General features: G+C 41.1%; 4 protein-coding genes across 7 annotated transcripts in view; 3 read left to right on the plus strand and 1 right to left on the minus strand.

The window, feature by feature from the left end:
* Window positions 1–19,770, plus strand: part of pi4kaa (phosphatidylinositol 4-kinase, catalytic, alpha a) — a 52,908-nt gene extending 33,138 nt beyond the window's left edge. The window contains 24 exon segments of the mRNA XM_039779843.1: window positions 1,733–1,860; window positions 1,961–2,119; window positions 2,816–2,967; window positions 3,199–3,306; window positions 3,834–3,961; window positions 4,893–5,048; window positions 6,263–6,342; window positions 6,445–6,644; window positions 7,343–7,430; window positions 8,960–9,127; window positions 9,544–9,597; window positions 9,721–9,841; window positions 11,114–11,243; window positions 11,336–11,352; window positions 11,355–11,405; window positions 12,107–12,179; window positions 14,187–14,367; window positions 14,456–14,560; window positions 15,479–15,604; window positions 17,104–17,224; window positions 17,398–17,557; window positions 17,736–17,825; window positions 18,154–18,237; window positions 19,420–19,770. Coding sequence (XP_039635777.1) covers window positions 1,733–1,860; window positions 1,961–2,119; window positions 2,816–2,967; window positions 3,199–3,306; window positions 3,834–3,961; window positions 4,893–5,048; window positions 6,263–6,342; window positions 6,445–6,644; window positions 7,343–7,430; window positions 8,960–9,127; window positions 9,544–9,597; window positions 9,721–9,841; window positions 11,114–11,243; window positions 11,336–11,352; window positions 11,355–11,405; window positions 12,107–12,179; window positions 14,187–14,367; window positions 14,456–14,560; window positions 15,479–15,604; window positions 17,104–17,224; window positions 17,398–17,557; window positions 17,736–17,825; window positions 18,154–18,237; window positions 19,420–19,471 — 2,732 coding nt within the window. The 3' untranslated portion in view covers window positions 19,472–19,770.
* An 8,322-nt stretch (window positions 19,771–28,092) lies between these two features.
* marveld2a (MARVEL domain containing 2a) lies at window positions 28,093–40,320 on the plus strand. Of its 4 annotated transcripts, none has more exons than XM_039780214.1 (9): window positions 28,093–28,196; window positions 30,737–30,828; window positions 31,856–32,839; window positions 33,689–33,909; window positions 35,280–35,315; window positions 35,786–35,946; window positions 37,358–37,529; window positions 39,140–39,190; window positions 40,072–40,191. In XM_039780214.1, the coding sequence occupies exons 3-9, from the start codon at window positions 31,873–31,875 to the stop codon at window positions 40,189–40,191; spliced, it is 1,728 nt and encodes a 575-aa protein (XP_039636148.1). In that variant the 5' UTR covers window positions 28,093–28,196; window positions 30,737–30,828; window positions 31,856–31,872. The 4 variants fall into 4 exon arrangements, with proteins under 4 accessions (XP_039636148.1, XP_039636149.1, XP_039636151.1 ...); XM_039780215.1 differs by having other exon boundaries at window positions 30,737–30,795; XM_039780217.1 differs by having other exon boundaries at window positions 28,094–28,196; window positions 30,737–31,121; window positions 40,072–40,320.
* Window positions 40,321–45,655: 5,335 nt separating this feature from the next.
* oclna (occludin a) lies at window positions 45,656–60,547 on the plus strand. The gene is made up of 9 exons (XM_039780776.1): window positions 45,656–45,776; window positions 46,385–46,475; window positions 47,983–48,631; window positions 49,982–50,149; window positions 54,620–54,747; window positions 56,080–56,253; window positions 58,259–58,430; window positions 59,588–59,629; window positions 59,783–60,547. The coding sequence occupies exons 2-9, from the start codon at window positions 46,423–46,425 to the stop codon at window positions 59,879–59,881; spliced, it is 1,485 nt and encodes a 494-aa protein (XP_039636710.1). The 5' UTR covers window positions 45,656–45,776; window positions 46,385–46,422; the 3' UTR covers window positions 59,882–60,547.
* A 3,083-nt stretch (window positions 60,548–63,630) lies between these two features.
* ankrd34ba (ankyrin repeat domain 34Ba) lies at window positions 63,631–71,477 on the minus strand. The gene is made up of 2 exons (XM_039780362.1): window positions 71,431–71,477; window positions 63,631–65,381 (listed from the first exon to the last, which is right to left on the minus strand). Exon 2 carries the CDS (start codon window positions 65,328–65,330, stop codon window positions 63,705–63,707), a length of 1,626 nt encoding a protein of 541 aa, XP_039636296.1. The 5' UTR covers window positions 65,331–65,381; window positions 71,431–71,477; the 3' UTR covers window positions 63,631–63,704.
* Between the last annotated feature and the right edge of the window lie 25 nt (window positions 71,478–71,502).

Consider the following 71,502-nt stretch of genomic DNA (forward strand, 5'->3'; position numbering starts at 1 on the left):
ACTGGTGACTATGATACGGCTGAGTGCAGACGGCGATATTCTCACTGCTGATGCTATGACTGTTTGAAATGACCCCGATGCCAATATTTGTAACGTAGAGAGGAGTTTAACCACTGCTGGAATGGAATGTGAACGCTGAGTCGGAGATTCAACGTCATCTTTGATTTCTTCCGGTACTGTAATATTGCGTGGCTGCTTAATCTGTAACGCTAAATGATTTAATGTTCACTCAACTGAAAAAGTATGATCCTGGTGGCAAAAATCTTTTCAGCTCGTCTCCTTGGCCTATGTCTTCGTCTTGCTCTGATTACTGCTGCCATTTCACCAGGAGGCATGTGCGAGGAAACCCGGTACATACCGCGGAATACATAATTAGGCGCACTTTAGGCTTCTCCTCCCATCTCTTGGGAAACTCCCACTTTCCCCTTCCCATGAATGCATATACATGACATGGAAAAGCGCAATTTGCCATTTTCAGACACACAGTCTGCTCTTTTACCTCAGTGCGGCCTGTTTGTACATACCAAGCCACGCTTTTACGCGCACGTTGCGAAACAAATACACCTGAAGTGGGTGCAAAAGCGTTAGTACATCTGGCCCTGTGTCTGTTTTGAATCGGCAGGCTGTAGAAACGATGCAACAAGTCAGTGTTGCCAGATTAGTCGGCTTTCCGTCAAGAAATTTGGGCGGTTTTGTGTGCGTTTGGCTTGGAAACGTAATCTTTATCTGGCAACACTGCTTGTAGTACTAATCCTACATTCCCCATGAACACTTATGTCGTGACGTGTCATACAACCAATGGCTGACGCGTGTGGTATTGATTATGAGCTACGCTGAAACAGAAAAAAATAGGGATAGACCGATTTTCGGCTCTGGCAGGTTATCGGGCCGTTTTTTTGGCAGTTTGCAGATAATCTGTATCAACGTTTTATTTGCCTGATAACCGATAAAGTTAATGAATTAAGAAGTGCTCTACTTTAGCTCGGCTACAGCTCTGTGTCTGACCCTCTGCTGCCGTTTCACTCACCACGGAGTCGGTCTTAAAAAAAAAACTGTATCGGTTGAGCCCTAGAAAAAACACGAACAGAACGGCCCGAAACAAACCAGAGGAGCTGAAATTAAGTAGTAAAGTTAGTTAACTAACCAGAAGGCAAGGCAAGGCAGCTTTATTTATATAGCACATTTCAGCAACAGGGCAATTCAAAGTGCTTTACATAAAACATGAAAGAGCATTCAGAAAACAATGAAACAATTTAAAAACATTCAAAGTCAAGAATAAAATTTACAGTGCAGTAGAAGAGCAAAAGGGGAAGGCTGCAGACACAGTGGACAATGAAGATGAAAAAGTAAAGGGAAAACAAGGAAAAGATTATTTAAGAGTATTTTTTTTTTTTTTAAGGTTTTTTGGGGCTTTCCCCTTTATTGTTGACAGTAGATAGACAGGAAAGGTGGGAGAGAGATGGGGGATGACACGCAGCAAAGGGCCACAGGTCGGACTCGAACCTGGGCCGCTTTAGAGGACTCAGCCTACATGGGGCGCACGCTCTACTGGGTGAGCTAGAAGTCGCCCCAAACAAGGAAAATTTGATTGATCTGATTGGCCGGTAACTTTTAAAATCTACTAGCCATATTGGATGGTGATCAAAAAAGTTAATTTAAAGCCCTGGCTACCAAATGCAGTGCTCTTGATTTGTTGTTTGATTACCCCTATGTGTTTTTTCCTGTTTTTCAGACTGCGACCCTCAGCTCCTGCACCACCTCTGCTGGTCTCCTCTCAAGATGTTTACAGCACACGGCATGGAAACGGCTATCGCTTGCTGGGAGTGGCTGCTGGCAGCTCGCGTTGGAGTGGAAGTACCGGTAACACAGACGGGTTTATCATTTTTAGTTTGGGATTCCTTGTATTGTCAGTGCATTTGTATTGTATCTATACAATGAATCTCCTCTCTTGGCTGCCTAGTTTATGCGAGAGATGGCGGGGGCGTGGCAGATGACCGTGGAGCTTAAGATGGGCTTGTTCTCAGACGCTCAGGTGGAGGCCGATCCTCTGGCCGCATCCGAGGAAAGTCAGCCTGTCCCCTGCCCTCCAGATGTTATCCCTCACCAAATATGGATCGAGGTCAGAGGAAACTACTTGCTCTTATGAATGACTACGTTTACATGCACATAATGTTCCAGTTTTTGCCCTTATTCCGAAAAAGACAATATTCCGACTTAGCTGTTTACATGGCTAATGAAAGAGAATGTTCCGCTAATATTCCCGTTTAAATGCAGCTGTGCAAAACATTTTTTAAAGATCTCTACCGCTGGTGGACTTGTTGGACTCTGCGAACGCACCTCCCTCTTTCATTCCTTCAACCGCCTTCTTGAAAAGGTCGCCGTTCCAAAATCCAGTTGATATCCAAGTCTTTGGTTATGATAAAAAGTAGCTGTGTTTCTCCTTACGACCATTTTAAGCATGCATCCTTACCGCAGCCCTGCAAACTTTGTCGGCTGGCTGGTTTGTGTCCAACAACCATAGCAACGCACAGAGCCGACCGTAAACTGTCACAAACTGCAGTAAAAACCCCGATTGAGACACATTCCGAATGCGCTGTGTGCGAATAATGCTTCTAAAACCAGAATAATACCGGAATGTTTTAAATTCGAATTCGGATTAAGGCCTTATTCCATATCCAAACGGAATATGCTGTTTACATGACCTGCATCAAATTCAGAATATTGTCATATTCTGAATATTAGTGTGCATGTAAACGTACTCAATCTTCTCCATTTCCATTATCGCCTCTCGTGTCTGCCTTTTGCCCCCCTCCAGTTTCTAGTCCAGAGGTTTGAGATAGCGAAGTATTCCAGCGCAGATCAAGTGGAGATCTTCGGCAGTTTGCTTCAACGCTCGATGTCTCTCAACGTCGGGGGGGCTAAGAGTAGCCTCAACCGACACGTCGCTGCCATTGGACCTCGTTTCAGGTGCATAAACACACACACACACACACACACACACACACACACACACACACACACACACACACACACACGGCTTAAAGATAATGTATGGTATGTTTTATGATCCCTATCTGTCATTTAATGTCTGTTTACCCTTTTAGGGGTCTTCACAGTCAGCTTGGTTTTTAAGGATATGAAAAAGAAGTGTAGAATTTTGCGATGCAGATGTGTTTTATGTATTTCTCTGTGCTTCAGGCTGCTGACTCTGGGTCTGGCTCTGCTCCACTCTGACGTCCTCACAAATTCAACTGTTAGAAATGTGCTCAGAGAGAAAATCTACTCTACAGCCTTTGATTACTTCAGGTAACACACACACACACACACACACACACACACACACACACACACACACACAAATCTAAGGGTGCAACAAACATTTCCATGCAGGGTTAGAATTAGGGTTGGGTTAGGGTTAGCAATCAATTAATTTGTGTAATGTTTTTTCGATTACAATAATTCAGTCTATATAATATCAGAAAAAAGTGGAAAAAATATATCCAAGGGCCTATTGCTGTTTTTTTTTCTCCAAAGAAACCAAAGGAACAAACGATAGAAAGTAATATTAGTGCTGACGAACAAATATTAGCACGCTACCACGCTAAACTAAGATTGTGAACGAGGTAAACATTGCACCTGCTTAACATCCACACGTAAGCATGGTCATTGGGAGCATGTTAGCATGCCGACATTAGCATTTAACTCAAAGCACCTCTGTGCCTAAATGCAACCTCAAAGAGAATTAGATTGCACAAAGGTTTAGTAAAAACATCATAAACACATAATAAAACCCAACTATTGACGCTCTAACTCTTTACTGTCCATCTCTCCAGCATCGCTCCAAAGTTCCCCACCCAAGGTGACAAGCAACTCCGCGAGGACATCAGCATCGTAATCCGTTTCTACGCCAGCATCCTGTCCGACAAGAAATACTTGGCAGCGTGCCACTTGGTCCCACCTGGTGAGCTTGGTACTATCCCAGCCCCGAGCACGCTCTCTGCCGGGATATTTGGATCGCTTATCGTGTCCAGCACTTCTCCTCTTTCTATCTTAAGTAAGCCTAAAGCGGTGGAGCTCGGACTGCACTGCAGCAGGGGCATGCTATTACGCGTGTCAAATTTGACGCTGTTTGTCCTCACGTTGCTGCAGATAGATCCTGGTATCTATCTATGTCACAAACCCAGCCTTTTAATTGCTTTTTTTTTATCCTCCTTTATTTGATCACTCTTGCTCCCACTTTTATCTTACTCCTTATACTTTTGCAATCAGTCTGTTTTGCTCTATCCTTTAATGTTAAGCAGCTGTGATGGAAAAGCGCAAATTTGTCCGCTGCGTTAAGATGCATGATTATTCATCATGTCAGCCCCACCCGTCTGCCTCTCTCCTCGATTGGTCAACGTGGTATCGGAAGAAGAAACTACAAGTTTTTCTTCCAACCCAGAAAATCTTCTCCTCTTCATTCTCGACGCCCCCGAGAAAAGGCACGGTCTCATTCTCATCCACATCGAAGCGCTTCAGGTAGACGAGTCCTGTAACCTCTGATCCTGGATCAGATTAATCTACCTTCAGCTTCAGCCCCGCTGTGCATTAGACACAAATAATACCTGACCCAGTATCAGTGGTTCAAGTGCAACCTCTACCTCCATGTAAATGCCACTGGTTTTTCCTGCTTTCAAAATGCATGACCATCACACCAAGCAGAGGACTGACTCATGCAGCTCATTCAGCTCTTCAAAACCTCCCTCACCATCGATCATACTGTGGATGTTTTTTGCTGTTTATACATCATAACAAGAAACTTCAACCTGTGCTTTCTCTCGTTCAGGATTTACTATTTTAGTTTGTTTGTGCTCGTGTCTTGGCCATGCTAAATTCTTTTGTTATGTGAGCAGATAATCAGGACCCGTCCCTGAACAGCCTGTCGGTGATGAACGCCGCCGACCTCAGGAGCAACATGGACTCCAGCGCTCGCTCCCAGCAGAGCAGCCAGGGGTGGATCAACACCTACCCGCTGTCTAGTGGCATGTCCACCACATCCAAGAAATCAGGTACTGCTTACAGTCAGCAGGTCACAGTGGAAGGAATCAGTGTGTGGAACAATGTTAAAAGCAGGGTTCATACGTTTTGAAAAAAACTGGAAAAGTAATGGAATATGAAAAATGCAAATTCCAGGCCTGGAAAGGTTTTGGAAACTTAAAAAGACCCGGAAAGTTTTGGAAAAGTCATGGAATTTTTTTTTAACACACAGCATAATAATATGTCATTAATAAATGTATTTTCACGTCGTCTTAACCTCAACATTTTATTCGGGGAGCGATATTATGAATCCCACTATGAACCACATAAATCATTAATTTTATAGTTAAACCTCTGAGGGTAAACTTTAACACAGATTTGTATTCTTATTGTATAATGTCGACTGACATTTTCAGGAAACACATAGTCATGGAAATTAAAATGCGTATGAACCCTGTAAAAGGGATACCAAAGAATCTCAAACAAACATTATTTAAAAAAAACTATTAAAGCAAATAGGTTGAGTACATACAGTAAAATGTGTTAATTCTGTTTTTGTTCTGTTCTTTTGTGACTGGTAAGGGGTTGAGGCGGGGGGGAAGAGTTTTTTTTTTTTTTTTATTAAATATTTGTTTTGTTAGGGGGCCAAATTATATAAGATGAATCTTCTTTCTGCTCCTTTTCATTCAGGAAAAGGAGCAGAAACACATACACACACACACACACACACACACACACACACACACACACACATATATATATATATATATATACTGCACATTAAAATGTAACTGTCATTCTTTTTTTAGTATTGCATTTTATATTCAGTTCAATGTTTAATTTATTCAATAAAAGAACATTGAAAATTATTTGTTTTGAAATAAACAAGCAAATTGTTGCATTTTAGCAGAATAATGAAAGCAGCAGAACTGAGTGTCTATATATATATATATATATATATATATATATAGACACACACACACACACACACACACACACACACAAATGCATACTGGGGCACTTTTCTACCCCAAGGTGACACAAGTCAGCTCCCAAAATATCTTTGATAAAACGTGCAGAGTAGGAACACTCCCGCTCGGCCAGATTCAGACACTTCCTGGGCTGTAACCAATGATATTTCCCAGTTTCATTGAGAACACAAATGCACACAAGAACACAGATGGAGAAACGCTTAAAAGCCTAAAAGGACACATGGTTTGACTGTCTCTTCTTCTTTACGTCCTAGGATTGTCCAAGAAGAGCAACAGAGGGACGCAGCTCCACAAATACTACATGAAACGCAGGACTCTGCTGCTGGCTTTACTGGTGAGGGCTGAGATAAGGAATTGTGATTTTCTGGTTTTAAACCTACGGCTCTTTATCTTCACGCTCTTCTCTTTCCCTCCGTGTCCTCTCTCGTCTCTCCAGGCCAGCGAGATCGAGCGCTTGACGACGTGGTACAACCCCCTCTCCACTCAGGAACTGGCCATCGCCACGGAGCAGTCGGTGGAGACCAGCATCGCCAACTGGAGGTCCAAATACATCAGTCTGACGGAGAAACAGTGGAAGGACAACGTCAACCTGGCCTGGGGTATCGCACCCTACCTGGCTATGCAGTTACCAACCAGGTTATCTCTCTCTCTCTCTCTCTCTCTCTCTCTGTGTTTGTGTAATACATTTCCCAAATACTTCTTAAAGGTGCAGTAAGCGATGCTGCGCAAAGATTGCTGATATTTGAACTCAACTGCCAAACAAAAGAAAAATGTCCCTGAAAATTTCGGGGAAGATTTCAGGGAAATGGTAAGCAAGGAGTCCCCACAAATACTAGGGTATAAGGTCCCTAAAAGTCTTTTGGTGCTTTATCTATGTAGGTTTTCTGAGGTAAATATTATTGCTAGCGATAGAGATTTGATCAAAATACTGCTTGTAGCTAGCAAGAAAGCTATCACTAGGAATGTGGGTTTGGAAACACCAACAACGAAGAATTGATGGCTAACAATTGGGAAAGAAATCTTTTTAATGGAAAGACTGACACACAAACTGAGATGACAAGAAACCCAACTGGAAAGGGGGGAAAATGGACCCTTTACCAGACTCCAAATGACTAAAATAATAGTAAACAGAAACATTATTCTCCCAAGGTTGTAAAATGTGAAGGCAATCCCAAAGCTGTTTTCCCTTTTTGTTTTGTTTGCTGGTGTTTGTGACTTTGTTCTTTCATTTATTTATGTCAATAAAGATTTAAGTGGGGAGAAATACAGTTTTTTACAGAGAAAATAACCGCCAGACTGTAGATTATTTGTTTATTTCTCACTTTGGTTTCCAGATTTAAGAATGACGCCATTGTTGCTGAAGTGACCAGGTTGGTGCGACTGGACCCCGGAGCTGTCAGCGATGTTCCTGAGGCCGTCAAGGTAAGATCACTGAGTCTAATGAGCTTTGGACTTTATTTTTTTGTTTTTTTTGTTGAAACTTTCTTTATTGACTTTTTAAACGAATACTGGCACATAATACAGTGCCAACAGCCAAACACGCACACTCACACGAACATACATAAACATGAAGAAATAATTGCTTTGCACATTCACATCGCAAATCCAGCAGTGTTATCCCCGCCGACCCCCCCCCCTGAAAGAATGACAAAATGACATAATTATGCTATATATTGCACACACAAAATTCCCTTCTTGTTCCTCGCCTTAAAAGTTCAATTCATTTTAACTTAACGGGCCGGCTACATTGCAGCGTAACTTATGCATAGCGAAGTTCCAACACTACGATTTCACTATAGTCAATGAAAGTGGCGACACCGGGCACGAGAGCAGCGCGTAGTGGTGCGTAGGCTCCGCAGAGATCCGCTCTACAAGCGTGAAAATAGGACAGTCTTCTATTTCTATTTTTTACTTGAGCTGTGTGCTGCCCTTTTTTACAGAAATGGATCATAAAGTGTCATTATTTCTTTGAAATTAAACTACCGATATACAGGAAACTACTTAATGACCGCCAGTGAGCGTATTGGCAGTTTCCTTTAAAGAGTTACTGCTTTTTATTTCTTGTTTCCCTCACCTGCGCCCTCTGATAACAGCGGACAGTAAATTGACGTTTTCACAGCGCTGTGCCGTCTCCAAAAAACTGAAGAAACAACACAAATCCCAAAAGCTAAAGCTCTCCGTCTCGCCTGTGACTCACACAATCCTACGCCACGTGTGCACAGCAGGTGTAGCCAGTTAAAGGATACAATCCACGGCACGTACGCTCCGCTAACGGTCCGCATACATTACACATGTAATATAGCCAAAGTCGCGCAACCGTACCGTCCCAACCCCCACCTGGAAAAAATCCTTGGGGAAACACTGTCCAGTAGACACAAAGTATATGTTGCGGCTGTAAGCAGTCCAACAAAGTGCTGCCGCGAGGAGATACTTCAACACGCTGTGATGCCCTCGAGATTGTATGGCAAGGATTTATTCCTCCACGTGTAAAATACAACTAGCACTGCAGTTACCAAATGTAAAGTTACCTTGTGAGTCAAAATAAGTGCGTTAGTGCGGCGGTCAACAGAAAGTGTGTCGCTCCCGGGCTCACCCCCTCTCTGTCGAAAGCCCAAAAACCCAGGTGAACAAATATGTCATCACTTCTGCTCAAACCGCGATGAAAACGCCCACCACCTACAATATTAGTGCACAATATAATAATCAATAAATAATATAAATGAGACCGTAAACAACATACAATATGTGGCTCTTACAGTATACATTACCAGTGACCTTCTTTCATCAATGTCCATAGTTTGCTCAGAGTGGTGTCAATAATGGATGTTAAATATTGAAAACGTAGTAATGCATTATGCATTGCAATATACAGGATCAGATCTTTGGACATTTTGACTATCGTTCCTAATGCATTTTTTTAATATTTTCTTTCCCTATTTTGTACCCCCTAGTTCCTGGTGACGTGGCACACTATTGACGCCGACTCTCCTGAGCTGAGCCACATCCTGTGCTGGGCTCCAGCAGACCCGCCCACTGGTCTGTCCTACTTCAGCAGCATGTACCCTCCTCATCCTCTCACCGCTCAGTACGGGGTTAAAGTGCTGCGCTCCTTTCCTCCAGTAAGTCTCGTGGGATTTTTGCAGTAAAGAAAATACAACTTTGGGAAAAATCACAGCTCTCCTCTTTTGTAATTCAAGTTTGTTTTTTATTATTTTTCAACATGGTACAGAAACCGCTTAGGTGGTACAAAAATGTGGAAAATACAGGTTGGATAGAGGGATGGCATATTAATAAAGGCAAAGTCAAAAGGGTTCTTGTTTAAAAGAAAATTAAAAGAAAATTGTACATACTAAACATGCATACTGTTACCTGACACATGAGGAGAGAAGGAAAATAAATAAAAATAATAATAATATATATATATCCACGGAATAATATATATATATATATCCATAGATTCAAACATACTGTAGTTGTACACTTATACACATTGATAATAGTGCACTAGGTAATCACAGCTCCCTTCTCTTCTCAGGATGCCATCTTGTTCTACATTCCTCAGATTGTTCAGGCTCTCCGTTATGACAAGGTAAACACGAACGACAAGAGCTTTAACGCTCAGTTAACGGAATTGAATCAGCAACTTTTGATAATGGTTTAATCGTCATTTATGAAGCGGTAGTGATAAACGCCGCCACTCTGTCCTGCTCAGATGGGTTATGTGAGAGAGTATATCCTGTGGGCGGCCCAGAAGTCTCAGCTTCTCGCCCACCAGTTCATCTGGAACATGAAGACCAACATCTTCATGGACGAGGAGGGACACCAGAAAGACCGTGAGTAGAGACTCCCTAAATCACAGTCAACTCCAATGCCTCCACTGTGAGCGAGAGCAGCAGTGGTATTAAAGTGCTCATATTATGCTTTTTGGATTTGTCCCTTTCCTTTATTGTGTTATATTTCTTTTTGTGCACCTTCATAGGTTTACAAAGTGAAAAAGCCCAAAGTATATAAATAATATATATAAATAAAAAGCCAAAAAGCGTAATATGAGCACTTTAAATCATCTGAAACCTCCTTCAGTAGCACTCAGGTTAATGCAGCTGATGTGTGGTACGTTACAAACTCTGTCCTCATTTGACTCATTTGAAAATTGAGTCATTTGACTCATTTGAAAATTACATTTTCACGAGTCAACTATTTATCCAGTCATTCCATTTCTTCATTAATACACACATGAGATGTACTCATATTTTTTTCGTCTGTACTCATATTTTTTTGTCTGTACTCAAATTTTTTCTGGCTCCTGTAAAATGATGTAGTCTATATCAACGATGTTTAATTTGTGGGATTGTTCACGTTTCGCCGGATGTGCATCCCCTTCCTCGTCCTTTGTGTTGGCGTTCTAACCTCCGGCTAATTTGTGAGGACTATGGTTAACTGCTCCTCAGCTGTCTGCAGGGTAAATCCAGACAGCTAGCTAGACTATCTGTCCAATCTGAGGTTTCTGTTGCACGACTAAAACAATTTTTGAACGTACACACGTTCTACCCAAACAAGTTCCTTCTTGAGACTATTTTGCAGAGGCACCATTGCTCCGTGCAGAGCTTAGCCCCGCCCAAGACGATTGTGATTGGTTTAAAGAAATGCCAATAAACCAGAGCACGTTTTTCTCCCATCTTGGTATGCTATGTGGACTGGCCAGACCATCCTCCGCAGCGCTGTGGAGGAAGGTCTGGCAATGCGAGACTAAAAAATGATGTAATATATTTTCCTTTTTATATTGTCTGCCTCGTGGGAAAACCCTCATCAGGCCTAATTCAATCAAATGAAGTTGATGTGATCACATTTCTTCCTGCCTCATTAGTTCAGTTCAGTTCAAGTTTATTGTCATATGCATATTAGTACAAAGTACCACAGCAATGAAATACAATGTGCCTTAGCACTCTCTCAGCACCAGTCAATAATAACAATTTTAAAAACATAATAGCATTAAAAACAATATAGAATATCCAACACAATATACATAAATGACTAAGTTCAGACCACAGCCCTCCTTCCTGTTATGCTATCGTTCAATAACCTTATTACCGGTCTAATCTGTGTAGCCGACATCGGGGAGCTGTTGGAGCAGATGGTGGAGGAGATCACCGGTTCTCTGTTGGGTCCGGCCAAAGACTTCTACCAGAGAGAGTTTGACTTCTTCAACAAGATCACCAACGTCTCCGCCATTCTTAAGTAAATCCATCACCATTACTTTACAGAATCATTCGCGAACAAGTGAATGTTTTGGAGTAATTTTTAAAGTCAGATTTTTCTTTATTTTCCAGGCCGGTTCCAAAGGGAGAGGAAGAAAAAGAGCCTGTCTCAAAGCTCTGTCGGATATCAAAGTCCAGTCAGGTAACGCACTCTTCCCTGTAGGCTTAATACTGGACCAATGTCAAAGATTGTTGTTCCCATCCCCCGTCACTTAGACACAAAAACATAGGGACATAGGGTCCAGGTTGAACAAATATGGTAGATACTCTTTAACTAATATCCCAAATTTGACTTGTTTTCCTTTTACGTAAAAATGAGCCTGTATATCTTCAAAAGAAGCTCTTCCAATTACGTAAAAATGAGCCTGGACGCTACAATAAAACCTGTTTCTGACCGACCAAAGTCTGCTTTAGTAAACCTCTGTGGCATAAGACATTTGTCCCCTAACGGAGACATTCGTGGGAATTCGGATGGAGACACCACACTGCTCTTTTAGCTATAAATATTTCCAGATACCCCCGTTGTCAGTTAGATAAAACTTCTCTTTCAGTTGCTTAAAATTGTCTCTCTAGAGATCACAGATATGTTATACATATTCCTGTTTCCATCCACTTTTTTTGGTAGATATTTTCCCTGTGCAGATTAAAAGGTTATTCCATGTGGAAGAATGTCTCTGTTTGTATTTTGATATTCCCAACATTTCGTGGGCCCTTGCCCATCGTGTAATTGAAGTAATTTAAGTATGAATAATGTCAGTATTTGTCACTATAAAACAGAAAGTGCAACGTCAATGTGAGTCTCTGAACACAGCCTTCTGTTTTCTCTTTCTTGGTGTTTTCTAGGCTGTTACCTACCAAGTAACCCTGAAGCCATAGTGCTGGACATCGACTACAAGTCTGGAACACCCATGCAGAGGTAAAGGAGGCGGTTTCACTTCTGAAACATCAGAGATCTATGCATCTTTTCAGGGTTTCCGCGGGGTCTTCGAAAGTCTTAAAAAGCCCCAAATGTTAGGCTGAAATATTGTGTTCTAGGTCTTAGATCATTTCAAACAATAATTTTCCTACGTCCATGCAACGTGACCTCTAATGCTCAGTTTTTCTTTTTTTATTCCGCGGTGTTGTAGTTCTTTCTTCCGTTAGTTCAAATATAATATCGCTTTATTACGACTACAAATGAGACCAACATGCAACATATATTGCAGCCAATCAGCTTTCGTGTTATTGGCGCGAGTCTCTTTCGGATTGTACCGCCGACATTAAACGGATTTTATTCTCAGCTTTGGGGAAGTGCAGGTTTAGCGATACTGAAACAATTGCATTAAGGGCCTCAGTTACTTTACTTTAGTGGTCCCCTAATACTGTATCTGAAGTCTCTTTTATATAGACCTTAGTGGTCCCCTAATACTGTATCTGAAGTCTCTTTTATATAGACCTTAGTGGTCCCCTAATACTGTATCTGAAGTCTCTTTTATATAGACCTTAGTGGTCCCCTAATACTGTATCTGAAGTCTCTTTTATATAGACCTTAGTGGTCCCCTAATACTGTATCTGAAGTCTCTTTTATATAGACCTTAGTGGTCCCCTAATACTGTATCTGAAGTCTCTTTTATATAGACCTTAGTGGTCCCCTAATACTGTATCTGAAGTCTCTTTTATATAGGCCTTAGTGGTCCCCTAATACTGTATCTGAAGTCTCTTTTATATAGACCTTAGTGGTCCCCTAATACTGTATCTGAAGTCTCTTTTATAGGCCTTAGTGGTCCTCTAATACTGTATCTGAAGTCTCTTTTATATAGGCCTTAGTGTCCCCAATACTGTATCTGAAGTCTCTTTTATATGGCCTTAGTGGTCCCCTAATACTGTATAGAAGTCTTTTTTATAGAGCTTAGTGGTCCCCTAATACTGTATCTGAAGTCTCTTTTATATAGACCTTAGTGGTCCCCTAATACTGTATCTGAAGTCTCTTTTATATAGGCCTTAGTGGTCCCCTAATACTGTATCTGAAGTCTCTTTTATATAGGCCTTAGTGGTCCCCTAATACTGTATCTGAAGTCTCTTTTATATAGGCCTTAGTGGTCCCCTAATACTGTATCTGAAGTCTCTTTTATATAGACCTTAGTGGTCCCCTAATACTGTATCTGAAGTCTCTTTTATATAGACCTTAGTGGTCCCCTAATACTGTATCTGAAGTCTCTTTATATAGACTTAGTGGTCCCCTAATACTGTATCTGAAGTCTCTTATATTAGATCTTAGTGGTCCCCTAATACTGTATCTGAAGTCTCTTTTATATATGGACCTTAGTGGTCCCCTAATACTGTATCTGAAGTCTCTTTTATATAGCCTTAGTGGTCCCCTAATACTGTATCTGAAGTCTCTTTTATATAGACCTTAGTGGTCCCCTAATACTGTATCTGAAGTCTCTTTTATATAGACCTTAGTGGTCCCCTAATACTGTATCTGAAGTCTCTTTTATATAGACCTTAGTGGTCCCCTAATACTGTACTTTATTAATACTGTATCTGAAGTCTCTTTTATATAGACCTTAGTGGTCCTCTAATACTGTATCTGAAGTCTCTTTTATATAGACCTTAGTGGTCCCCTAATACTGTATCTGAAGTCTCTTTCCCGAAATTCAGCCTTGGTGCAGAATTACAGCCACTAGAACCAGTCCCACAATGAGCTTTCCTTAGGATGTGCCATTTCTGTGTCTGTAGTTATTGAGGAGGAGAGGGGGGGGGGGGGCAAGGTGGAGGGTGGGGGTGTGGTCTTGACCAACTGCCACTTTGCTCGTTTGAAAGCCATGATGTCTCTCTCTCTCTCATGGGTGGGCCAAATTCTCTGGGCGGGCAAAGCAGAGAAATGGGAGGTAACCCTGTGTATTGTGTTTATCTCATGGGAGTGCGTTCTCTGTCGTCCCAGTGCTGCGAAGGCGCCCTACCTGGCCAAGTTTAAGGTGAAGCGCTGCGGGGTGAGTGAGCTGGAGAGGGAGGGGCTCCGCTCCACCACGGACTGTCTGGAGGACGGAGAGGAGAACCCTGACGGATCGCGCAGGATTTGCTGGCAGGCTGCCATCTTTAAAGTGGGAGACGACTGCAGACAGGTACCCCTCTGAACTCATTCTCAGGGATATTTCAGAGAAAGGAGACTTTGGCTTCTCTTGTGATCCTTCTGCGTTTCTCTGTCTCCAGGACATGCTCGCTCTGCAGATCATTGGACTCTTTAAGAACATTTTCCAGCTGGTAGGCCTGGATCTGTTTGTCTTCCCCTACAGAGTGGTGGCCACTGCACCGGGGGTAAGACTAGTTTGGGCCATCATTTCCTTAATGAATGAATGAATAATTTTTTTTTTATCTGTAGAACTTGTATTCTTTTCTTTCCTTTTAAATATTGTAAAAATAGTTATGTTAATTTGTAAATTGGTGGCAAGCATGAACAGCTGTCTTTCATTTCAATGTTAGGTGGGTTCCTTTTCCAGGCCTTAGGTTTTTTTTTAATGCATTTTCTTATGTTTTTGTACATTACTTATATTTTTAAGTTTTATTTTATATGCACAAATAAAGACATACAAAAAATATATATACATACATGTATATATGTATAGAACAAGTGTTAGGACAAGTATGGCTTTTTTTTTTTTTTTGCAGGTGAAAACAAATGTGAAAATACGCTAAATGTCCGTCACAATCATTCTTTGCTCGGTAAAGATTGACCCAAAGATAATCTCTATAATACAGTAAATGCCGGCAATGAAAAGTATCTGTAATAATGTCAATAATTGTGGCCGGGTTGGCTCAGTGGGTAGAGCAGGCGCACATATACTTCGAGGTTTATGCCTCGACGCAGAGGTACATGGTTAGACTCCGACCTGTGACGATTTCCTGCATGTCTTCCCCCCCCTCTCTCTCCCCTTTCTCACCTGTCCTGTCCATTAAAGGCGGAAAAGCCCCAAAAAATAATCAAAAAAATAATTCACATTGTTTTTTATTTCCCAAAAAGTAGTTTAGATACCTAAATTGCTCAACTAGAGACAAGTTGAACACCTCTTATCACTTGTGTGTTATGACTATTTACTCCGTGTCGTTACATCCTGTTATCTCAACAATGTCACGGGTTAACAAATCATAATCGATAGCATCGATGGCCAAAACTTTGCAAATGTAGAACTTTATTTTCATATGTAGGTATTTATTAAGCGATCCTGTTGTCCTCAGTGTGGCGTGATCGAGTGCATCCCAGACTGCAAGTCCAGAGACCAACTCGGCAGACAGACGGACTTCGGGATGTACGATTACTTCCGCAACCAGTACGGCGACGAATCCACCCTGGCCTTCCAGAAGGTACGGAGACTTTAACCTTTGGCCGTCCCCCTTTTATTCAGCGTAATGAATGAGTGGGGGGCTCCACTGTCAACCCTGTCTCATGTAGTCCTCAGATAATGTCCGGGATTACTGTCAGTGAGCCAGAATGAGCTGGCTATAAACGTGTGTGATCATGTTTGTATAGATATGTCGATGTCTAGATGAATATAAATTAGTGATAGATCCAGAGTACACAAATTAAAACAATTTTAAAGATAAGTTATTATTATATATCATTAAATAGTTGGAATATACCCCCAGGATGGTTGTATATTTCTCACAGAATTTAGTTTAGAGTTGGTAGAGGGAGGAATGAGTTTTTTATATCTGGCTAGTTTACATTAATGGGAGTTTAAAAAGGGAACCAGAAGACTTGCGTATCAGTGATTATGCTGCAGATATTTACCACTCTGTTTAAGTGTTATCTGTTAAAAAAAAAAAGAGACAAGCATACCACCAGAACTGACTCAATAAAACACATGATGACTTAAAACTTAGTCAGCTTCCTCAAACAAAAAAGACACATCTGTGTTTCCTGACATGTTGATATAATAAGTTTATTTAAAGCTTTAGTGCGTAACGTTTTGATATTAATGAACGTCCGTTACATTCAAGCCGTTGTCAAATGAGCTGCTACAAAGCTAATTAAGACTATCAGCTCCACACAGCTCTCTCTGGATCTCTCAGTACGGCTATGTTCAGAAGATTGTGGCGTCCGGTGACTTTCCTGCGCAGAAACTCGAGTGAAAAGTCAATCATGTTTTTTGAATCCTCCGTGTCCTCCTTGGCTACTATCAACTGCGCGTTCACGGAAGGCTTGCGTCATGTGGACGCGCCCTCAGATTTGTTGTCATTACTTAAATTTCCTCATGGGGGCAACAGAAACATTTTATTTTTTTTTCTTTCTTCTTGTTTTCCCAGCTGGTCTGGAAGCGAAATTACGAATCCTACTATGGCCACACCAAGATCCACCCTTCAATAGCAGCTTGATTGGTTGGGGTTAGGCTTTTATGTCATCGAGACACTTAAGTAGCAATCTGACAGAGTATGCATCTTTCTTTTTAAGAGGCACATAAATCTGACTGTCATCTGCATAACAATGGAATGAAATGCCATGCTTCCTAAGTATGGAACCAAGTGGGAGTAAATAGAGAGAGAAAAGGAGAGGGCCAAGAACTGAGCCCTGTGGTACCCACATGAGAGAGGAGCAGTGGAGGATACACAGTCACCAGGTTAGGATAGATTGGTCAGGGGATAGGACCTGTACAAATCGGGTTACGTTACCTTGCGTAAGCATGGACGCTTTGCCAATAGTAGTGATTGAAGGGCGGGCCTTGGCGTGGCCATAGTAGGATTCGTAAATTCTACTCCTCTTCTTCCGCCCCACGCTGTGGAGGAAAGGAAGGTCTGGCAATGCGAGACTAACATGTAAATAAACACCAGCAGAGGTATCTCTGATGTCCTCTTCTTCTTTCCAGGCTCGGTATAACTTCATCCGCAGCATGGCCGCCTACAGCCTTTTGCTGTTCCTGCTGCAAATCAAAGACAGACACAACGGCAACATCATGCTGGACAGCAAAGGACACCTTATCCACATAGGTGTGTGTGTGTGTGTGTGTGTGTGTGTGTGTGTGTGTGTGTGTGTGTGTGTGTGTGTGTGTGTGTGTGTGTGTGTGTGTGTGTGTGTGTACAGACAGACATGGACTCTGTTTAGTTGAGGTCTGGTCTTCTAAATGTGTCTAAACTGTTCATGTCCGCTTTGTTTCCCACAGACTTTGGCTTCATGTTTGAGAGCTCTCCTGGAGGTAACCTGGGCTGGGAGCCGGACATCAAGCTGACCGACGAGATGGTGATGATCATGGGGGGCAAGATGGAGGCCACGCCCTTCAAATGGTTCATGGAGATGTGTGTCAGAGGATATCTGGCTGTACGGTAAGAAACTGCACAAGAAAAGGTCTTCAGTAGATTTCCATGCTGTTTTCACATTTCTGCTTTAGTGCTATGTTACGGGATATGATTGAGAAAACTGTATTTCTTCCTCACAGAGAACTCTTATATGGTTGTTTAATTGTGTAAGTGTAACTTTGTTGCCTCCTCTCTGAACATAAAGACCCTACATGGATGCAGTGGTTTCTCTAGTGACCCTCATGCTAGACACTGGACTGCCGTGCTTCAGAGGACAGACCATCAAACTCCTCAAGTAAGTCCAACAATAGGATGTCTGTAAAGTGTGGGGCAACTTCAAAATGTGTGTAAATAATTGGTTACTACTATACTGTTTTATGTTGTGAATATGATTGTGGCAAACAGTTTGGACAAATTCTACTCCTGTTCTAGTTTGCACTGAAAGCTTTGTGTTTATTTTTGCATTTTCATATTTCTTGTAAAGTAAATGGTGAAGAAAAAAAAATCAAGGGTAGAGAGAGGGATATATGACAGGCAGCAAAGGTCCCCAGTTGGAAGTGAATCAATGAATGCAACTTTAAACATTAATGGGTATCTTTCTTTATTTAATTTTTTTAAATCAGAGGACGGTTTAATCCTCAAATGAGCGAGAAAGAAGCGGCAGCCTTCATTATCAAAGTCATCCAAAGCTGTTTCCTCAGCAGCAGGTAAGAAAAACCACACCTCTCTTCAGCTTTTTTACTAATCTCAAGTGACATTAAAGGGATAGTTTATATAGTTTAAAGATGGCGGTCGGCACGCCCCCAGTTTGGAGAAGCAGGCAGGAGTACCGACACGGAAGCTAAGCCAATGTCCTGCTGTGGACGGGGCGAGGCGGCTAAACCCATTTTAGACACCTGAAAACATCTCTTATCAGTTTAAGTTGTACACTACATAGAGTTTTTTCACCACTTTACCTTGCTGTCAGACAGCCCTTTACGACGGGGAACTGAAGCCGTTCACGGGAGTTGGTGCTCTACGGCTGCCTCCATCGGTTAGTTTTTGTGTTATTGTGTGACTTTGGTGTTAACGGGTTAATTCGGATTCACCTAAGTCACACAATAACACAAACTAACTAACCGATGGAGGCAGCGGTAGAGCAGCAACTCCCATGTTCTGCGAGGTAAAATCACTGTTTTTGTCAAAGGAGTCTGGAGGCTTTGAAGAGAGCAGAGATAACGGCTTCAGTTCCCCGTCGTAAAGGGCTGTCTGACAGCAAGGTGAAGCGATTAAAATATTCTAAATATAGCGTCCACTTAAACTGATAGAGATGTTTTTAGGTGTCTAAAATGTGTTTAGCTGCTAGCGCTAGCATGCTACCTCGTTCTCAATGGCAAAGCACTGCTACAACACATACAAGTTCACCATAATCTACAAAAGAACTACTTACATGTGCGCCCTGGTTTAGAAGAAGTCTCCCAGCTAATCCTGCCTTGTAACTGACCAAAGTTGGAGAAACAGCCTTTCTTTTACTGTCTGTGGAGCTAGCTGACATGATCTACGATCTGAGCTACTACGCATGTACGAGTGCAATCAATGATAGTACAGAAGAAAAGATGTCTCAATCTGTAGCTGAAACAGAGACCTGAACACAGGGTGAAAAGAGGAGCTGCAGCAGTGAGAGAGAGCTGTGCAGTACAACAAAAATATGGTGTTTTTTGAAAATGAAACCACGTAAACCTATTCTGGTACAACCTTAAAATACAATTATGAACCTGAAAATGAGCATAATATGGGAGCTTTAAAAGATCGAAACTATCCCTTTAGCATCATGCAAACACCAACGTGAGAAGAACTGTTGAGATGAGGTCGTCACTAATATATATTTTTCATGAACTTGTTTTCAACAGGAGCAAAACCTACGACATGCTGCAGTATTACCAGAACCAAATCCCGTACTGAAAGTCTCTTTTGCCGGACCTCCGCTGTACTGTACGTCCACTACAAACGTCTCTACACAAGCAATGCAAACCCTCTTTTTGGATGATTTTAATAAGGCGCTGGATGCACTTTACGTGTGTGTCCAGCCGATTCTGCACTCCACTCTGAGACACAACAATATGGCACTTTGATCCTAATGCTCCACTTTTAATCAGCATACTGTAAGTTGTCGGATTTTATAATGTACTTCTGAGTTTTAAAGATGTTTAACTTGTGAAGAACAATGTACGACCAAAAAAGGCATTTGAATCACCCTTTAAGTATTTTCTTCTTGATGCTGTTATTTGTTACCAACACTAATTTGTCACACGTGAGGAAGATGACCGGAAAGGGAGCCATATTTATAGACTTTGTCAAAGCAGCTTTTGTCATCATTGTTATCATTTTGTCACTTTGCTGGTATCCACTTTTATGCACTTTATAGATCACAGTATTTCATCGGCTTCTCCTGCCTATGATCACAAGCTTGAACAGAGATTATACATCAGATATCAGAGATTAAAAAAACGACCTGCATTTAAATCAACCGATCCATAAAATCGCAGTATTTTTGATTTAGTAGAACAAAAGCTGGTAGATGGAACACAAATCAATGCAGGAATCATATTGCATTTAATCTAACGCTAGTCTTTAGGAATGTAACGGTATTTAGAAAACCAAACGTAATTGTGCTGTAGTCTTTACTGTAGAATATTTACTGTAGAATTACATCAACATCACAGATATCGTTCTGTGATTGACATTAACTTGTAGAGTTGTATGTGAAGAACATATTAATCAGAAGGTTTTTAATAACTGGTACTTTGATGCTTATCTTCAAAGCCAGTTATTTCGCACATCTTCATGTCAGCTTTTAATGTTGTTTTTATCAACTATGGGAACTTAATGCTCCGTAAACCGGGACTTTTTAAGGAGCTGTAAAGCTTCGGTGTTAGGTTCTGTCTTTTGTTTCCACTGTGTTTTAAATGCCGGGTTAGTTTGGGTACACGTCATTGAAGAGACAATATTTTTAGGTGCCGTTTGGTCGTAATAAACGGCCCAGTTTTTGCTTCTACATTTTAGTCACAGAACTGAGCGAACACATATCACTGTTCTGGAGGTACACTGAACAAAATTATAAACACAACACTTTTATTTTTGCCACCATTTTTCATGAACTGAACTCAAAGATCTAAGACTTTTTCTATGTACACAAAAGGCCTATTTCTCTCAAATATTGTTCACAAATCTTTCTCAATCTGTGTTAGTGTGCACTTCTCCTTTGCCGAGTTTTAGGTGTTATGGTTAGGGATCAACCATCTCTCTCTCTCTCTCTCTCTCTCTCTCTCTCTCTCTCTCTCTCTCTCTCTCTCTCTCTCTCTCTCTCGACCTGACTGCAGTTTATCATCGTAACCATCTTGAGTGGGCAAATGCTCACATTCGATGGTGTCTGGCACTTTGGAGAGGTGTTCTCTTCACGGATGAACCCTAACCCTAACACCAGATACTGACTGGTTTTCGGGACCCCCCCCTCCCCCCAGTACAGTAAAACTGCACATTTTAGAGCAGCCTTTTATAGTGTCCAGCCTAAGGCACACCTGTGCAATAATCATGCTGTCTAATCAGCACCTTGATACGCCACACCTGTGAGGTGGATGGATTTTCTCAGCAAAGGAGAAGGACTCACTGACACAGATTTAGACAGATTTGTGAACAATATTTGAGAGAAGTAGGCCTTTTGTGTACATAGAAAAAGTCTTAGATCTTTGAGTTCAGCTCATGAAAAATGGGGGCAAAAACAAAAGTGTTGCGTTTATAATTTTGTTCAGTATATTTACAGAATCCTACAAAACTCTTCCAGCCATCTTGGTGAAAAGATATTTAGTTTGTTTCTGTTGCTTCACTACCCGATCCGTACCGGAAACTAGAGGTGGGAAACTCTAGACCCCTTTACGATTTGATTCAGATTATAAAACGATTCTCTATGCATCTTGTTGCATCAAAGACAACAATACATGTTTTGCGATTGATTTTTTCTCACTGTGGGACTACTTCCTAGTTTTAAAACCTATATTTGTAATGATCCATGCTTAAACAGATACATTTACTTCCATTATCTTTTATTAATACAAGGAACATGAAATATGGTCCCTCATGTTTGTTGTGTTACCAAATAGTTTAGTTAGACACAACTTGCATACAGTGTGTCTCTCATCCAGGGTCCCTTAAACTTCATAGAAGCCAAAATGCTTCCACGCGCTAGCTTTTAACCCTGGGGGTGTCGACCGGTTTGTATCCATATGTGGTTGGTTGCTCACACTCACTTCCGGGATTGTTCAGGTGCCGCAGGAAATGGTTAACTGCTCCTCAGATCTCTGCAGGGTAAATCCAGACAGCTAGCTAGACTGTCTGTCCAATCTGAGTTTTCTGTTGCACGACTAAAACAACCTTTTGAACGTACACACGTTCCACCAAAACAAGTTCCTTCCAGAGGCTATTTTCCAGCGGCACCGTGGCTCCGTCCGGCGTTTAGTGCCGCCCAAGACAATTGTGATTGGTTTAAAGAAATGCCAGTAAACCAAAGCACGTTTTTCTCCCATCCCAGAATGCTGTGTGGACTAGCCAGACCCTCCTCCGCAGGGCTGTGGAGGAGGGTCTGGCAATGCGAGACTAGTAGTAGCCTAGCTTAGAACACAACGCACATTTTTACTTCCATAAGGTTGCACCAATCATTTCGTTCAGCTGTAAGGAACATATAGCCCGGTCGCAAAAAGTTGTTACCGGTAATCACATCAGGGTAATAATGTGAACTGAAACTTTTGATGTTATTATTAAGTTATAGTGGTATATATGTTGATGTTTGTTTCCAGTAACCTGGATTGGAAAATATAGTCACAACTTAAAAGAAACGAGTGTATTAATTAACAGATGAAACCTTTTTTCATCCAGATGTTTTTTTTGAAGAGTCTTTGAGGATTCTGCAAAGACCTTCAGTTAACAACTACTATTGTTACCTGAACTTAGCCCGGTTGACACCAGACCCTTCTCCGTTGTAACTGAGAAGGGTCTGGGGAACCATCATTCACAGCCCATTTCCAAAGGGGCGTCGCCAACGGACGCAGCTCAAATGCCTTTGGGCGCAATTGGATAGACCTTCAACCAATCAGACCAACGATCCGGGTGACGTAGCAGCGACAGCTTGGAAAAATTGGAAATGGGCTTGAATGGGTTCTCGGCCAGACTGACTTGCAGAGCTAATCTCAAATTTGCCGGAAGTTCGTCAGAGAGTTTTCCCAGGCTAGCCTTGAACTAGTTCCAGGGGGGAGAACAGTGGAAATGAAAGCAGAACCTGCAACAGTGGCTACATGTTGGGTTCCTGTAGTGGAAAAGTGAGTTGATACAGCGAACAGGGTAGACCAGGCGCTCACCGACTGCTCTACATCACATGTATTTTGTCCTGTCTAATAACGTGTCAGAAGCATGTTTTGAAACCCCTTTACAATATGTGTAAACCCGTCTTGAAACATTCCTTATTTGAGTTATATCGAACATCTTTGAGTGTTGAAAGTTGATCTTGCTTTTACTGAAGCGGGTGACGATACTACCTTAAAAGCCATTTCTTGGTAGAAACACAACTGTAGTAATACTTGACAAGAAACCCTAACTTTATGCAATATATTCATACATATTGATGCTGTATTTGCGTGTTGTGTTCAACAAATGAACTTGCTATAATTCCCTCCATCCTGATCCTTGCGTGAGAAGTGTTTTCATGTCGCAGCTCGGACTTTTGCCGCCGTTTCATAATTGAGTGTGTTTATGTATGTCGGTATACGCTCACAAAGTACTTGTTTAACGGCTTCTGAGAAGAGTTGAAGGGGCTGACAATGCTGTGACTAACTCTTTACAGAGCCATTTTTAATGTAGTGGATTTTATTGAGTTGCTGTATTTTCAGTCAGTCAGTCATTCCTTATGTCGGCTGTGATCAGTCAACCAGATGTGTAATATATAAATATATATATATGTACGCGTTCCGTTTCTCTGTTTGTATTGGCTCAGTTTGTGGCGAAATCATTGCCGGTTCATATGAGATCACGTCTGTTGTTCTGATTAATGTGTGAAAACTTATTTTTTCCAAGATTAAATGTGCGAACATTTCATCAATCAGACTACTGATGTGTTTGACTTTTTTGTTCTTTTTGTATCTTCTCGTCTTCCTTGTCGTCTCTTTGTTTTTTTGTCCATCTGTGTGTTCAAAATGAAGGCCAAGATCAGAGATGCATGGGTGTCTGAAGTAGAGGGTAGAAAGTAGGGAAGGGGGCCATTGCTCCCCCACTTTACGCCCCCGGCCCCATTTGGCTTTGTGGCTGGTGCGATCTATTGCAAAATGGTCTCTAGTTCTTGTCAGTCTTTCATGTCATTTTGGATCCAGCACAATAGACTGGGCTGAGACGCTGGGGGGGAGAGGTGTTGGATTCACTGCCTGGTATCCTTTCTTTTTTGTTTTCAGCTGCGACATCTGCAGCCAGATTTTGGCGGGGATGTGGTCTTAAAGAGACAAGCGCTAAAACAGAGCTTTTCAGACAGAGGGGGAATACAGGTATATGGTATACTCAGAAATAAAGTGGGTTTTTTGAACATTAAAGCATGTAAACATGTTTGTTAGTAGATATATAGTATGTTAGTAGAAACAAAAAATGAGCATGATATGGGACCTTTAATGAACAATGAATGAATACTTTTAATAGGTTTATTAAATCTGATGAAGCTATGAAGTAATGAATGACCTATAGCTACACCCTGGACATTTCTATGAATTGTTTCATAACAATAAATCAGTGTAAGAAATATCTTTTTTAAAGAAAGCTGAGCAGCTGAAACTCTACTGATCATATTCTGCTGTCTCGGCCTGGAAGCTGCTCCATGGCGGCGTGAACGAAGACAAAGAAAGAAAGAAAGAAAGAAAGAAAGAAAGAAAGAAAGAAAGAAAGAAGAGTTTGATGAGAATGCAGCCAGTTGTGTTGAACTTTGAGATTGGTATTTGAGGTAATTAGGAAGATTCTGACCGAGAGAAGTGACCAAAAAGGATAAAAACACGTTTAAAGTTTGGTGTTTTACAATGGATTGATAATAGAAGAAGATACTTCTATTTTTTGTCAATCGAGCAAGACGCCCATCGAAAACGGTGCCACTAACACAAAAGCCAAGATGCCGGTGGGAGTGAAACTTCGACATGTGCACAAAACCCCAAATCTCCTTTTTCCCCCCAACCCCCCCCCCCCCCCCCCACAAAAAAAAAAAAAAAAAAAAAAAAAAAAAAAACCCCCCCAAACCCAAAAAAAAAAAAAAAAAAAAAAAAAATTAATAAATAAAAAAAAAAAAAAAAAAACAAAAAAAAATAACAAAAATAAATAAAAAAAAAAAAAAAAACTCCCAACCTCCCCCTTCTCTCTCTAAAAAAAAAAAAAAAAAAAATATTATTTAATTTTTTTTTTTTTTTTTTTTTTTTTTTTAGTTTTAGTGACCAGGTGAGGTTTTACTTCCAGCCCCCCCCCACACACAGATCTCTGATCTCTCTCTCCAGCACACATCCCATTTCTTTTCATGTGCACCTTGGCAGTGCCCAGGAGGTGAACTGGCACCTCTCCAGCTACCAGTCCACCACCATACTTTGGCTCGTATAGGGACTTGAACCAGCAACCCTCTGGTTCCCAACCCAACTCCCTACTGACTGAGGTACGGCCAACCCATTTATGGTGTATGGTTTTGTATGAATGTGTGCTATTTAATAATTCAGATCAAATGTGGGAGAGTAAGTCAATAATGATCCAATCTTTGTAAAGACAATTGTAAAATACTGTAACCGACACACGTAGAAACTCTCTCTCTGTTGAACCGAGCACTCACCTTTGTCCTTCCCCTGTCCATGTGTGTATATGTTTATACGTATATTGTTTTTATTGTTTTTATCCTTATATTTGAGAATGTGTGACATGCACCAACAACACCATGACAAATTCCTTGTATGTGTAAAAAAACGTACTTGGCAATAAAGCCCTTTCTGATTCTGATTCTGATCACATCTCAGCATCTGTTATACTGTAACTACAGAGCGCCATCTAGTGCTCAGCACAAATACTACTGATAATCAGTTGTGGAAGATAAGATGGACTTTATTAATCTCACACTGGGGAAATTCTTATCAGAATAACACAAATGCACATAGACATAGGAGAAAAAAATATACATAAAGTATAAGAAATAGAAAAAATAGAATTAGTTATAACAACAACATATTTAGACACCCTTATATAAACAGACAATATATAAACACAGATATACAGATGAGTGAGGTGCATAGGTGATTAGAAATGACTTATTGCACAGTTTGAGGTAACACAAAGTAATAAATAACTTGAAGTATTCAGTAAAAGTACTTATACCACAGTGTAAAAATACTCAGTTACAAGTGAAAGTTCTGCATTCAAAATCTTACCTAAATAGAAGTACAAAAGTATCCAAACTGACTGCCATCTGCTGTAGCTAACACACTGACTATGGAGAAGTAGCTCAGACAACCACACTTCTAACACCCGACCCATACCTTTTAATTACTTTGCAGATATTATCAACACATACATTATGATATATTATTATAAGTTAAGATAAAACTGTATTGATCTACAGGGGTGAATTCATAAATTGCCAAGCATCTTCACCAGCTGCAGCATTCAAGGGATTACAAACTTAAAGTGCCCACATTATGAAAAAAATCACTTTTTTCTGGGATTTGGGGTGATATTTTGTGTCTCTGGTGCTTCCACCGAATACAAACTTTGAAAAAAAAACATCCATGGTGTTCTGAGTGAAATACGGTTTCTGAATGTGTCCTGCCTTCAGTCTCTGTGTGAGCTGGTCAAAATCTGCATGGCTTTCTATGTAGGTAGCCGAAACGAGGTGGCTAACCGTAGCATGCTAGCGCTAGCGGGCAAGCTTGTTTTGAATGGCAAAACACTGCTACAACACACACTAGTTCACCATAATCTACAAAAGAACTACTTCCATGTCCCTGTTCTGCAGCTATTCCACGCAAAGTTGGAAGTGTGCTCTCGTTTAGAAGAAGTCTCCCTGCTAATCCTGCCTTGTACAGGCCGAAGTTGTTTAAACAGCTAGCTAGCTCATGTGATCCTTACCTAGCTACTGCACATGTGCGACTCCCAACAAAGATGGAACAGTGAGATGTCTCACTCTGTAGCTAAAACAGATTGCTCAACACACAGGGTGAAAAGAGGAGCTGCAGTAATGTGCAGTACAACAAAAATATGGTGGTTTTGAAAATTAAACCACTTAAACCTTTTCTGGTACAACCTCTAAATACAATTATCAACCTGAAAATTAGCATAATATGAGCACTTTAATGCATCAATAATTATAATATAATATATATTATTCTAAAATGGGCCAACCCATTCTGCAGAATGAGTACTTTTACTTTTGGTACTTTAAGTATATTTTGATGCTGCTAATACTTTTACTTATAGCCAACGAAAGTACAATTTTGAGGACTTGTAAATCACAGTATTTTTACACAAGTTCAATATTCTTTGACCTCTGATAAAGACTTATCTTTAGCCATAATAATTATGATCATGTATTTGTTGATTATATTATGTTTTATTGATCTGAATCTGCAAAAAAGCCCATTTTTCCGCCAATGTGATGAAAAAAAAAAAATAAAGTCATTATAATGAGATAGTATCTTTAAATATTAAGAAACTTTCTCAAAATAATAAGTCAATATCTTAAAATAGTGCCTTAGTAGGCTATATTTTGAGAAATGTTCTCAATATTTTGAGAAATTAAGTCATTATTTTGAGAAAGTTTCTCATTATAATGACTTAGTAATTTCTTTCATCATATTGGCAGAAATGGGTTTCCATATGAAGTACATTTAGTGCAGTAAGAAAAAGTACAATATTTCAATTTTATATATATATTATTATTTACAATATTGCAATGTAGTGGAGTAGAAGTAGAAAGTAGCAAGTTGAAATACTCTGAGTACAAGTACAACAGTACTTGAGTAAATGTACTGCCTCAGGTACATTTATTTTTGTTTTGTTTTTGTCTTCAAAAAACTTTATTATTCAAGTACAGATACACAAACACATTGAAAACCTTAAATGCATACATACATACATGAAAATAGGGGCGCATGAAATGTACATTAAAGAGGTTGTAAGGCACTGCAAATGTTCAGAGTCCGGATGGCTTTCTTATTTGTCCTTTTAAAGTTTAAAAATATAATTTCATGTCATTTTTAAATGGGCGAATATTCGGTTTTCTTTCAGACCATTTACATTTATGGATATAACATTTTACAAATAAAATTAAAAGATTCAAAATGAAAACATGGCATTTATCCAAATCATTTCCTTCATAGTAAAAAATAATGTCTCTACTTTGTAATTTTACAATACATGGCCGACTTCCTCCACATCAATCCAGAACAATCTGACATAAAAACATTCACAAAACAAATGTGCAATCGTCATCCTCAGGTAAATTAACCCCGCCCCCCCACAGCCTATGTGACGTCATGGGGATGGGCAGGTCAGAGTCGCGAGGGAAACCTGTAGGTTTAACGTTACTGAAATGGGAGAGAGAGAGAAAAAAGGATAAGGAGAAGGAAAGGAAGCGAACAAGGTAAGTGAGGCAGACTACAGACTGTATTTACATACCCTACTCAAACGTATTAATCCGTGTGTTAGGTTAGATATCGATTAGGAGTCCTTTTTAGTTTGAAACGTGAACTTTTAATGTCGTAAAGTCAGTAAACGCAACGTTATGTTTGAAGCGTAACGGGCACATCGAGCGAAGTCTACCGCTTGTTGTAACGAAACTTGTAGAAAAGCCTCAACTAAGAGCAACAATTTTGAAAGTTACATTCTTTATTGCATTTATAAAACAACTTTTAAACAGGATATGACTTAACAATCACATGTTAAGTGTGAAAGTGTTACATTGACTCGTTCCCCCGACCGAGCCCTGTGGCTGTGTGCCAGCTGCAGGTTTGTTGTAACGTTATGAGGCCTCCATGACTGCACACACAGTATTGACGTTATATGTAATACTTTGGACTGAATATATATATATATATATATATATATATATATATATATATATATATCGTCTATATACACGTGCAGTTTAGTGTCCCAAATTCCCCATACAATGTCCTTAATTAATTATGAACCTGCTAACCCTAACCCTCAGTTTTTTGGACACTAATAAACTAACCTGTCTCAAATAGACCCTCATCATTTGGAACACTTTTTGGAAAATAATTTGGGACACTAAACTGCACGTATAGACTACCTATCATCTTTAGATAAGTGTCATGTTATTGTATCAGAGCTGACATGTTTATAGACTCCTATTTTATTATAAAACCGTTTCCTCCTAACAGGAGTAGTCGTCTGTCAAGTCAATCTGATGATAATGTTAGTTCACAAACAGTCATCCTCAACGTGAGCCGTTATCCTAATATTCAGGTCCTTTACTGAAGTTAAAGTACTAATACCACACTGTAAAAATGCTACACTACAAGTTAAAGTCCTGCATTAAAAAGGTGTTACTTAAAGGAGATGCTCTGCCGATGTTTAACCAACTTTGTATGTCAATAACGTTGGTAGTATGTGTAAATGAACTATGTTAAACTTCCCTCCCGCATCTGTCCCTCACAGGCCAGCAGCAAACCTCCTGGCTACAGGGTCCCAGGAAGTGTGCCGGATTTTGAACCCAATTTAAAGAAACATGCCGACTTATTGGGAGCTTATACACAGTATCCCCCAGAGTTAGATAAGTCCATACATACCCTTCTCATCTCTGTGCGTGTCGTAACTCTGTCTGACTCACCCACCGCTAGCCTAGCTTAGCACAGATCCTGGAGGTAACCGGCTCCATCTAGCCTAGCTTAGCACAGATCCTGGAGGTAACCGGCTCCAGCTAGCCTAGCTTAGCACAGATCCTGGAGGTAACCGGCTCCATCTATAGCTTAAGCACAGATCCTGGAGGTAACCGGCTCCATCTAGCCTACTGCTCCCAATAAGTGACAAAATAACGCCAACGCTTTTTTATTTTACATGTTGTGATTTGTAACATAGTCGCGTGTACAAATAACAAAAAATGCTTCTACATCCCCCCTTTTTTTTTTCTCAGAAGATCGGAGTGATTAGCGCAACACCTGAAAAGCACCGTTGTTACTCTCTGCTCCTCACCACAGGGCTTCTCAGGTGCTGCGAGCATATCACTCCGCCCAAGTAGCAGAAGTAGCAGTGCTTCGCCTTCTGAGAATATAGTTCCCAGTATGTATACGGTTAGAAGATGGCTGTGTCTCGTGTGACCTTGTTATTTGTACACGCTGTGACTATATAAATCACAACATGTTCAACATGGATCTGTGCTAAGCTAGGCTAGATGGAGCCGGTTACCTCCAGGATCTGTGCTAAGCTAGGCTAGCGGTGGAGCCGTCAGACAGAGTTACGTCATGCACGGAGATGAGAAGGGTATGTATGGACTTATCTAACTCTGGGGGTTACGGTGAATAAGACAAAATCCCAATAAGTCGGCGTGTTCCTTTAACATAGCGGCTGAACAGTGGAAATACAACTTCTGTGTCTATCATGTGATGCCAAGATATTTTGTTAAAGCACCAGTTGTCAACCCTAGAATATTGCCGCAATATCGATATCGAGGTATTTGGTCAAGAATATCGTGATATCTGATTTTTCTCCATATCGCCCAGCCCTACGTCATCCCCATTGAAGTTAACAGGGCGCTAAACAGGAAGTAGCCGGCTCGGTCGACCCAGAGCTCTCTAGTGCACCGTGGCCACATTCAGCCCCGACAGAACGTAGCAACACGTTTTTTTATATTGAAACGTGGGCATGTTGAACACCCTGTTGTGTGCGCAAGCGCTCTGCCATTTTATTACCACGAGTAAACAGACCCGTCCCTGCTGATTGGGTATGACCTGTGACTCACCCCCCAAACGAGAGAAAACACATCTCGAAGACGTTGCACACAGTTCCAAGGAAACATTCGTTCAACCAGGAAACCGTAGCAAAGCGCGCACACCGTTTTGAGACTGAACATACCCCTGCTCTTTGGGCTGCATAGTTGCAGGCCGGATAATGTCCCCCCATCACATCTCAGACCTTTTTAATATCTTTGTGTCTTTACAGGCGATTCATCTGCACTCTGTACGTTCACACCAGGTTTGCATTCTGAGCTGCAGGCCAATGTAAGTCGTGTTGAGTGACTGCGTGTGAAAGAGGTATACAAGCACAGTTCATTATATTTTTTACTTCTCGGGATCATTTAAGGAAATGGGCTTTTAAGGGCTGATTGGTCGTCAAGAATGTATTTTTGTGCTGTCCGACTGCAACAACTGTTGGTAAGTTGAGCATTCCTGGAAAACAACACACGAGCACTTTTTTACAACAACCACAGGGGATTTTGTGCTTCCTAATTTGGTTGCGGCACAACAATGCATTCTTGACTCAGCTTGCATGGAGGATGCTGGGATAACATCTTCACTCATGAGGGCTTTTTCTCTGGTGAGCTCAGGTACTGGGGGTCCAGCTGTATCTGTTCGGAACGGGGAGTAAACAGACTTTTGCATGAGTTGTATTCTTGAATGTCTAATTTGAATTTCTCATCAGTCTGGGGACTTGTTGTTATCTTCTGGCTTCTTCCTTTTTATTTTCCTCTTTTAGTTTCCTCTTTCTTTACCTACAGAGTTCTGTTTATGATTTGAATTGATGATAATATGACGAGAGCTTAAACGATTAATTCATTCATTGATGGAAAAAATAACTGGCAGCAATTTTGATATTTGTGTCAATAATAGTCAAGTTCCTGCTTGTCATTTGTGAGGATTTGATGCTTTTCTATTTCTTACATGATACTAAATTGAGAGTTTGAGTTTTGAGGGGGGCAGGGGTTGACAAAAAAAAGACTTTCAAGGATGTCAGCTTGAAAAGTGAGACTTTAAAAATGTGTCCTGGTATTATTTAGGTCTATTACACAGTGAAAATATCTTTAGAGATATCTTTTAAATGCCTGTTTTTGTCCAAACCCCATTTAATGAAACTGAGAAAAGCGACAAATCCTCATATTTTAATGAGCTGGAAACAGCAAATGCACATTTGGCCTTTCTGCTAATAAGTCAATTATCAAAATAGTTGACAAATCATTTCCTGACGAGCAACAAATTGTCTTTAAAAATAGTTTTACTTGCAGCTCAAATGTAAACACATTTAAACGTGTGTGTGTGTGTGTGTCTGTGCTCGTGCTCTCAGGGACCATCACCATCCTAATGTCCAATGGAGGAGGCTTTTACGGACGCACTGAGCGTGTCCGTCAGTCGCCGTACTATGACCAGGTACCGCCGGGCTCCTTACCGCGAGCCGACTCCAGCGACCTGCTGCCGCTGAGGGAGCAGAGAGCGCCTCACCTCGCCCAGAGTGCCGACCCGCTCCCTCCTCCGCCTCTGCCAGACCAGCCTCCCGTGGGGCCCGAGTTGTATCCCAGCGGCAGCGAGGACACCACAGACCCGGACCACGACCCCGCCCTGGACATCAAGCCGGTCCACCGCTTCATCCCGGACTCCTGGAAGAACTTATTCAGAGGAAGTAGCCGCAGCAGTAAAAAGGCGTGGTCTATGCCTGGCTCCTCATCTAACAACAACAACAACAGCGCCACCAGCGAAGGAGTTCGCTGCTCTCCTCCACATTCCCCCTCCGTTCCTGGATCGTACCGGGACCCGTATGGCGGCTCAGGCAGCAGCCACAACTCGCGCAAGGAGCTTCTGGACGCACATGAGTCCGTGTCGGGGCAAACCTACCGCACAGCTCTGACCTACAGCGAGCGGGTGGAGGAGTATCATATGCGCTACGACTACATGAAGTCCTGGGCCGGACTGCTGAGGATTCTGGGATGTGTGGAGCTCCTGCTGGGAGCAGCTGTGTTCGCCTGCGTCTGCGCTTACATCCACAAAGACAACGAGTGGTTCAACATGTTTGGCTACTCGTCTCCCGGAGGAGGGTACGGCGCAGGAGGGTACGGCGGAGCGGGGTACGGAGGTGTGACAGGGGGGTCCTACTACTCAGGCCCCAAGACCCCGTTTGTGTTGGTGGTGGCGGGGCTGGCCTGGTTGGTGACTGTGATAATGTTAGTGCTGGGGATGACCATGTACTACCGCACCATCCTGCTGGACTCCTCCTGGTGGCCTCTGACTGAGTTCACCATAAACCTGGCGCTGGCAGTGCTGTACATGGGAGCAGGTAGGTAACGCAGCTGCACAGCCAACACATCTCACAGTTTTCCACAGGTTTTTGTGAGACTATGGTGGTTGGACCTCTGACCCTCTGCTCCCCTGAAAGAAAATGGTGTGCATTTTAAAGTTAAATGCATCAATCTGGTGCACTTTGAGAGCAACGTCAAGAAGCTATGAAGAGTCTGTGTGCTCTTCTAAAAAAATTTCTTCTTGTTAGCAGTTTAATGATAAACACATTGTTTGTGTCAGGGCTGCACAATATATCGCCTTTTTTTTATCGCCATTACGATATCACCTGCCGCAATAAATGCAAAGAAAGGTTTCGACACATCGCGAAAGACACTCAGAGATTTTGTTTTGTTAGTTGAAAGAAAATGTATCAGTAGAAAGCTGCAATTTAAAGTGTAACTGTCCTTTTTTTTTTTTAGTGGTGCCTTTTTAGATTCAATTCAATGTTCAATTAGTTTAATAAAAGAGTGTTGGAAATATTTTCCTTTGGTTTGTTTTATATTCAACAAGCAATTTGTTTAGCATTTTAGCAGAATCCTGAGAGCAGCAGAAATTCAGAACGGAGTACACTTTAATATCTGTTTATTTATCGCAAGTAATATTTTTATTGCGATATTCAACAACAGTAGCGCATGTTTTCCTCATATCGTGCAGCCCTAGTTTGTATAGATAATGAAAGGTGAGGACATGATAAAAAATTCACACTCACAAAGCATGGTAAACAAGACAGGGTTTCAATCACAAATGGTCAAAACACAAAATCGACTGTCATACTGTATTGCTGGAGTATTTTTATTTATTTTTTTACACTACCTCTTTATTGCATGTTATCTTTTTGGTTTACCAGGCATCGCCTATGTCCGAGACACAACCCGCGGAGGGCTCTGCTCCTACCCGGTCTTTAACAATGGCATCAATGGGGCGTTCTGCAGAACAGAGGCAGGCCAGACTGCTGCCATTATCTTCCTGTTTGTCACTCTGCTTTTGTATCTGATCGGAGCCTTGGTGAGTCTCAAGCTGTGGAGACATGAAGCCGCTCGCAGATACCGGGAGAAGCACGGCCTTGAGGTGAGATCACAGACCGTTTGTTTTAAGGGTTGGGTCATGGGATTCTTCAAAGTCACTCAGGGATTCTTCTTAAACTTTAAGGGTTATTCCAACCCTATCTATCACTCCGATGGCTAAAAAACAGGCTGCAGACATGTTGACACACACAGACTGCAATGCAACAGCAAACCACATCATTTGCACACAGGCGTACAGCTGTGGAGGAATGAGTTGGTGGTGTCTGTGAGTCCTATCTGTGTGCCGCAGGGCAAAAAGGTGCACACACAGGATAGTTTAACTATGCTAGTTTTATTTTAAATTTTTTTGGGGGGGCTTTTCCATTTATTAGATAGTGACAGTGGCTAGACAGGAAAGGGGGAGAGAGATGGGTGAGGACTCAGCCTACATGGGGCGCACGCTCTTACTGGATGAGCTAGAGGCCGCCCCAACTATGCTAGTTTTTGAGACGACATTTACACTACTACATTTTGGTTTATAAACGAATATCTTTTGCTACGTTAACGCATTGCATTCACACTACTTCGGCCCCTAAAATGGAGACATTTGGAAACGCTGCGGCCCCCGTTTTGGTTTGAAAACTCCGGGGTTGCTTTGTAGTCTGGACGGGCACAAACGGAGACCTTTGGAGACGACGACGCACGTCAGTCAGTGTTATCGGTTAGGTAGGCCTCAAACCTTTCAGTAACAGTTCCACCTCGTCGTCGGTACAAGCTAATGAATCCCTGCTCTTACTTTTTTTTAACCGTTGTATTTTCTGTATTTTCAACTTATACACCCATGACTTTCAACCGCAGAGTAACGTCAGACAATCTACATCCTGTTTACAGCGGCACGCACATGCCCAGTGTGTGTGAACGGTCACGTGATATGTGTTGTCAGACCTGTTAATATGGACGGAGATTAGTTCTGCTACTGGAGCTCAAACTCCATGTGGACAGAGATCGTTTTTTTGTCTCAAAATGCCACATAAAAATGTAGTAGTGTGGCTGTTTGTTTTTGTTTGTTTGTGTTTTGGTCTCTTTGGAAATATGCTCATTTGCTTTCTTGCAGAGAGTTAGATGAGAGGATTGATACAAATATGGACAAAACGAGACATTTCAGGACGTCATCTTGGGCTTTGGAAAACACGGATCGACATTTTTCACAATTTTCTGGCATTTTAAAGATCAACCATATTATAGTAGACTGATGAATCAACAATGAAAATAATCGTTATTGGCAACCCTATTGTCAATCCTCTCATCTAACTCTCTGCAAGAAAGCGAATAAGCACATTTCCCAAAATGTCAAACTATTCTTTTAATAGTTGATCATCAACATTAGCTGCATGTTAACTTTATTTATTTATTTTGTATGTTTTGTACACACAGATGCGTCCCTCCGACCTGCGAGCGACACAATCATTGGTAAGCATCCTGTAATTTAAAAATCATAATACAGACAGAAACATATCTACGTTGGGGTTGTTGAAAGCATGAAATTTAACACTTTTTTTTTTTCTTTTTATGTAATTCAGTAGCTCAATCAGCACAATTAAAGGTGCAGTAGGTAAAACTAACTTTCTGTCGTATTTGCTGAAACTGACCCTATGTTCCAGTAGAACTGCATGAAGCAGGTCATTTCAGGTTCAGATGCACCAATCAGGGCCAGGGGGAGTGTCTAACTGCGTGTTAATCACTGCTCATGCACACGCATTCATTCTCCCTTGTGGGGGGAGTAGCTTAGGACTCCATTTTAGGCTTTAGCAGAAAGGGGGGAGGGACTAAGAAGTTGTCGATGTTCACATTTTTTGGTTAAGTCCTGGATGTTCACAATCCTACCGACACAACCTTTAAATTTGACATAGTTTGTTTTTCCTGTTGCTGTGTCCATGCAGATTCCAGTTTCGGCTTCTGCAGCCAGAGCTCCTGAACATATCCAAGACTCCTCGGTCATTCCCATCCAGGCTGCTCCAAAAGCAGTTCCACCACACATTTTGCAGGGAGCTATACCATCAGGACACATTCCAAAACCTGTTATTGTGCCTGACTACATCAGGTAAGTGCTGAAAAAATCGAATAGAACTTTATTTGTCCCCAGAGAGACAGTTGGTTTGGCAGCAGTGACAACAGTAATCGCAAAAGATCAATCTAAATACAACATATAATAATAAATAATTAAAAAACATCATTAAAAAGCCATGTTTACCAAGCGCAGTTGGTGGTCACGCTGATATTACCTTAGTCATTTTGAGTCACCTTTTGTTAAGATTATTTGTTTATTTTTTACAGTATACTGCATAGTAAAGTAGATACAATAAACTGTAGGGCTGAAACTAATTATTATTTGTATCAACGATTAATCCAGCAATTGTTTTCTCAATAAATCGTTTGTCCTTTAAAGTGCTCATATTGTGCTCATTTTCAGGTTGATAATTGTATTTAGAGGTTGTACCAGAATAGGTTTACATGGTTTAATCTTCAAAAGACACCGTATTTTTGTTGTACTGCACATTGCTGCAGCTCCTCTTTTTACCCTGTGTGTTGAGCTCTCTGTTTTAGCTACAGAGTGAGACATCTCACTTCTGTTCCATCTTTGTTGGGAGTCGCACATGCTCAGTACCTAGCTAAGGACTACTAGCCAGTCAGAAGCAGAGTATGAGGGCGTTCCCTGACAGTACCTAGGTAAGGACTACTAGCCAGTCAGAAGCAGAGTATGAGGGCTGCCCCTGACAGTACCTAGGTAAGGACTACTAGCCAGTCAGAAGCAGAGTATGAGGGCGTGCCCTGACAGTACCTAGGTAAGGACTACTAGCCAGTCAGAAGCAGAGTATGAGGGCGTGCCCTGACAGTACCTAGGTAAGGACTACTAGCCAGTCAGAAGCAGAGTATGAGGGTGTGCCCTGACAGTACCTAGGTAAGGACTACTAGCCAGTCAGAAGCAGAGTATGAGGGCGTGCCCTGACAGTACCTAGGTAAGAACTACTAGCCAGTCAGAAGCAGAGTTTGAGGGCGAGCATTATAACATGTGTTCCAAAGTGACCATGTCTGTCTCTGAAGTAAAGGCTGGACTACAATAGAGCTGTTTGGAGCAGTTGGTGAACAGTGTTTTCTGTTGGAGATGGTAAGTCCCTTTGGGGGGGACTTTGGGCTTTTTCACTTTGTAAATCTATAACGTGCACAAAAATGTATATAACACAATAAAGGAAAGGAGAAAAGGCCAAAAAGCATAATATGAGCACTTTAAAATGTCAGAAAGCACTTTATTCAACTTGACCCAAGTAGCAAGCCAGGGGTGTTCATCCTCTTTTTGCAGAGGTCTCGACTGAGTTGTCCAGTCCGCACCACAGTTTGATTGACTGACAGCTTTCACACCAGCTGAAATGATCTAAACTGAACGGGCAAACACACTTAAGTTTGTTTACTCTCATAATGTTACTGAAGTATCCTTCTCTACCTCCATCGTGCAGCAAGTACCCAACGATCCGGTCAGACGAGGAGCGGGACCAGTACCGAGCCGTCTTCAACGACCAGTACTCAGAGTACAAAGAAATCCACTCGGAGGTGCAGGCTACCCTCAAGAAGTTCGATGAGATGGACGCCATAATGCGCAGTCTGCCCCAGAACCCCACCAGCCAGATGGTGATTGGTTGCACACATCTTCTATGCTTCTCTAAATGATTAATTTTTCTTTGTGTGCATTTATTGTTTCTGAAGTCAGGCTTTGTATATCTAGTTTGGAGTATTTTTGTCTCTGATATATACAAGCTATTTAAAGGCTCACTCCCACTGATTTTACACGTAATATCATTTAAATCATTATAAGTACATTTATTCAACAGGCAGGTACGGTTTAAGAAATGTTATAGTCACCTTGCATTATGGGAATTGTAGGCTCAGTATTTTTGTAGCTTGACCCACACTCAGGACTTAAATTTTCAGCAAAATCGAGGCTGACATACAGTTTTTTTTTTTGTGTTTTAGATCGGGCTGTGTATTGGCAAGAATCTGGCGATACGATACGTATCACGATACATGGGTCAAGATTCAATATTAGATTTTAGAAAAACTAATAAAGTCTTTTTGACTTCATAAACGTCAAAAAAGTTTACTTTAGGTAAACAATTCAGTACACGAAAATCAAACTGCCAGTTTGGGATTGTGGTTCCCAGGTTCTTAGTGAGCTAATGTTGATATGCTAAAGTAGGCCAAAGTTCAGCCATAGCTACGTTGTTAGCTGCTAGCAAAAAAGTCAGGCACTGTTAGGCCCTGTTAGGTACTGTTAGACACTGTTAGGCACTGCTAGGCAAGGACACTAGTGGTGTGTCTCAGCATAGCCGTCTAGCGGTAGGGGGTTTAAACACAACATAAACGTGAACCACTGTCTTACATTAATATTTTTGCACGTAATCTAAAAAAAAATTAAAATCAATATTGTTTTTTTTTTTAAATCGATACAGTATTGCAAAATAAAATCTCGATACTCAAGTTTATTGATTTTTTTCTTAGACTCCTAGTTTTACAATTGCAGAAGTACTCTTTTTAATATCTGAATATGCAGTACTCCTTACGTATATTTACATATTTCACATTGTGCAGACAAAAAAAATCTTTTTCAGGTTTGGAAAACATTTAGATGCTTGCAGTTTAGGTGAAGTCCATTTTTAAATGCTGTCTTTGCAAACACTTCAAAAGATGAAATTAAAAAGTAAGAAGCTGATTGAGAAATTAGTTTATTTTAGGACCTTTTTTTAATCCAACCCAGTTCTCATGTGTGCTACTGGTAGCCACACCTTTACCAAGCCTCAAATAGTTAAAGTGCACCATCACAGCACACTGGACTGCACTTTGCATTGATAAACAAAAGTTACCGCCCATTCCATCTGATTCTGTGTGTCAAAAGCCCTGCTGGACAGTTTCGACCAGTGTTTGGTTTCATGTGACTACTGAGGAAACATTTTGGTCAGAGACCAGTTGTGTCTGGAATATTGCACCCGGTCTTTTTGTTGAAACGTGCCTCATTTCCCTATCTTGTAACATCCTCTGTTTACACTTCCTGTTCCCGCTGCACTTCCCCTCCACCCTCAAATTCCTTCTCTGCTCCATGCAGAAGCACCTACATTTCATTGCACCTCATTTTCATAATTGTTGAAGGATTTTCCTGCATTTCACTCTTTAATGGATGGACCTGTTTAACACGGTCTCTCTCTCTCTCTCTCTCTCTCTCTCTCTATCTCTATCTGTCATTGCAGGAGGTTGATCGCATTAACAAAATCCTTCAGGACTACCAGAGGAAGAAAAATGTGAGCCTATTGTCTTGTTGATGTTTTGTATACACCATCTGTAGCAGTGCCTCTTTTTTTGTTGCTCTTTGACACAGATTCTAAATATCTAAATAGATTAACGTAAAAGTCAGATTTTATGTTTTTCAAAGCCCATGAAAAGACCGAAACTAACAACCTGTAAGTCCGTCCCTCGATACCTTCGGTCTGTTGCTCTCAGTTCCAAGCCCATTGGTTCCTACTAAGGACGTACATTTTTAAAAACAACAAATCTACAGTTTCATTAGTACCGGTAACTTCCTAAAACAGCTGGTCGCTATAGTTTGTGTGTGTGTGTGTGTGTGTGTGTGTGTGGGTGTGGGATTTAGTCAAAATAAACTACGCTGTGTGTGTGTTCATGCTGATGAGGGAACATGTCACCGAGTGCAGCAGTGTGGCTCACTGACGTGTTTTTAACAACAATAGAGCTTTGTGTCACAGAGGAAGAACATATATCAGGGCTTGATACACACAATACTTGTTAGTTGATACATTCACTGTTGGTTTGGGTCTTTTTACGGGCTAATTAGAGAAATATAGAAAATCACCGTTTTCAGCGGTGATCCAGAATGAAAATCTGCAGAACAGCGGACTGTTTTTCCACTTGGGGTGGAGATGTGTTAAAATTCAGAGTTTAATTTTAAAAAAATCTATTTTTTATTTTATTTTTATCTGCGGGAAACTTTGGAGAATTCTGCGTCCGCAGTTTCCGTGTGTCCCTGAATGTCACCAGCGTTATCTCTTAGGTATAATAGTAGTCATATGAGTAACTGCTCCTTAACAGCTGAATAAATACGTAAATAATCATTGAAGTGACTCGTTTGTCTGAAAGTCAAACCTTTCGTTTTCATTCATCCAACCAGGACCCGACTTTCCTCGAGAAGAAGGAGCGCTGCGAGTACCTGAAGAGCAAACTGTCGCACATCAAAAAGAAGATCCAAGAATACGACAAAGTGATGGAGTGGAACGATGGATTCGGCTAAAGCTCTGAGGCGTCTCTACCCTGCTACACCGCTGATCACTAATGCAGAACTATTTCTGACAGCTGAGCTCTACTGGTGGTGGAAACGACATTTTAACTGGAGAGTAAACAGGATGTTTCTGTATCCGTACTGCAGTTGTTGTCTATCAGCAGTTTTGTATTGTATGTATGTTTACTAAAGCCCACACGTAGAACCAAAGGGGAAGGCTTTTATACTTAAAGGAATACTTTCACATTTTGGGAAATCCGCTCCCAAGATTTAATGGGTGCTTCCTTGGCCCATGCTACCTTCTAGGGCTGGGTATTGCCAATGACTTCCCAAATCGTTTAGACTCAGATTCACAGGGTCCCAATTCGGTCACCTTTTAATTTTTTGATAATTTGATATCAATTAGGTTAGGTAAATTTCAGTTACAATACAAATTTTAGCCTGGATATAAAAGAGATTCTGAGAAAACTTATGCCAGAAATTGTACAAGAAAGAAGCAACCCTCAAATGCTTTTTATAATGCACCTGTTTTAATGATTACATTAAGAATTTACCCCGAAAAAGTTAAAGTACTTTTTACTTACATTGACAAACTATAGCAGTCGTCAACACAATCTAGTACAGTACAACTATACCATTGTAAACAATCAAAAAAAGCCCTCTCTTTCTCTCTCTGACAATTCAACAGAACTTCTGGTCTTTACAGTTGAATTTAGCTGAGAAAGGGTACCATGAGGGTGGCAGTTAGGTTTAGCCGACAAAAGGTGACTGATTTGCGGCAAGGACAGTTAAAGGGTAACTACAGTTTATTTATTTTTTTTTAAGTTAAGGGAAAAAACACAACTATGTCACCCAGGAAACAGGTGTTTGTGTCCCGGGACTACTTAAGGGGACTGGTGTTTTTACCCAAACCACAATCTTTTTTTTTTTTCTAATCTTAACTAGTTGTTTTGGAGTCTAAACTTAAAAGGGTAACTACCATTTTGTTGAACCTGGACCCTATTTTCCTATGTTTTTGTGTCTAAGACATGACCGATGGGAACAACAATCTTTGGCATTGGTCCAGTATTAAGCGAGATCGCTGCAGTCAGCAGCAGCGAAACAAGCTACAATGTAAGTTAATAGAGCAATTGTCCAGCTTGTATTTATCTTCACAAAAGTGCTCGTTTTGCCGCTGACAGACTCAGATTATTATTATAAGTGTCTGACAACATTATGGAAAGGATCCCTTCAGAGATAGAACTTTTAAATCCTTTAAAAAGAATACTTTTAGTATTAGAGCCAACGTATTTTCACATGTAAATCAGTAAACTATGTGTTTATGTCAACCAACACTAGAGTTGTAATGGTTGGAAAAGTGGAAAGACGACCCAAAACAGCTTTTCATAGTTTTATTTTGTTTCTGTCTACTTTGAATGAAGTGGATTTTACGATGCTAAAATTACTGTTTATTTACATGGAGTCTGGTGGGTTTAGCGAAGTCAATTTCGCAGATATGTTTTTATGTTTAAAAAAAGGATCTTACTCTTTAACAGAAAGGTTGACCTCCTTAGAAATCCTTTCCATAATGTTGTCAGACACTTAGAATAATAATCTGAGCCTGAGTCAGCGGCAAAACGAGCACTTTAGTGAAGGTAAATACAAGCTGGACAATTGCTCTATTAACTTACATTGTAGCCTGTTTCTCTGCTGCCGACTGCAGCAATCTTGCTTAATACTGGACCAATGCCAAAGATTGTTGTTCCCATCAGTCACTAAGACACAAAAAACATAGGAAAATATGGACCAGGTTGAAAAAAACTGTAGTTACCCTTTTAAGTTTAGACTCCAAAACAACTTGAGATAAAAAAAATTAAAAAAAAGATTGTGGTTTGGGTCCCCTTAAGTAGTCCTGGGACACAAACACCTGTTTCCTGGGTGACATTGTTGCATTTTCCCCTTAACTTAACATCCTGCACATGAAATCCGCTCCCCAGCTTGACAGCTTTGTGTGTGTTACGTGATGCCCTTTTACATCCATAGTGAGAAGGTATATATTAAAAGATCATTTTCAGGAGATCACTCAAACAAAGATCAATTTAAATTGGAAAATCGATTATTTTAACCCAGCCCTACACCTTTACAACAAGTTTCATGAAAATCAGGCCACTAGTTTTTCCATATTCCTGCTGAGAGACAAACTGCACTGTAAAACTAACCTCCATGGTGGAGGAAAATATATGAGAGGGGTATCTATCATCTCATCTAACTCTCTGCCAGCAAGTAAATAAACACGTTTCCCAAAATGTCAAACTATTCCTTTTTAAAATTTATTGGAATATGCAAAGAACTTTATATATATGTGTGTGTGATACTGTGACTGTGATTGTAGCTGAGGCTTAACTCTTAATCTCATAAAATGACACTGGTGTCTGATGGAGGAATGTTAGCATGTAATCGGTGGAAGATGGAAATGTAAAAATGTAAGACGCTGCATTTATTTCTGTAAAGGTTTACCTCCGCTGCAAGTGCGCCTGTCAGTTTTCATGTCTGTCTGTCTGTCCACATAAATTTCACAAATGAAAACCACCACTTGTTTGGACTAATCCTAATCTAGCTGGTTTCTTGAGCTGCTGTGACTATTGTTTGTATTTTTTTTATTATTGTGCACTGTCTTCTGTTTGTTTCAATCTGGAATTATGCATGTCTTATCGTAGAATTTTAAATGTGTGTTGTAACACTTCTACTATTTCACAGATTAAACATGTACTTTATAGTCACTAAGTTCCTGAATATCTCCATTTTATCTTCTTTATACCACTGTAAACATTGGACTCTTTGATTGACAGGAAATTATATCACAAGGTCTGTGTTTCTCTCATGTTATCAAGTATAATTGTACATGTTGCTGTATATTTTTTTTTTCTTCATAATTTAAAGTGATTAATTGGTGCTTTCTGTCTCAAGAATACAGTTCTGCTTCTGCACTGATGCCCTGTGGTCTTCCTTTATTCCTTTATCGGCAGGCAGACAGTTTCTTTAACTGGAAAAAAGGGAACAAGAACAACCCAGGGTGTTGTGTTTAAACTCAGCAGAATAAAGTTGAAGAAACTCCAGAGATAAATGAGTAAGGAGGGTCAGTTGTTCAAGTCATTTTTGACTGCAAAAACAGGAAACTTTTGTTACAGCTTTTCAAATGTTAAAATGTGCTGCTTTTATTATGGACAATGGTTTCAGGACACCATAACATAAGGACAGGTCCTACTGAGATGTAACCGCACATTAAAGGTCCCATGGCATGACAATTTCACTTTATGAGGTTTTTTAACATTAATATGCGTTCCCCCAGCCTGCCTATGGTCCCCCAGTGGCTAGAAATGGTGATAGGTGTAAACCGAGCCCTGGGTATCCTGCTCTACCTTTGAGAAAATGAAAGCTCAGATGGGCCAATCAGGAATCTTCTCCTTATGAGGTCATAAGGAGCAAGGTTACCTCCCCTTTCTCTGCTTTGCCCGCCCAGAGAATTTGGCCCACCCATGAGAGAGAGAGAGACATCATGGCTTTCAAACGAGCAAAGTGGCAGTTGGTCAAGGCCACACCCCCACCCTCCACCTTGCCCCCCCCTCTCTCCTCCTCAATAGCTACAGACACAGAAATGGCACATCCTAAGGAAAGCTCATTGTGGGACTGTTTTGTCGCTTTGACAGCGACAAAACAGAATTCCTTCTGATCGGCTCCAAATCCACACTCAGCAAAACCAATAACCCCACTCTCACCATCGACGGCACCATTGTCTCCCCATCTCCCCAGGCCCGCAACCTTGGCGTTATCTTTGATTCTACCCTCTCCCTTGAGCCTCACATCCGTCAAGTCATTAAATCCTCCTTCTTTCACCTCCGCAACATCGCCAAAATCAGACCCTCTCTCACACCCCCCGCTGCTGAAAGACTCATTCACGCCTTCATCTCCTCCCGACTGGACTACTGCAACTCACTTCTCCTCGGCATCAGCTCTACCAACATCAGCGACCCAACCGGTCCAGAACTCAGCCGCCCGCCTCATTACCTGCTCCAAATCCTGGCACCACATCACTCCAGTCCTAAACAACTCCACTGGCTTCCCATTTCCCACCGGATCACCTACAAAATCCTGGTCCTCACCTATAAAGCCCTCCACCATCTGGCCCCCTCATACCTCACTGACCTCCTCTCCCCCTACCAACCCTCACGGTCCCTCAGATCCACCTCAACCGGTCTCCTCTCCATCCAAAAGTCCAACCTGCGCTGTTTTGGGGACAGAGCCTTCTCCAGAGCAGCTCCCAGGCTCTGGAACTCCCTCCCCCAAGAGATCCGCACCTCTGAGTCCCTCACCGTCTTCCAGTCCCGCCTCAAGACCCATCTCTTCACCTCAGCCTACCCATAGTCCACCTGCCCCCCTCCCTTTTTCATCTGCATCTTGTTTTGTTCTACTTGTTTTGTTTGCTCATTTTGTTTTGTTATGTTTTTATAATCTACCCTGCCCTGTAAAGCGACTTTGAGTCCATGAAAAGCGCTATATAAATTCAATTTATTATTATTATTATTATTATTATTATTATTATTATTATATAAAAGAGACTTCAGATACAGTATTAGGGGACCACTAAGGCCTATATAAAAGAGACTTCAGATACAGTATTAGGGGACCACTAAGGTCTATATAAAAGAGACTTCAGATACAGTATTAGGGCACCACTAAGGTCTATATAAAAGAGACTTCAGATACAGTATTAGGGGACCACTAAGGTCTATATAAAAGAGACTTCAGATACAGTATTAGGGGACCACTAAGGTCTATATAAAAGAGACTTCAGATACAGTATTAGGGGACCACTAAGGTCTATATAAAAGAGACTTCAGATACAGTATTAGGGGACCACTAAGGTCTATATAAAAGAGACTTCAGATACAGTATTAGGGGGACCACTAAGGTCTATATAAAAGAGACTTCAGATACAGTATTAGGGGACCACTAAGGTCTATATAAAAGAGACTTCAGATACAGTATTAGGGGACCACTAAGGTCTATATAAAAGAGACTTCAGATACAGTATTAGGGGACCACTAAGGTCTATATAAAAGAATCTTCAGATACAGTATTAGGGGACCACTAAGGTCTATATAAAAGAGTCTTCAGATACAGTATTAGGGGACCACTAAGGTCTATATAAAATCACCCAAAGAGCACCATGTCATGGGACCTTTAACTTAAAAAAATGTATATATTGTTTGTTGTTATTGTTATGGATATTACTGCCTTTACTTCTATAATGCTAACACCACACACACACACACACACACACACACACACACACACACACACACACACACACACACACACACACACACACACACACACACACACACACACACACACACACACCTCTTACATTTACTGAAGCATCTCGTGGTAACTCAAGACAGAATTTCCGGTTTCGTTAGGTAATGTGACACCTGTCAGGGGGCGGGGCTTAACTTACCGAGAGCAGCCGCGCTCACCAAGGTGTGGCCTGGATTGTTTTTATCAGCAGCAGTAGTTTCAGTTGAGACATTTGAGGTGCAGCAGGGACAAAGAGACAGGTGAGTGTGTGGCTTCAGTTTGTTACATTAGCACCAGACACTTGTTTCACGTTGTGGTTCTAAATCTTTGATAAGGTGTTGACCTGTGGCGGAAAACAAACAGGTGTGTTGTTAGTGACTTATCTCCTGGACAACATCTCTGCTGTGTTGCCAAAATAACGCGTTAAATGACGTAATTATTAGGAATTAAACATTAAATAAAATGGTTCACAATGTTGGCTGTCATTCTTTTTTTTTTGATTAAACAGGAAGTTTTTTTAGTTTAATAGTTTTAAAAACCATGAAAATGAAGTGGCGAGATGTTTCCCTTTGAGCCAATTTACAGCCGCCGCCAAACCCGGAGGTGAAAATGTCCGTTTAAAAACTCCCAGCATGTTATGATGTTGTGGTGGAATTGAAATAAACACTAAAGGACTACACGGTTTGTTAGTTGACAGAGAAATAACCGGCAACTGTTTTTATAATCGATTAATCGTTTCCAGTCATTTTTCAAGCAAAAATGTACCTATAGTCCCAGCTTCTTACGTGTGAGGATTGGAATTTTTTTTTTTAATTTAAAATCTATTTTATGAAGTAAATCATTGCTAACAATAGAAATGTTGTTGCAGATTCTTCTCACAGAGCAGCACCCAGTGGATCGGCGATCATGTCCTCCAGACCCAATGGGAGTCCACCTCCCTACGACTCGGATACCAGAGAGTAAGTCCTTTTCCATAATAATACCGTAAACATATTGTTTCGATTCATTTTATATAAAAATTATCCACTGAGCTCAAGCTATATGCCAGACTGTATGAACAACCTCAACTTGGTTTAAATGTTGAAGAATGCTACTGACGAAGAAGACATGCCTTGATTTATCCCTCGAGGGGAAATTCACATTCTTCACTCTGTTAGTACAGTTGCACACACATTACACACAGGCTTGAAATACACACACATGCTCAGGACCTATACAGTACATGCTACAAACACTAATGGAGAGATGTCAGAGGGAGGGGGCTGCTCCCTAAGAGCAGCTGGGGGGGTTTGGTGTCTTGCTCAATGTAGGGATGTGTGATATATCGACTCAATATCGTTATCGTGCTATCACGTTGCGCAATATTATATCGAAAGTGTCGTGATAAGTATACAATATTTTAACATGTATATTTTGGGGAGCTCTGCATCCCGTCCATTGGCCGTGTGGCTTAGTTGCGTTTGATTTAGAGCTTGAAACGCTGTAATGATCATGTTTCATTGGCCAGTTACCGTGCCACGTGCACATGGTCCACTACGTGACCAACCCACTGGAGCGTTCCATGGGTGTGCATATTTCAACAGAGTGACAGTGTAAGTGAAGAAATAGATGGAGAAAACTAAACGGAACGAATCAGAAAAGCGAACAGTTGTGTCCTGTTCTCTTTATTTATTTTATACTGTCCAACCAGTAAAACATGTCCTGTTCTGTAGAAATGGTCCTTATGTTGTAAGAAAACTTGTTTTCTTTGTTATGGATCTATTTTGATGCATTTTCCCATAACTTTGGTAATTTTACGTATGTTTAAAAAATATCAATTAATTGCTATATCGCAATATTCATGATCTAAATCACAATATCACATTTTATCAATATCGTGCAACTCTAGCGCAGTGGCACCTTGGCAGTGCCCCGGTAGTGAACTGGCACCTCTGCAGTAACCAATCCACGCTCCGTATTTTGTTTCGGTTCCCTACCCAACTCCCTAAGGACTGGGAATACTTAACGATGACCATTAAAGGAAAAGTTCCTATTTTTTGTAGTGTTGTTGAAGTGGACGGGGGCAGCAGCTAAAAGGATTTTACACACCTAAAACCTGTTTTCACAGCTTTACCTTTCTGTCAGGGAAGTTAAATTTTCTTCCTGACAAAAAAAAGCATTTAAATATACAGTTGATTGGGTACCCAGATAGCTCAGTTGGTAGAGCGGGCGCCCATATATAGAGGTTTACTCCTCGACGCAGCGGGCCCAGGTTCGACTCCGACCTGTGGCCCTTTGCTGCATGTCATTCCCCCCCCCTCTCTCTCCCTTTTCATGTCTTCAGCTGTCCTGTCAATAAAGGCCTAAAAATGCCTTTAAAAAAAAAAAAAATCTTTCAATATCAGTTGATTATAAGGTTCTTCCCTTCCATGGTGCGCTCATTCTGATTTGACTGACTCTGTGATGTCTTTGTTACTCTCTTCGCAGTTACATCCCCCCCCAGCCGGCCTATTCCTACTACCCAGATGACGAGTTCCAGCATTTCTACCGCTGGTCGTCTCCGCCAGGCATCCTTAAAATCATGTCCATCATCTGCATCGTACTGAGCGTTGGCATATTCGCGTGCGTCGCGTCCACGCTGGCCTGGGACGTCCAGGGAGCTATGGACGGCTTCGGCGGCTACGGCTACGGAGGCTACGGGGGAACCGGGTACGGCGGCGGCAACTCGTATGGCAGCTTCGGTGGCGGCGCATACGGAGCTGGAAACAGCTACGGCTACGGCGGGATCGGAGGGAACTACTACGACCCCAGAAAGAGCAAAGGCTTTATCATCTTCATGGCGGCCGCCACCTTCATCGCCTGTCTGACCATCTTCATCATCATCGTGTCTCATCAGAGCCTAACTGACAGCAGGCGGTTCTACCTGGCGGTGATCATCATCTGCGCCATCCTAGCGGTGCTAATGCTAATAGCGTCCATAGTGTACTTGGTGGCGGTGAACCCCATGGCTCAGTCCTACGGATCGACCTTCGGCATGCAGATCGCCGGTCTGTGTTCTCAGTACCAAGGGCCGCAGCAGTCAGGACTTCTAGTCAATCAGTACCTCTACCACTACTGCGTCCTGGAGCCACAAGAGGTGAACATTTTCATTCCCTCGCGTATATGGAGAAAATCAAATATCACGATATGTTTGACCAAATACCTCGATATCGATACCGCAACCATATTGTAGTGTTGACTATTGGTGCTTTCACAAAATATTTACACAATGAGATTTTTGATGAATAATCATCAGTAATGTAGATTATAACTAAGTGGGTAAAGGTAAATAATAGAACAATTACAACAGTCTGGTAAGTTCAGAAAATGACATCACTTTACTGTAATGCAGCCTTTAAAACCAAGAAAAGACAACACTTATGCCATTACAATATCCAAAATCTAAGACGATATCTAGTCTCATATCACGATATCGATATAATATTGATGTATTGCATCGTAAAGATGACAAACCGTATCGATATTGGCTGGTTGAGGTTAGAATTAATTTATCAAACCAGATTGATGTATTTTTTACAGAAAATGAACAGACTTAACATCGACATTCCAGGATTTGGCGCTGTGCCGCACATTGCATCAGATCGGACACTAACGTAGCGAGAAGATTAAACATTAAACATCATGGCCATTCCTACACAATTCTCCAACTATGGATTCTGTATATAAACGTAGCTACATACTTCTGAGACGTTATCCGGCCCTGACGAAACAAACTAACTACTTCAAAACTTCATATATAAAAACTAAACCTTTCTGAAAAAACTAAAACTAACACACACACAATGAAAACTAACCTAAACTAAAATAAATGAAAACTAATTGAACATTCCAAACCAGGGGTGTCAAACTCAATTTCCCAGAGGGCCACGCTGGAAAAAGAGAATCACACCAAGGGCCAGACAAGTAGAGTTTATTGACGTGCTTTTATTTCATCAAAAAAGTCAAATATCTTTGATTCAATTATTGCAAGTCTCATATAGTCTTCTCCCTCACAGTTTGGTCCACATAAAGTCAGCAAAAAAGTGCCAAATCCATCCTAGAATTTAGCAAATCGAGCAAAACCATGATTATATTTTCTAAGTGGGCTACCACCCAGCTGACTCACAACAAGCTCTTTCACAGCCTGAATATTAAACTCTCTGCTTCTTCTGGGGGAATTTCAGAGTCTCAAAATCGGCAAGTTTGCCAAATTCTGCTTTGAGCGTGGCAAATTGCAATTTCAAAAACTGTTTCCCATGTTTTTTGGTTTGGCGCACCACTAGGTGGGCCAACATTTATTCTGCACTTAAATTGATATGTGGGCCGGATCAGAATTTGCAAGGGGCCGGATTTGGCCCGCGGGCCTCGAGTTTGACAGGTGTGTTTCCAACTCTAAATATAAAACCCTGGTTGTGTCTGTAACTGGCTGGTTTGTGTCTCCTTTCAGGCCATCGCGGCGGTGTTCGGCTTCCTGGTCGGCGTCGCTCTCATCATCATGCTCGTCTTCGCGCTGAAGACTCGCCAGGGAATCCAAAACTTCGGCAAGAGCAACATTTTGTGGAAAAAGGTGAAGGTCCTCAACGAGATGGAGCCACCTCCAGACGTGGAGGCGTGGGTGAGTTGATTGTTGAGCATTACTAGAGCTAGGGCTGGGCAGTAATTCAATATGAGGATTTATCGTCTTTCAGTGGAATCATATTGCTATGAGATCATGTAAGAGAGACTGTTATGTGCATAGACGTTGTCTAAATTTATAATAACAAGCACGTACTAACTCCATTTTCTCAGAAAATCTGTTGTGCAACATTTTGAGGAAATATCGTTTGAAGAATTGCAGATTTTTGTCCTCTGGTCTAATTTGACCCATTTTCAAAAAGTTTCTATATCAGACATGTTGGTTTCTTTCAACCAAATTCTAAAACAAAATAACGTGGATGGTTCCGTACAGCGCTCTTCACAAGGTTAAATAAATGATCACTTCACCACTTTCATTGAATTTGGGTGTTTTTATTAAAAAAATTTTGCATGTAAAGAAAAATTGATAATTGAACGTTGAAAAATGTAGGAAAAAAATGTCAAAAAGCACAGAAAAAAGTGACAAAAACATCGGAAAAAGTGACGATAATGTTTGGAAAAGTGACAAAAAGGTCAGGAAAATCTCGCAGAAAAATATTGACAGAAACTTCAAAAAAAAAAGTGTCAAAAGATGACCAAAACGTTGGAATTTTTTTTTACATTTTGACCCAGAAAAACAAAAACTTGCGTGGTCGACACAAGGGTTAACATCACACTATTTTTGTTCATGCATGTAAACATGTTAAGTATATAGCTGGAAAAAAAATATTTTTCTCTAATTTCACTTAAACACATTATTGATAATTATTTATCTAAAATGTTATTGTAAAAAAATATTTTGTTATAGCACCCACTGTCAACCCTACAATATCGTCGCAGTATTGATATCCACGTATTAGGTCAAGAATATCGTGATATCTGATTTTTCTCCGTATCGCCCAGCTCTAACTAGATCTTAAACATTTAGTCGTTCAATAATCGATAAGTCGGGCGGGGCTATTTTAATCCATGTTTTAGTTATATTTAAATGTTCTCAAACATCCAATAGTCAGAAAATATTCCTAAATTTCCTAAAGCCAAAAGTGACGTCCTTCTGTGCTCGTTTTGTCGGACCAACAGTCCAAAAGTTATTCCAAAAAGTTATTCAGTTTACAATTATACAAAAAAGAAATGCCGCAAATCCTTTGTAGACCATTTGCGTTACTTACTTTGAGAAGGGAGCACTTAAAATTTTTTCTTATCCCTGCTGATTTTGATCTTGTAATGTGTATTGTGTTTCAGATTGTAGCTTATATTGTGTGTAAAGTGTGTACACTGAAGTGATTTTAAAAATAGATGATGATGGTGAGCTTGCAGAAGGAAATATTTGGCATTTTCGCTTGATAATTGACTTGGGCAGTTATCGAGCTGCAGCAACTAGTGGATGAATCAAATAGTTGATTGGCAGAAAACTAATCGGCAACTATTTTCAATTTCTATTTTTTATTTTCAAGCAAAATTGCTAAAACATTTGCTTGTTTCAACTTCTCAAATGTGATTTGTGATTTTTTTTTTTGTCACACATAATGGTGTCGGAATATGTGTTGGGGTTTTGGACGAAAGAAGACCTTTGAAGATGTCTCCTCGGTCTTTGGGAAATTATAACCAGCGTATTTTACTATTTTATAGACAAAACAATTAATAGATTAAACGAAAAAATCGGCACATAAAAAAACAACAAACTAAACTAAATAAGTCGCAGCCCTTAAACACTTAATGATCAAAATAGTTGATTGATCGTATACATCGATTGAGTCATGCTTTCAGCTCGAAACTCTTTCTGGAGAGAGAGTCTCGGGTAAAAAGTCTCTCTGACTCAACAGCAGCAGTTTGAGTTTGTACCAGCCAAAGTTGTCCAACCAGTTTGGTGGCAGTCACCTGTTTATGTGCGGGGGAGGGGGAAGTGTGTGTAGCAAAACTCTCCTAAGCTTAGTTTCAAGGTGTGGCGTGTACACGGGTGACAGTTTCAACCTCGCCATGACATATCATGTTAGCAGGAAGAACTCCCAACAATAAAAACCTGGACTTTATATTGTCACACGTTTACAAGGCACTGTACTCGACATTCAGAACATTATTTGAAGAAGACCTATCTGATATGGACAGATAAAGTGGAGTAATGGCGTCCTGAGCAGAGAATGAAGTCCCACTCAGAGGTGTGCTGTGATCCGAGCTTCTCTGTTCTTTGTTTTGGTAACCAGTCCGACTGCGCGTGCACGTTTAAGTTTAGTTTATGCCTGTTATTTAACCCTCGTGTTGTCTTCCCGTCGACCATGAACTTGTTGTCCTTCCCGGTCAAAATTGAAAATGAACCTTTTTCCAACGTTTTTGTTGCTTTTTTTTTTTTTTTTTATTCTTTTGACGCTTTTTTCAATGCTTTTATTTTTTATTCATGGTCAATAAACCTAATTTAAATGACATTAAGCCTCATTTTTGAGTTTGGGAAAAAAATCATAAACTATGAATTATTTTGACAAATAGTTAAAGCGTAACTCTCGCCAAAATGCAACCTAGTGGCTTTTTGTGAATGTACCCGAGTCAAACTTTTGTTTTAAAAGCATATTTAGGACGGAAACGTAACTTTTAAGATTTACCGTATTCTCGTTTTTGGGTCAAATGGCCTTTTGAATGGGAGAGCAAGGGGCACTTTTAAGCTAGCCTCAAAATAGCTATTTTTAAAACGCTAAGAAGGCTCGACACAAATATGAAACTTTGCTCCAAGTATCGCCAGGGGCTCTACACCTTAACACAAGCATTGACAACATTGTTTGTACACAGAGTTTATTTAAAAAGGTTTTGAGCAACTTACTGTAGCTGTTCTTCCGGTCGTCGTCTATCGAGCCAGTCAAAAATAGTCGAGGGAGGAGAGTAAAGATGGAAAGCTCCTAAAGCTTAGTTCCATATAAATGCACGGATAATTTGTTGTTTTGTCGTTGGTGAAAAACAATATTGACCTTGTAGTTGGAAAAAGGAGCCTCCATATAAGAATGAGAAACGTTACACACTGGGCCCTTAATAACACTAGTTCCACTAAGCAGCAGTTAAAACTACAATAACATAGGGTGTAAGTGTACAAAACGGGATGAATTACAATAAGATCTTATAAGCTTTTCAAATGTTTTTGAACGACATGAATGCCAGTGCATGGAACCTTGATTAAAACGTAGGTATTTCACGTAATGGGGAGCGGTACGTGAGAGCCGTGTGGAGGCAATCCCAGCCTGCGGTTTTTCCTTTGGTATTTTGAGTACAGCCCCCCCTTTTTTTTCTTTTTTTTTTTATATTCAGTATTTACATTTCAGGATGAATCATAACTTTGTGCAGCTATTTTCAGGAGTGTTTTTTGCACCCACTCTCACATCTGCATACTCCGGTGTAGCGATGTGTGGGTGAGTCATTTTGTTAATAGTTGTAGGCTAAGTCATGATGACATTCAGCACAGCACAGTCCTGAGTTAACGGCAGAGCGACGAAGAGGAAGAACGGGTCGGCCGGGAACTCAAAGCCCACCAGTTAGCAGACCCATAACACCAGTAACATGACGCTGGGAACCAGAGGCATTTATGTCACCCTAGCTTTGTGGGAACTCTTGTGGAAGTGCTGAGGCAGGGTGACTGCAGCGCCCGGCAGCACACGCATGTTGTTTTGGAGGAGTTCAGCAGGGCGTAGCTCTGTTGTGTCCCATACTTTCAGAGAACAAGTACAAGCAGGTTTGTCATACCAGAGTTGGAGGAGATCCCACATGTTTGTTGCCTGCCGGAAGCTTTTAGACAGGCTGGGTCTGTGGATGCTTTTAAGAAGACTCCCTTTTATTCTCTGGCTTTTAATCGTGTTATTAAAGGCCTCCATGAAGTGGAGAAAAAGCATTTTTCCAGTGTTAACCCTGTGTCCTAGCCTGACGTCATCATACTCCGATTGTAGTCCGATTAGGAGTCTGATACTGCTCCATTGGGCTGTGATTATTGGGCGTTTCAACCGAACCAGGAAAGAAAATGCCTCTGCACTCATTATTCCTTTTGTGTTGTCCTTATGTATTTTAATGATTAATTTTGTTCTATAAAATGTTCAAATTTCCAATAGTCCTAGCTGAAGTTGTCAAATGTCTTGTCCACAAACCCCAAAACGTTCAGTTTATTATCCTCTACGGCAGGGGCGGCCTCTGGCTCTCCCAGTAAGAGCGTGCGCCCCATGTGTAGGCTGAGTCCTGTGCAGCGGCCCGGGTTCAAATCCGACCTGCGGCTCTTTTCTGCGTGCCATCCCCCCATCTCTCTCCCACCTTTCCTCTCTATCCACTGTCACTATCACATCATCCAATCCTCACATTCCAGTCGCTGGAACAAGCAAATATTTGGCGGTTTTTAAAAAGTATTTTAAATTTAATTATATTAATCAAAATATTTCTATCGACATGTGTTTTTGTGACATTGTGGTGCTAATAGTTGTGATTTTTATTTTATTTTTTTCTCCCAAAGGTGAACAATGTGTCCCACGGTCCTGAAGTGCTGCCGATGGGCTACCCTGAGAAGATGAGAGGCTCCAGGAGTAACCTGGATGACGAAAGCAGCAACTACGACAAACCCCCCTACGTCTACACCCCACAGTGAGTATACACCCCCCAGTCTGTGTGTATAAAGATGGACGACGGGTCTCCCACTGGACAAAAGCTCCCAGATACAGGCGCTGCCATCTTGTAATTTTGGACCCAGAGTCTGCGCAGTATTGATCAGGGCGGTGGTGCCGTGGTATCACAGTCCCGCCCCTACACCCGCCCGACCAATCGCGAGCAAATCCCAGCTGTCAATCATGCTGTTTCACCCTGTTTTTAACAACATTAGAGTATTGTACAGGCGTTGGGCACAGCTTCAGGTTTTCTTCAGATGGCTGCTGTCAAAAAACTTGCCAGAACTTGTTATTCAAAAATGTGGATCAGGCGGTTTTATTTAATTTTTTTCTTTGTGGAGAGTTGGCAAACTTCAGCTGAATGAGCTTCTCTTCTTATCCGTGTGGACGTCTCCGTTGCCAGTTCCGCATTTTCTTTGAAATACCTTTTGTGTTGATTAGGGAACGTGTAAGGTATCTATGAGGGAAACAGGAAGTCATTGTTGACGTCATTGGAAAGATACTGAACAGTAGAGAGATTTGAGATTAGAAACGGCCATAAATACGGTTTACGTTTATCCTGGATAAGGTCTTTCATCTCAATAAATCTAAAAAAAAAAAACTATATATACTCTCTATATATATATATATATATATATATATATATATATATATATATATATATATATGCTATATATATATATATATATGTATATATATATATATATATATATATATGTATATATATATATATATATGTTTATGTATATTATTATATATATATTATATATATATATATATATATATGTATATATATGTATATATATATATATACAATATATATATATATATATATAATTAAAAATAATATATATATATATATATATATATATATATATATATATATATATATATATATATATATATATATATATATATATATATATATATATATATATATATATATATATATCATTATCTTTGTGTTGTGGACAAACAAGACATTTGAGGACGTCATCTTGGGCTTTTGGGAAACCACGTTTCACCATTTTCTGACATTTTATAGACCAAACAACTAATCAAATGATCGAGAAAATAATCAACACATTAATCTACAACGAAAATAATCGTTAGTTGCACCCCTAGACTGTAGGATAGGATTCGTAGGCTGGGACGTCTCTGCAGCACCACAATACTTCATTCAGAATGGTTTGACACATATTTGACCTTTTAACAGATATTGCGCCCCCCTATCCTGCGATTTGGATATTGCAGTAGTCCATATTGCAATTTTGGTTAATTGTGCAGCCCTAATCTGTTCCTTGTCCCGCAGGCCTTCAGTGGAAGGAAACCTGCCCTCGCAGAACGGGGATCCCTACAGGTCTTACTCAGACGTGCCCAGCTCGGCGGGAAAGCCCAAAAAGAGACGCACGCCCCGACCGCGTCAGGACAACGAGGCGGACTACAACTCCTCCGGAGACGAGCTGGACGACGACGACTTTGACAAGTAGGAAGAAATTTAAAGACTCACATCTCAACTGCTGCCATTAAAGTGCTATTTAAGTACAATTACAGAAGTATTATTGGTAAAATGTAATAAAAAAATAAATAAAAATGAAGAATTTGTTAGGGTTGCTCCCTCTTACGCTGGGTTTCCACAGGCAACTGCTGTTTCAAGCGGGGTTGTGTCACCACAACATGATGCCGACGGTGAACACGTTTTGCCGACAATGAGTTGTTGGTGTTGATGTATATGTTTTCTATTGGTTTAAATCTGGCCTAACACCACTGTCTCAAGTCACACACTTAGCTGCTTAAAAAGTAGTGTTTAGTTTTTAGTTTTTGTCCAGTTGTATAACTAGCAACAAGCTAGTTGTCATTGCTACAGTGCTAACGTTACTACAATGCTACTACTACTAAAACAAATGTATATTAAAAACCCACCAGGAGTGCCAACTGCATGGACAACCTTTTTCCAAGCTAGCTGTTAGCATCCCTGTAGTCGTACAGAGATATAACCTAAAGTAAGCTATAAGAAAATCGCAATCTTTTAATTTGCACGTGTAGCGTGTGTGTGTATACACAGTAGAATATACTGGAGACCCGTTCGCTAGTCTGCCCTCTCATTGGCTACCGTTCTCCCCAGTGGAGATTTTTAGACCCTTTTTAGGGGGGGCTCAAGCTCATTTGATTCTGGGTAACACTTTACAATAAGGGACACAAACAAATGGGTATTTACTGTTTTTGAAAGCGTAACGAATGATTAGTTACCCTTTTTCAAAAGGGTAGTTACCCTTTTTCAGAAGGGTAACGAATTATTAGTTACCCTTTTTCAGAAGGACCTTTTTGAAAAAGGGTAACTAATGGAAAAAGGGTAACTACCCTTCTGAAAAAGGGTAACCAATCATTCATTACCCTTCTGAAAAAGGGTAACTACCCTTTTGAAAAAGGGTAACTACCCTTTTGAAAAAGGGTAACTAATCATTCGTTACTCTTTCAAAAACAGTAACTACCAATTTTTTTGTGTACCTTATTGTTGGATTTAACACCTTTGCATGCGCTGTATCCGTGTCACATTGTCATTAGGGGTTGAGCCCCCCCTAAAGGTCTGATCCTAGAATCACCCCTGGTTCTCCCAAAGTTGGAGCGCGGGGGAGAGCGGTGAACATCCTGGCACTTTGGCCACCGTCAGCGGATTTTAGCTCGTACCGCTGTTCTCATAGGACATGAATTGAATCGCTCCGCTCTGCCGTTATTTCAGCTGCCTGTGGACACCCAGCGTTAGACGATTAGTCGACTAAGCTGTCGTTTTGGTCTGTCGACGGCGATTTCTTTAGTCGATTAGTCATGTTTTATGTGTTTTTTTTGTTTTTTTTTTAATGCTGAATAATTTTATTTCCAAGAAACTTCTGAGCGCATATCCGGTAAACAAGATTTAAAGTGCTTTTACAGATCTGTCGATTAAATCAACTAATCGATTAGTCGAGAAAATCAGTGTCAGCGGACTAAGAATTTCTTTAGTTCAGGACAGTCCTAGAATTAGTTTTAATATGCAACATATTATTGAACACTTAAATTGTGTTTGCAGTGCTAAACAATTAGGTATTCTTTAGTAGTCCTTAAAGTCAATGTTTCTTTTTTTTTTTTTACAAAATAAGTGAAAGAAATCTGGATTATTTCAACCTGTTTCTGACAAAAAACAACTTGTTTTTAGAACCTTTTGTAAATGAGAAGAATAAAGAAAAGTCTCCTTATTCTAGAAAATACATACAACTTGTTGACCTCTATTAAATGAATGTATCAAAACACAATTATCCAATCACTGTGGCAGATGTTTACTTGAAGGAAAAAAATAAATAAAAAACTTTTAGGACACAACATTGAAATGAAGTGAAGAGTTTTGAGGCGTTTGCAAAAATGTTAATCTACAAACTGAAACTGTGGTGTTCCAGATTACTTTGACATGTTTTTAAATCTTCTCTTTCTTTCCACCTTGTTTTTCCACCTCCCAGTGAATTTCCTGCCATAGCGAACGAGGCGGAGCGCACCGACTACAAGCGGCAGTTTGACCGCGACCACAAGGAGTACAAAGACCTGCAGGCGGAGCTGGACGCGCTCAACAAGAACCTGTCGGACGTGGACAAAGAGCTGGACGAGCTGCAGGAGGGCAGCCCACAGTTCCTGGTGAGAGCTCGCAGCAACACGCGCGTCTTATTCATTGATTCACCGATTTTTATATTTGTTCATATGATTTAGAACCGATATTTATGTTAGAGATGCACCGATAGACCGGCCGGTAACCGAAATTGGCCGGTTTTCACGTGCTCAGCCATGACCGGCGACCGGCAGGTCAGTCTGACATATGCCGATTTCATGCCGGTCAACGCTGCAATTAACTGACAGCATAAGTTATACGAGTTCCAGTTCTCAAGGATGCACGCACTTTTTACTTTCTCTCAACGTTTCCGGCGTGTGTCGTGCGTACCCGCTCGCGGTGTGAAGCGCGTGTCGGCGCTATTCTCGCACATGTAGGGAACCTCGTGGATTAACCTGCAACATGTCAGCTGTTTGGACATTCTTGAGCGTGTGTGCAGAAGATAACAAGTTTGCAATATGCAACACCTGCAAGGAAAAAGTAGGGCGTGGAGGGACAACACCAAAAACCCAAATCACATTTTTTTTTTTTTTGCATATTGGATGTGAAAAGAAGGAAATGGTTCTAACATTGCACTTTAGATGTGTGTGTGAATTTCCCACACCAGGAGTAATTTATATAGTTCTATTATATAGTGATCCATTATCTGTTCAAAACATGTTCTATTAAAGAAAAGATAGAAAATAAATATTTGCGTGTGCTGTAAAGTGGTTAGAAAATCTGAAATCGGAATCGGTCTAGAAAGTTGTAATCGGTGCATCTCTAATTTATGTGTTGTTTAAAGCATGTTGATGGATGTGTATATATTAGGGGTGGTACGGTTCACAAAACCCACAGTTCGGTTCGTATCATGGTTTTAGGGTCACGGTTTTCGGTTCTGTACGGTTCTTGTTGTTATTTTTTCTTTTAATCTTTAACACTCCAGAAATATACTTCAGCATATGATATATAGCTTAATTATCCACAATGTAGGACACAGTATTGCAAAAAAGATATATTGTGTAATCATGCACAAACTGAATTTGACTTGACTTTAAGTACATTATTGGGACGATCTCTGATATACACTCAAGTAGCCCAAAATGTTTTAGTTTAAGACCGATGAGATGATGATGATGTTTCCATGAAAATATTCTTAAATGTGAGATTTTGAAATGTGATAAATTGTTGATGCACTCTTTAACAGGATGCTTTGGATGAGTACAACAGGATTAAAGACATTAAAAAGGTATGTGGGATCATTGTTGATGTGCAAAATAAAAATGCAGATTCAACATTATAGTCACAACAGCTTCTGGTTTTATTTTTTATTTTTATTTTTTACATCTTACAACCCGCTGATCGTATATAACTCTGTTATTTGCTCCCATCATCCCTGCAGACTCCAGACTACCAGGTGAAGAAGCGCAGGTGTAAATATCTCAAGTCCAAGCTGAGCCACATCAAGAAGATGGTCAGCGACTACGACCGCAAGGCCTGAACAACTCTGTGAGGATGTTAACGCCTGTTTGAGACGGGAAAGAAAGGACAAAAGTTTTTTTGGGTGGGGGGCGGGGGGGTGTTGGAGGCTTTTCAGACCACGGCAGACTGTAGAGAACGGAGCTACACTGATATAACCCAGAAGTCTGTCTGAGCTGTTAGCAGGGGAAACATTGCAAAGATTGTTTTATACTTTGGAGGCACAGAAAACTAAGATTCTCTCTTGTATTATATTCCAGTCTCTGTGTTGTCAATATCGCCTGCTATTTGCATTTAAATGTAATTTATTTTTTGCAAAAGTTTGAAAAAGTCTTTTGGAAAAGTCTTTTGGAATAGTCTTTGAGGAGTTAGGATACTACATAGTGGAGTGAACACACTCATTTATAATCCTTGTTTGTTTTTAATAGCTCTTGTTACAATGGATTCAACATGAGATGCTAATTTGTGAAGATATCTTTAATTCTCATTTTTAATCCTTTCTCGGCGATGTAAATATGTGGGAAACACTGTTTTTAGAAGTAAGTTCACGTTTGTGTGTTTGTTTTATGGATGGTAGAACAGACGGACACTTTTACAATGATTATGCATGTTTAATGTGTATATACGTATGTACTTTTACAATGAGTTGTGATACCTTTTTATTATAATAAATTAATTTGTTAAACTATTTTCTTGCTGTTCCTACATAGTAAGCGTTGTGGCTGACAGACATATTTGGGACTCCTTGAGTGGAAAGCGAGAGAGAAAGCACTTAACCATCTTGATTTTTTATTTATTTTTTTTTTTTTTGAAGCAATTATCACTTTTATTTGAATATATAATTTTTTTTAGATACTTTGTGTTTCTGTCCTCCACAGTGATTTTTCTGCACATACAGTAGTGACTTCAAAGCTGCGCTAATCAATACTTTTTTATATTAACAATAGATAAAAAAAGCATATGTAATGTGAAACGTGTTATTTGAAGTGACCGATCCACAGATAATTATCAACTTTTTAGCCTCTTTAAGCTCATGGTTTTGGTTTTGAACCTGCAAATTACACTCTCATCCACCCTATTTTAAAATTTTTTAAAGCTCAGATAAACCTACCATACAGTACCTGCCCAGCACTAAACTGAAGAAGGACCCAATTAAGGTGTGTTCAGATGAAACGCAGAGCAATTTTTTAAATGTGACGCGATTATGCAATGGTCAATGCGAATTGGTCTATATCCTTGATGTTCTACTTCCTGGATCGCTCCGGTGCCGCACAAAGTTATGCCGGATGTCAGTCTTTTCGGCGATGTCCGTTTCCTTCCGCTTCCTTCGTGTTGGCGTTCCAAACTCCGGTGGATTTCTGAGGACTATGGTTAACTCCTCAGATCTCTGCAGGGTAAATCCAGACAGATCTGTCCAATCTGAGTTTTCTCTTGCACAAGTATTTTGCAGCGGCTCCGTGCGGAGCTAAGCACCGCCCAAGACGATTGGGATTGGTTTAAAGAAATGCCAATAAACCAGAGCACGTTTTTCTCCCATCCCAGAATGCTGTGTGGACTCTCCAGACCTTCCTCTGCTCCGCAGCGTGTGGATGATCTGGCAAAGCGACACAAATATGCACCTTTGCACGTTTAAAATGTTTCAATTGTTCCAGCCTATCAGCGTTCAGATTCTCCTGACGTCACCAAGAACCAAATGGTGGACAAACTTCTTGTCTCCCGTCTGTGAGCACTCGGAGCTCTATGACTCAACGTCGGTACTTTACATAGACGGAACAAAAACAGTAGAGGGCTTGGCGAAAACTGAGCTAAGCAATAGGACTACATAGCAGTGTTGTAGTATTAGAGATTGGTCTTGGTCTCAAGACCACTTTTTGAAGGTCTCGTCTCAAGAAATCTTGTCTCGGTCTCGGTCTCGGATGAAGAGGACTCTGGATTTTATTTCCGGTCAAGACCACAACGTCAGGGATATCACTAAATTACCTGTGTTGTGTCTGATTTATGTGTTAACATCATTACTGTGATTGGATGTAAAATTTCCTGCTTCAAATACTGTACAACCAATAACTAAGAATAACTAATTTCTAGTTTGAAAAGTGTTACTGTTAAACTGTATAAAGAAAGGTAAGCTAAGTGTAAGTGACGCCAGCGAAGCTAGCTAGCTAGCTAACATTATCAATCTGCCTCGGTACCAAAAATCAGTCCCTCCAGAAAAACGTGATTATGCAATCGCATAATTCAACGCATAATCAGCCAAAGTCCGCATATTTATGCCGCATTTTTTTAAAATACGCTGCACTTTTGCCGCATAAATTGCAGATTTCTGCGCAAAATATGCGGCGCTTGCATGATTTCATAATCCCCGCATTTTCGTTGCAAAAAAGTCACATATATCTTAGCAGGAAGTTGAAAAATGTTCACACAAGAGCAGCCATTTTCCCCTGTTACCATGGGAACGTTGTGAAGTGACGTAATTACGCAACGTGAACATCATCGAAAAGCAGGGTGTTGGGGGGTGGGGGGGAAATCACTTTTTTTTTCTCTTTTTCATCAAACCGCAATTTCATCGCATGAAATTGCCGCATAATGAAGAATTTTTGCCCACAACAATCGCAAAAAACTCAGGAAGGACTGAAAACTCTTCCGAAATTTCTTCACGCCTCACCGAAAGTGATTTAGCGAATATTAGCTATAAACATTATATTACATTATAGTTTTGTATATATTGTATGTTTCAGGGATCTAGTTTCAGTTGTTTGGTCTGGTCTTGTCTCGGTCTCAACCCCTTGACTACAGCACTGCTACATAGTAAGTTCTGAAAATATGTATTTGTTACTTGATTTGTTGTCCTTTACTACAAAACAAGTTAGCACTAAAGTCATAACTTAACTAACGTAAGGGCCAATATTCGCTAGTTGAGAAATATTCCAAAAAACACTCACTTAGTGTTTGGTCCGAACATGACTAACATCTCATGAAAGAGACAAATATTCTTCAAGAGACAAATACAAAGCTGAAATGACACGGGTCAAAATATTGGACCAACATTTGTCAGTGACCAGAAACATGTCTTAAAATAAGTACTAAACGTTGCTCTGTATTGTCACTGCCCGATGTGAGTCGCGCATGCTCAGATTTAAACTGTTTACTGCATAACATGTCTTACTGAAATCCATAAAATAATAAACGTTTCTCTTTACATACAATAACAGAAGATGGTAATCATTTCAAAAACGTTTTAGCTATCTACGTTTGATTGCTAACGTTAGCTCATAGACTGTGCGTTAGCTCAAAAAGCCGTTAGCATCTCGAAGGCTACTTGTTGCAAAGTGACGCATGCGCGACTCAAATTTGCGCTCGACTCACATCGGGCAGTGACGTATCATTGACTGTATTTAAAGATGGACGACGCGTCTCCACTTCCTCCCACTGTACAAAAGTAAAGCCCAAATCTCCCGGATACAGGCGCTGCCATCTTATAAGTTTGGAGCCAGTCTGCCCAATGGTCCCGCCCATACACCCGCCCGGCCAATCAATCGAGAGTCAATGACAGCTGTCAATCATGATGTTTTAAACATTCTCCGTTGTCACTAAGTGGCCAAAAAAAAATCTTAATGCAGGTTTTAGGAAGTGTTGCATGTAAAACATTTACACTTCAGCCACACGCAGAGTGACGCCACGCAGCACACTGAAGCAGAGGAAGCCACCCATAGTGTATTACATCGATAAAGATGCTTGGTTTCTCTTTTATAGCCTTCTCTTTGGTTTCCCGCATTGAATTTCACCACACAGACACGCCACGTGACGGAACATTTCACATTAAAACACGCGGAATGAACTAGAGAAATTCACACTGAGGTTTTGAACTGTTCGGTCTGCATGGAGTGTCTCCTCAGCAGCATCCTCCTGGTCAGCTCTTTGGGGTGTCCAGGAGGAGCGGAGGGAAGGAAACTCTTTAGGCCAGACTCTTTCTCACCGAAACCACCTCCAGCTCCGGAGCTGAGGTCATAAACATTAAGGACGGGGGTGTTGGTGGAGCTGAGGGTCAGAGGTGGCAGAGATCGAGGCCTGGCCTGCGAGTTGTGGTCCAACAAGAAAGTTCCAGAGCCTCTGCGCTCGTACCCGGACAGCACTCTCCTGCTCGGGCCCGAGGTCGACAGGGACTCCCTGGAGCCCAACGTGCCGGAGAAATGTAACGGGGCGTGCCTCTTACCATCTGTTGAGTCTTTTGCTTTCTGCTGGGACTCCTCAGGCAGATCGTGGATGTCTCTAGCTAGCTGGGGGTCAGAACTGTAGATGTCCGCCCCGAGTTTGCGCCTCTGGATGATGCTGTGAAGGCTCGAGGAGGCCATGCTGTGAAGTGGAGCGCCAAGGTTTTTGCCACCAGAACAGGAGGAAGAAGAAGAGGCGAGAGAATCCGTTCCAAGGTTTGCAGAATGGAGGTTAGGGTGGGAGGCAGAGTGGGATGAAAGGAGACCTGGTAAGGATATCTTGTGTCCCACGTGTTCGGGGCATTCATTCTTTCCTTCTTCTCCTCCTTTGTCCCTCGCCAATCCTCCTCCATACCATTTGAAGCTGTCGGTCGTTGGAGTCGTGCCATCCAGTTTGGGAATTCTGAGAGCGAGGTCCTCAGTTTGGATGACGTCTTTGCCGTCTTTTAATGACGAGGCTGTGTAGGACGCTGGGACCTTGAGCCACGGCTCAGAGTTCAACCTCAGGAGGGGCTGCTGCAGGCCCTTCGCCGGCGCTTGGCCGAGCCTTTCAAACCGTGATGGGGAACGTAGATGGGAGCTTACGCCACAGGACTGGGCTTCTTTAAAGGAGAAGACAGAAGTCTTTGGGGGACATAAAGAAGAGGAGGTGCACTGTGGGGAGGTGATGAGCTGGATTTCAGAGGGAGATGCAGGAGCCGCTGACGCCGTTTTGTCCGTCTGATCGAGAGGACCAAGGGGCGGCATGCTGAGGTACTGCTTGGCTTGCAGTTTCCCACACGGGAATTGGTCGGTGGTTATGATGATCACCTCCTTCCCCTTGGCCTTGCACGTGTCGAGCATCAGCTTCAGAACCTTCCAGTCTCCGGCCATGACTGCGTAGACCAGCGCTGACGTCCCGGCCCGATCCTCCAGGCCGATGTCCGCTCCGCTGGCGAGGAGCAGAGACACCACCTCAGGGCCGGCCTGCTCCTGGCAGGCGTGCATCAGCACAGAGCGACCCTCCTTGTCCTGGATGTTGGGGTCTGCTCCTTTCTCCAGGAGAAACTGGACCAGCTTGACCCGGCTGGCGCTCTGGGCGTCGTTGTGCTGCGTCCTGCAGGCCACCATCAGCGGCGTCTGGCCTTGGCCGTCGCTCTCGTTGATGTAAGCGCCTCCCTCCAGGAGCAGCCGCGTGAGGCGCAGGCGACGCAGGAAGACGGCTCGTAGCAAGGGGTTACCTGAATCCATAGCTACCCCGTGGTTGCTGCCTTCTCCCTCCATCTCTCTCGGTCCCAGATCGGGCGGGTTTCGGAGACGTCGTCAGACAGGCTTCTGTGGAAAATGACAAAAACAACTTTCAGAGAAGTTGAGCAAGTTAAAGGAATACGCCACCGTTTGGTGAAATAGTTCTTATCATGGTCTCCCCTAGCTGTAGATAGGTGGGGTCTCCTCTAGCTGTAGATAGGTGGGGTCTCCTCTAGCTGTAGATAGGTGAGGTCTCCCCTAGCTGTAGATAGGTGGGGTCTCCTCTAGCTGTAGATAGGTGGGGTCTCCCCTAGCTGTAGATAGGTGAGGTCTCCCCTAGCTGTAGATAGGGGGTCTCCTCTAGCTGTAGATAGGTGGGGTCTCCTCTAGCTGTAGATAGGTGGGGTCTCCTCTAGCTGTAGATAGGTGGGGTCTCCTCTAGCTGTAGATAGGTGGGGTCTCCTCTAGCTGTAGATAGGTGGGCCAACGCATTTTTTGAGCATGCATTGTTTTAGTCCGGTGCAACACCGGCAGCGCCGCAGCTAGTTAGCTTAGCGTAGTGAATGGAATCCTATGTTGCCGGTTAGCATGTTGTGAGTAAAAGTGAGCCAACAAAAGACAAAAAAACAACCAAATTACTTGCACCGAGACAAAAAATGCGTCGGCCCACCTATCTACAGCCAGGGGAGACCGTAATAAGAACTATTTCAACAAACAGTGGCGTATCCCTTTAAGCTATTTTCATATACAAGTTCAAAAGTTGAGACATTTCTGAAACAGACACATGCATTCCAGGGTCAAACACATTACACAACAGCAACCCCCAAATTTGATTTTGTTTATTAATCATTCATCGTTTTATTCCAGTTGTTTTCTCTCATTTTTGGCCCTTCTATACTTTTGCGATCCAGAAAATGACATCACCACGTCTTTCACATCCAGCTTGAAGGCTCCTCAAACAAACGGCTTTCCGTCTCAACATGGTCGGCTGGAAAGCCGACCATGTCAAAGAGAGGGACACCACACTGGGAAAAGAAGAGGCATTTTGCTGGAGGGTGAAGGAAAACTTGAGAGATCTCTTTGTCAAAAACAGTGTGGAACATTGAGAGGCATTTTCGACTTGAAGATAAGGGACTGTTACTTTAATAATTAAGAGTACACAAATGCAATGTGTACTCTTGCACATGAGTACACATGTCGTACTTTAACGAACTCCTCCTAGAGAGTTAGATTTTTGCACACAATGTAGTTCATAAAATATGATGTTTTATTATAAATGAACCTACCCAACAATATAAAAACCTACAGTTACAGCTTTTTTCTTTTTTTCTTTCTTTTCTGCATTCAGTACTTACTTTTAATACTTTAAGTACATTTTCGTGATGATACTTACATACTTTTACTTATGTAACATTTTGAATGCAGGTCTTTAACTTGTGTAGAGTATTTTTACAGTGTGTTATTAGTGCTTTTACTTAAGTAAAGGATCTAAACACTTCTTTCACCAGTGCACAACAGCAATTATATAGTTTATTCATCATTCATCACTTAATTCCGGGTTGTTTTCTCTCTTTGGTAGCCTGACAAGCCAGACCCACATCAAGATGTTGGGTCTGGGAACTCTCCATTGACAGGGCCCCATCCGAAAGGCGGGATAAACGGTTGTCTTTCAAATTCCTCTGCATGTAATAGGATAGCGCTATGACCAACCAGAGCAACGAAGAAGGTGACGTAGATAGTTGAGAGATTAAACTTTTGCCGTATCAGGTCGGCAAAACTCCGAACACATCTTCCTTTTTTAAGAATGACTTCAGTGCCGTTCTTTGTTCTTCTCTCAAAGAAAAGCTGAACTCTAAGTCTTCCAGAGTCGCAGCCAAAGGCGATTCGAAAGACCGCTGTTCGCCAGCAGCAGCAGCCATGTTCATTGTTTTCAAGTAGCAGGAAGCATTGATATATATATATATATATATATATATATATATATATATATATATATATATATATAATGGACCAACAGATCCTGTTGCTCTGGACGGAGACCAGTGAAGGATATTAGAAGCACTTTTCCGGTGATCTCTTGCTTTACTGCGCAGCCTCCAACTGACAGCAACAACATTGATGTGACGTGAGCAACCTGTCTGAAAGTGTGAAGTCTTCTGGTAGCTGTGCCGAGAGAAATCTCAATCATTCCCAATCTTACAGAGATGGAGAGTGTAGGTATATGTAAGGAGATAACATAAGCACAGGCTAATTATTGCTAACTAACATGCTAGTTAACATTAGCAATTAAACCTAAACAGCTAATGTAAGTTGAAACTGCCTGCGAGCTTCTCCTGTACTATACGGTAATTCCCCTACAGTAAGTCGCTTGGTTATGACCCAATCGTTAGCCTATTTCTATAAAAACGTCTACTACGGAGCCATAACGTGAGGTACAAGGTAATGGAGCCTTTTATACATTGTCGTGTTTCTTTAGAACTAAACAATGGACAAATAGAGTCTTTAAACGCTTCAGATGTAAAGTTATTCGCAGTCAAGTGACGTAAAAAAAAAAAATGGCGGTCAGTGGAATGCTAACAGGAGGTGATACCTTTGTAGCAACAAAATGGCGCCATCGGAGGTTCGAGTTCTGAAGCGAAGCTTACCCCCTTGGCAGAAAGAGTAGGAACCGTCGCAACTCTCCCGTCGTTACGTTAAGTCCCGCCCACCGACTCTATACACAATGTGATTGGCCTGACCAAAATTTGGTTTTTGCAGCTCAAAAGTCAACGGAGAGTGCTTAGACCCCCTCTGGCTGCCAAATAAATTTGCTGCCAGGGGGAGTCTAGATTTCTAGGCTATCTCTTTGGTCCTTTTTACTTGAATGTGAAACATTTGCCGTTTGGAAAAGAAGAACGTATACAGTTCTTGTCTTTCTTGCATATAGGAATTATTCAGCAGCTGCTTTTCATGCTCGTCCTCCACAGCACCAGCAGAGGCAGCCACTTTCTATCAGCCTTTGTGCTGTTTGTCCTTGCTTTTCTTTATTAAACCAGATAAGGTGGCAGTTTCCAATGCTGAGTCACAGACCATGAGAGTGAAACATAGCGACAAACATTCTTTAAAGGAAAGAAACATTTTGTATGCTGCAACGGTATAAAAAGTGTGTGTGTGTGTGTGTGTGTGTGTGTGTGTGTGTGTGTGTGTGTGTGTGTGTGTGTGTGTGTGTGTGTGTGTGTGTGTGTGTGTGTGTGCGCTCACACTATAGCTTTAAGAGAAGGTAATTATAATTTAAGACTGTTCTCTATCTTTGAAACTGGTGAAGTTAGGGACTAATGTAAAATATATATGTGTTTCAGTTTTGGGGGTTAAATTATGGACTTAATGTAAGTTGAAAATGTGTACGTCTCTGTTGAGTTCCAAAAAAGCTTTAAAATCTAAAATAATCAACAGTTACGATACGAAGTAATTTGATTAAAATGGAAAATGACTAGGATTGTACTCAAGTATTGAGTTTCATTTAGTTCTGTTGGATTTCGGGGTGATTTTGTGGGGATTATAAGATCGACAAAAACAAGCCTCGGCTTCAGCCTGTTCCTTTTCCAGTTAGCTACGGTGGCAAATTGTGGGAATTAATTGTTGTTTTTTCATGAATGTTAACCGAAATAAGTAAAATATGGCTATCTCCTCCTTCTGATTGCATCACTGGCTCAGACACGAGCAGATCTTTTTTTGGTCTTCTTCTTCTTCTTCTTCTTTTTCTTCTGCTTCATCCTGCTGCTGCCGTCAGCAGTGACATCATCACTAAAACCGAGCGGGGCTCCTTCCGCTGGCAGCCTCACATGTCTGAGACAAAAACACCACCTGCATGGACCACGTTTGACAGACGAGGTGGAGGTGGCGTGCATTTAATCACGCTGTGCCTTTTTTTTTAGTCGACAGTTCAGTCTAAGCTGTTGCACAGATCAATCACTGAGTCATTAAAACACTTTGTTACACAATTCTACCAGTTTCTTATTGTTACCTGCATGCCTCGAATTCAAGGTACTTTACTTGAGTAAAAAAGAAAAGGAGAAAAGGAAAGTTCTCTGCGCTTCTGCAGACCCCAACAATCCGGTGCAACCAAGGCAGGACACAACAGTATAAAATAGCCAAAAATTGCCGGTGCAACACAGATGTCTTCTTACTTGATGGTTTTATTTCTTAGGGTGCATAACAGTGACTTGAGTATTTCCATTTTATGCACCTTTATATGTCTACTCCACTTTTCTTTTTAGATCAATTTTTAATTGTTTTTTTTTAAATGTTTAACATACAGAACAATGGTCAGTGTGCAGGACTTTCTCTAAGCTTTTGATCTGCTACTTTTGATCATATCCTACGTACCTGCCCGACAAAAGAGGTGTGCAAAAAAAAGCTTTCCTACGTTACAACATACTGAACAGACAAATACAAGTGAACAAGAACAAAGCCCTCTCCCACCCCCCACCCTCTGCGGCCTCGAGAAAAAAAACAACCTCTCACGCTCCTCTAATTCTTGTGACGCCAAGGTTACCAGAACTGATACTTGTGCTGCTGCGCTTTTCCACAGGTCTATAGTCGATAACTTGGCTTTTTTAATCCTTGCTGTAGAGAGCTCAAGCATGATTATGTCTAGAAAATACGCCAACCATTGTTTTATACAAAGTGAGTGGGAGAGGGGGGGAGCCAGCGTTGAGCTATCATTTTCTTGGTTGTCTGTCGAGCCGGCTAGCCAAACAACTAAAATCTTTTAAAAACCTCTTGGATCAGCAGTCGACTTATCGATTAGTAGCGGATGGAAAAAATAATCACACCTTTTTTTTTAAATCGTCGATTAATTGTTAAAGTAATTTTTAATGCAAAAACAGCAGAAAATGCTGTTTTCAGCCACTCAAATATGGAGATTTCCTGGATTTCCAGAATAAATTGAATATCTTTGGGTATTGAACTGACTTAACAAGATATTTAAAGCCACACCTCGGTCTTTGAGAAACAGATGGACATTTATCACGATATCTTTGACATTTTATAGGAGAAAATAATCGTTCGTTGCAGCCCTAATTGCCACAAAGCTGAAAACAGGTTCTGTTTATCTGATACCATGAACAGTTTCTAAACTGTTTTTTGGATACGTGGTTCTTGCAGGACAGCGAGCAACGCTACACACATATAAATGATATTTTTGCTGCCTCAACACCAGAATTTCCCATTTTTTGGGATCAATAAAAATCTATCTATCTATCTATTTAGCTGGACCTATGTCAGCTTCAGGGTACAGATATAAAGAGCCTCACTGTTCATCTGTTGTGGATGTAAACACCCTCAAAATGAAGCTGAAAGTCTGCACTTTATCTTCATGCTGTAGTCAAATGTTGGTCCCTTTCTAATGCTCACAAACTGCCCTCTACATGCTCATATCATACAGTGTATTGTAGTGTTGTGTTTCCATCCTGCCTGCAGATTGAGGATAGAAAAGTCCACTTCACCTGAACAGGCTTCGCTCAAACACTCATCCTCTCTAACAGCCCTCTAACATCACTGTGTGTGTGTGTGTGTGTGTGTGTGTGTGTGTGTGTGTGTGTGTGTGTGTGTGTGTGTGTGTGTGTGTGTGTGTGTGTGTGTGTGTGTGGGGGGTGGTGGCACATGTCTGAGCCGTGCAACACACTCTCAAGCAGACAATGTGATTAAATACAGCATCATGAAACAGGTTAAATACATAAAATTAAGCTTTACATCCAAGCTGGGGATGTGAAGACACACTCAACTCACGGTTCGATGCGATTCACAATTTTAAGTTCAAGATACAATTTTTTTTTTTTTACCGAATGAGCTGCAGTCAAATGACTGAAAAATATTCCTTTACTCATATGAACTGCGCAAAACCACAGATGTGTCCCCTTATCAAAAGTACAACTAAGATTGTATTTTATCTTAAATAACTAAAATTGAAAAGCTCCCACAAATCCCACATCAAAATAAATAAATAAATGGAAAAAATCACATAGTGACGTCTGAAGTCCAACAAGTGAAATCTAAAGTAGATTAGGTCCTAGCCCGTTTAAAAATGGCATTGCGATACATTTTCTTTACAATCTTTACATATTTATGTCTGTGTGTGTGTGTGTGTACTACTTACCAACCTTCAGTCAGGATGAGCCCTCTGTTGTAGACATCTACTCTCCGCTTGCAGAGCTGCGACTGACTGTAA

Source organism: Perca fluviatilis, chromosome 17 (assembly GCF_010015445.1).
Source record: "Perca fluviatilis chromosome 17, GENO_Pfluv_1.0, whole genome shotgun sequence".
Classification (NCBI taxonomy): Eukaryota; Metazoa; Chordata; class Actinopteri; order Perciformes; family Percidae; genus Perca; species Perca fluviatilis.

Bases quoted from the DNA above. Each gene is read 5' to 3' on its own strand.
- marveld2a (XM_039780217.1), top strand. From the start codon at position 31,064: ATGGAGGATGCTGGGATAACATCTTCACTCATGAGGGCTTTTTCTCTG. The intron at 31,122-31,855 runs GTACTGGGGGTC...TCGTGCTCTCAG, and splicing joins TTTTTCTCTGGTGAGCTCAG to GGACCATCACCATCCTAATG. The intron at 37,530-39,139 runs GTGATTGGTTGC...CTGTCATTGCAG, and splicing joins AGAACCCCACCAGCCAGATG to GAGGTTGATCGCATTAACAA.
- oclna (XM_039780776.1), top strand. From the start codon at position 46,423: ATGTCCTCCAGACCCAATGGGAGTCCACCTCCCTACGACTCGGATACC. The intron at 50,150-54,619 runs GTGAGTTGATTG...TTTCTCCCAAAG, and splicing joins CTCCAGACGTGGAGGCGTGG to GTGAACAATGTGTCCCACGG. The intron at 54,748-56,079 runs GTGAGTATACAC...CTTGTCCCGCAG, and splicing joins CCCTACGTCTACACCCCACA to GCCTTCAGTGGAAGGAAACC.
- ankrd34ba (XM_039780362.1), bottom strand. From the start codon at position 65,330: ATGGAGGGAGAAGGCAGCAACCACGGGGTAGCTATGGATTCAGGTAAC.